Raw genomic sequence first — 72,089 nt, forward strand, 5'->3', positions numbered from 1 at the left:
GTTTGTATATTTTTATTCTTACATATATATATATATATATATATATATATATATATATATATATATATTCTCAGGACTGACAATTTGGTATTAGAAAACCAGTTTGTGTGTTCTTCCCTGGAGAAGACTATTTCTCTCACTCAGCATTACTTGATTGCCTATAGTTCTTTGTATAGAGTTAAGGCCTCATGGGCCTTCCATTGTCCTCTTGGCGTGTCTACCATCGTTGGACTTTGAGTTCACATCTGAGCAGCCAGGTTAGTGAGACTTCATAGGTGTAGCTTCTGACATTAGCAAGAGGTACAATTTCACAGCAAATCTGGAATCCTCTGGTTATTACAGTTTTTCTGCCTGCTCTTCTACAATGTTACTGAACCTAATGTACAAGTATGTTTTGCAGGTACACCCACTGGGACTGAGCTACACACACACACACACAGAGGCATGCACAGGCATACACACACACTGAACATCAACAAAACCAAGCTATGGGTTTAAAAAAAAATGAACAGAATGAAATAAAGTAGACTAAGAAAAAGGAGGAAAAGGAAAAGACAAATGAAAAAATACAAATAAAGTTTATAATATTACTGATAAAATATTTTAAATATGTGCTAGAACATGTCAACAAAATTAAAATATCATTCTTTAAAAAATTAACAAGTAATTCAAAACACAACGTGCTCCCAAATCAAAATATAGAGGAATGTGATGTTATTAATAAAAAATGATTATTAACACACACCACCTATATATAAAAAGTATGAAGAGCATAATTACAAATTTTATTCTGCAAAAACATGGAAGAATTCCTAAAAAACTCAATTTATCCAAAATAAAACAATAATGTATACAAAAACATATTTTCATAGTCCTTTAACTAAAAGTATTTCCACAAGTAAAACTTACTGGCTTAACATTTAATGAAGATTAAAATGAAATATTTGTACATACCACCAGCAATATAAAATGATATTTTCTCATCTAATTTACATGCCCAACATGAAAAAAGCAAAAACCTGACAAAGACATTTGAAGAGAGATTATTGACGAATATTTCTCAGGAGATGAAGTTCAATATTCTCATCATATAGAGTCACAAATAGAGAATTATTAAACAAACAATAGAAATAAAATTTGGTGTATATTTTCAATGATGGTGCGAGTCAATTTCACATAATAAAAACCAAGAGATCATGCAAGAACACTAAATTGCTACATGCATGATTCTAATTATGTGATATTTCAAACAGAAAGGGCTATTCTGTGTTTTTGTTTTGGACCACTCAGGGTTTTATTAACTTATTAGCTTTTCAAAGAGTGACATTTAACCTTGTTCTGCAGAAGTAAAGGGTGAGTGCTGGGATCAGCCTTAAGAAGCTGCTAGAGATGTGATGAACCTCCATGACTGCCCTGGATCCTGACTACACAAAGATAGATGATGCTGTGCTACATTGCAATGTTTTCTTTTAAAAGTAAAACACAGAAATACAAAATTGAGAATCCTGAAAACACAATCATTGTTCATTTTCCACGGAGAAAAACAAAACATCAGAGGCTCCCTGTGATTGCAATAGAGGTAGTGTTTTTGACAGAGATGGATCTTGAGGAGAAATTCAGTTTGGCAATAGGATGGGGAGCTGGATTTACACAAATTGAATTTGATATACTATTCTAGTATCCCCAAATAAATGTTCAGGCTTCAGTAAAGCGGAAAGATGTTTTCTACATTAGGTAACACAAGTAAATAAATAAAAGTTTAATAAAAATCTGTTAGAATTCATAATTTAGGGAAGGAAGGGACAGCAAGACAGCAAGGGAAGCATTTCCTGAAATTGATTTGAAAATAAGACTGCCAAAAAAAAAAGAAAGAAAAAAAAAGACTACCACAATGTACATCTCCTAAAATAAAGTCCACATTCCTAACCAGATAGTAAAGGAGGATCTAGGGAAGGATTCAAGGAAAGGGGGTTACCTGCATCAAAGATGACCTATTTTGACAGTTACGTGGCAACTGGTTCTGTCATTGAGTAGTAGGATGTTAGATAATGAACATGTGAAGTCTCTATGCTCCCAGCAGGCTCTGGTAGGACTGAAAAATGATTCAAAAGGAGAACTATAAAAGGTATACACAGAAATAGGAGAGTGTCCATAGTAATGTCATGCAAGTACAGGGCAGTAACCACTGAGCAGAATTCAGATTGAGAACAACGCCCAATTAAGTTTGTAATGCAGTGTTGAAATAGAGGCAGGCCATATATATGTATATATGTATGTATGTGTGTGTATATATATATGTGTGTGTAGTAATATATAAAAATGTATATGTATATATGCAATAGCAATTAATGAAAAAAGAGGAAATGAATTTGAAAGAGAACAGGGAGAGTGATGGGAAGAAAAGGAAGAGAGAAATGATATAATTAAGTTACAATCTAAAAAAAACAAAGGAAAATAGATGCATGACTGCATTCATTTAGTGAACCTCAGTCACTCTTTGTTTGTTGTTTTCAATTACTTACTAAGTAGAGCGTATACTGGAACATACATCATTGAAAAAGAAAGGTTTTATTTTTTAAAATTTCTTTTATCTCCTTCTCCATGAAGGCTTGATATTATCCATTTTCTCACTAGACTATCAGAGATCATATCTGTCTTTAGGGTACCGGGGGGCAGGCTTGATATGGGAAACATAACAGAAAATAACAATCTTTCTTTATAAGTTTCTTGCTCCCAGAACTAAAGTCTCTTCTCAGAAGATGTCAGCTTTCATGAAGTGGGATTAGAGTAAAGCTTTCATTTCCCAGAACCCCCTGGATGCATCGTCTGCTTCATTTTTAATGTTATTGCTATTTGTTTGTGTTTTGTTCAGTGACTATTTGTACAAGTCTTCACCAAAGTCCTAAGTTTTTCAGGCGATTTTTCATTTTATTATGGAATCTTCTCACCTACCAATTTAAAACAAAGTCACTTATCAAGATCACTTTTTAAATCCAGCCTCCTTTGTCTGTTGTCCTCAGACCTTGAGTTGAAAGATCGTGTCTAAAAGGCCTTCACGGTTGTGTTCACGTTTCCCCCAACTTCTCCTGAACACACTCCCTGTGTGAAGAAGACTGACAACTGTCTAGAATCAGGACACCAGGTGGATTTTTGAAAAGCTTTCTAAATTTAGACTTTTTTCTTATTCTATTTGCCCTGTAGTGGAGAGAAATGGAGGGATTTTTCTTTTTTTCTGGGACAATAGCCATATTTCTGTCAGAGAGAGACCTGTTTAATAAGAGCTACTCTATGAAGTGACTCTAGAGTTTGGCTAACATTGAAAGTGTTGTCTGACACACATCCACTCAATTCCAGATCTGAAGTAAAATAATATTTGGTAACTTAAACTCTAGTCCTTTTACTAAGCATGTGGGACAAAGAATACCATGACTTCGCTGTATGTACCTCAAACAAGAAAACCATGAATGGAAACTTCAAATATGAGTCATATTCACAGATTTCTTCTTTCTTTTCAAAGAATGTTATTATTTTTAATTATGTGTATGTATATGTAGGATGGGGTATGTACACGTGAGCCCAGAAGCATCAGATTCCTGTGGAGCTTGTTAAAAGAGTGTCTGTGGCTGGATGTGGTTCTAGGAATTGAGCTCAAATTCTCTGTGAGACCAGTGCATGCTCCTAACTGCTAAGATATCTTTCCAGCCCCAAATATGAGTCATATTTTATCTTTGAGCCCACTGTCACTTTGTAATGCAACAATAGCCATTGAAACAAAGAAAAGGATACTGTTAAACTGTTGATATTATGCAGTAGATGGGTGGAGTACTGTAGATATTTGTATAACAATGCTAACAATGTCACAATTAAATTAACTTCAGTAAATGAAAATATATATGGAAATGGAAATTGATAAACCTGTGTAAGGCAACTAAAAAAGAAGAAAGAAACTTATGAGATGAACCAGTAGAGATCATAAAACACACTGCATAATACATTTAATATGAGTATGCATTGTTTCTATCTATCTATCTATCTATCTATCTATCTATCTATCTATCTATCTACCTATCTATCTATCTATCTATCTATCTATCTATCTATTTATTTATTATTTATTTATTCAATATACATAGTAGAAGGAAAACAACATATTGGGCTGAAACTTGCTCTTTAGACACACATATTACATGTTCATCTCTGTCATTTTCTTCCTGTAATCTTTTCCCAGCTACTTAATATTTCTCTGCTTCAGTTACTTTATCAGTGAGATGATGATGACAGCTTCTTTCTTTCATGCAATTATTACAAACACTAAATCAAAATTTACAAATATTAAGTATCCCTGATTCCTAGAATTTAGCTTTGTCTTCTTCATCATACTGGCATCACCAATAGCTGTTTTGGATTGGAAATGGTTGGATGTCTCCATCAAAGGCACATGTGCTGGCATTGTGGTCCTTTAACATAGGGATGAAAAAGATGGGAGAGACTTTCAGAGGTGGATAGTAGTGGGAGATGACTAGGTCATTGGGAACTTAGATTACTGTAGCTCCCTGGTACCCTGGTTAATTCTCACAGGAGTGGTTTGTACTTGAGACCACCTCATACAACTTTTTCTTTTTACTTCTCTGTCCTGTTATCCTTCTTTCAAAAGAGTCCCCCCTAGAAGCTGAAGAGATGATCACTACCTGATTTATACTCTTAGCTTCTAAAACTCTGAGTAAAACAAAAACCCATTTCTGTCATATAACACACAGAGAAGGATTACTTTGCTACAAGAACAGAAAACAAAATAATACACTAAAGTCAAGAGATTATTTTTAGAGCCCATATATTTCTACTCTCTAGCTGTCAGTTACCATGTTATTTAAATATTCTTTTTCTCATATCTCTGCCTCTTCTTTTTCTCATTTGTCTTCTTTATAAACTCTTATTCCTTCACTGAAAACTGCACTTATTTATCATGAGCTTGGATTTGGTATAAATAATCTGATTAATATTCTAATCTCTGTCTTCAGGAAGCAGCCTTTATTGTGGTACATAGGTAGAGGTGAATGCACTAAGAAACCAGGGCAAAGGACAGCGTGAGTAGAGGATACTGTCAGCTGAGACATAGCATCACCATCAACTAAGGAGGATGGAAGATATTTGTCCCAGGATAAAAAGCAAGTTCGGAGGCAAGGGACACTACCATATGTTTGATTTTGACAGGGTACATTCATTGGATATTTTGAGGTTTTAAGAATATTAATATAGGAGACAAAAGCAAAAAGAGAAGGTGAAGCAACATTAAAGTTTGCCAATCAATCATTTTTTCCATTTAAAGGCATTTGTATTTTAATCTAAGGGAAACTATGGAAAGGTTGAGTGTTAAGTGCCATCTCTGTCTGAGCCTTGAGTTACTACAATCATTTATTAACTCACTTCATTGCTTCCTGTCAGGCCAGAGTGATACATTTAAGAATCTAAGCTCAGCCATGTTTCTCTGCTGTTTAATAGTTTTCATCAAATCGTTAGAGTCTGCGAGCAGCTTCAATGGCTGTGTGCATTCTCCTATGGAAACAATGCATAATAAGTACCTTGCCATTGTGTCTTTCCCACTCATGTCACGGACCCCTTGAGGGAGATTATCTACCCAGTGTATCACCAGCATCCAAAGTGATGTCTGACACGTGTTCGTTGTTCAAGTTTAATAATGAATTTAGCCTTCAGGGATGATTAAAATTTGAATTAGAGAAATGGATTAAATGCCTTTGAGGCCTTTTCAGAGCCATAATTGCACAATTCAAATTGTTTATAACCACACTTGGTTCCCTGGGTCAGCAGCAGCAGCACTGCCTAGGAACTTGCTAGAAAGTTCTAAGCTTGAGTCTTACTTCCATTAACTTACAGAATCAGAGAGTCTGGGAGAGTACGCAGAAACAGTAATTTAATAGGCCCAGCAGTTGACTCTGACTTCCACTAAGGTACCAAGCCACTCTCTATACCAACTATGTTGTGGAAGGTTCTACTTGCTTGTATTAATTGGCCACAGATGTAAAGTGATAAGCATTATTAATAGGGCAGTAACTTGTTTGTCAGTTGTCTCTAAGGTATAACACATCATGTTGTTGGTGGTGTTTATCAGAACGCCTTCTCTGGGTTCAGTAAGAATGTCTTTTTAAAAATGTTGAAAATGGGCCACGTGTAGTGGCACATCCCCTTAATACCAGCACTTGGGAGGCAATGGCAAGAAGGTCTCTGAGAGTCTGTGGCCAGCCTGGTCTACATAGTGAGTTCCAGGACAGCCAGATCTACATAGAGAGAGTACATCTCATAAAAACAACAAAACATGCTTAAAATGTATGGCTTAAGTTAATTTATTTCCTCTTTTGAATTACTCTATATAAAACTTTAGGCTGAGTTCAGCAGCTGATAAACTTTCAGGACTTGGCCTTTTCCCCCTTTATGTATTGACTTAGCCATGCAAATGAGTGGAAAAATAGTAAAGAACAGCCTGAGAGTTATTAATGGGCAAGAACATGGAGATAAAGAAATCAGAAATGACATCTGGGGACTCAAAATGCAGAAATAAACACAGTGTCTCATTGACTCAGGCATTCCTTAGACATCTGGATCAGTGAGTCAGACATAATATAAACCATAACAATGATTTGATTTTTCCATAACTACTTAGCAGTATTTCTAGGTTACAGTTGTTACATTCATTTGTTTTCTTTTCAATCATGAACATGTGACTCCTTGTCCTTTCAATTACATTAGGAACATTGTTCAGAAAGGGAAATAAGGCAGGCTCTAACTGAAAGTCTAGTGCCATATTGAATATCATGGCCAACATCCTGTTTCAAATTTCTGCTCCACAATGTTGTTAGCAATTAGATAATTTCTACAAGGGAAAGTCTTAACAAACTAGAATTCCAAAAAGTACTTCAAGTTTCTGTCCTTTTTTATGAAAAAAAAAGTCAAACAAAAATGAGCAACAGAAACAGCATGGGTATGTGATTCTCGATGTTAACATATACTTTGTAAGAATCAGTTAAACTCTCTTGCTTTTAATTAAGCCTTATTTCCCCATTTTAGGTGAGGAATACTGACTTTCAGTTATGATTATTACTAAGGCATTTGCATAGACTCAACACATTTTGAACAATAGGTATTAACTGATCCCTGGCTTCTTTTATAGTTCCTACATGAGTCATTTACAATCTAGAGATGTCAAATGACTTTTCCGGGGAAACTTGGTTGCAGTCACCAGTTCAAAACAGCTCTACAGACTTCAGGTTCAGTACTTTTACAGCATGTGCTCCTTAACTTGGATGTATACATGTGTAAAATATTTTGGTAACTCCTAAGACACTAGGTAACAAAGAAATTTGGAAAATCACTTTTGAAATGTGGGATAATTTGATAATTGCTAAAATTCTAGGATTCTGATTATATTTGCAACTTCCTGCTCTCAAGTCTGTACTTAAGATACGAATCAAGGAAAACAAGAAGGAACAAGTATTGGCTTGGAATATCACAGACACTCACATCTGTACATAGCAAAGAAAGCAGGCTCGTTAAGTGTAGTTCCTAATTTGTAGGAAAGTAGATATGGTTCATGCAAATTCTTTTCTTTGTGTCCTGAAAGGTAATATATTTCATTCAATACATATTTATTAAATTCTAAGAAGTTCTGGGGCCTTTGCATGCTCATTATATATAGCTTAAAATAAAATAAGGATGATTTTCTGCCCTAATGCAATTTTAGTTATTTTGGGAAAAGTTAAGGTTTAGACAGCGTATTAGAAAATATGCAATAGATAATGTGAACAAGTGTACGTAGGTTTGTTAAAACAAATGGATAAGAAGTACAGAAGTAATATGAGAAATACTGGAAATTCGAAGACAAGATGGTACTTTAAAAATAAGTAAAAGAGATATGAGAAAACACATCTCCTGTGTTTCTGGGGCATATACATTTTAAATGAAAGATAAATTCCAAAGCCCCAAGATCCATAACTTAGCTTTATATGCTCAAGGGAAGAGCTGAGGTCAGTATGTGCTGTAAGTCAGAGTTAGTTGTAAGAAGAAAACAAAAGGGTTCAATGCATTACTTCCTTGCCTATTTTTCTTCTAGCCTCCTCTTTTTACTTATGAATTGCTATAAATGACTATCATACTTAGCATGAGCCTCAGTGATTACATTCCCTATTCATGAAGTGAACATGGAATCCTGCAAGGTACAGAGCACAAAGGAGTGGTTGGGGCTTTGAAAATCCTCATGTTCTTCAGACTTTAGAATGGAAGAACTTGTATCATTTTTCTAGTTAGACTGTATTTTCATTCCTACTTAATTTTATTCCAGTAGATATTCTCCAAAGTTTTTTGCAGTTTCTCAGATACAAGCATCAAACAAAACTGAAAGATATATGTTGTGGGAGAACATGTTACTCCACTGTGCAAACAAAGTCACTTTTTGTCAAAGGATGGAATCAATGATTGGCTGAAGAGAAATAGCCATAGAGATGTTGGAGGAGTGATGAAGTCAGGTAGAGGGGGACAGGAAGAGAGAAGGAGGGGCTTGAGGAGATTTTGCAGGCTTTTGAATCTGGAAAACATGGAGAGTAGGGTCATCCTATTGTCCCACCACTGTTCCTTGGATTTATTGGGTTTTAATCTCAATTTCTGACTCCCAAATTTTTATTAATACTAGGACAATTAAGGTAAATGTATTAGATATAAGCAGTGAATGCAGTGAGTAAAGTCTCCCATTAGAAATGGCCTCTTGGTTACATTTGAAAACTACTTATAGCAAATTATCTGTTGTTCTGATGAGCATCTGGAATTCAGCCCTAGTAGTCTCAACATTAAAAAAATGTGGAGAATTTGAATGCTATTTGAGATGTAGCTGAAAAGCTGGAACAATACCTTCAAATTATTTTAAATATTTTCTGTATGAATATGAATTTTGTTGAAGTGTTTGGTATAATGCCATTAGTATACTAACTTGCCAAAATTAAAAAAAAATTTCTTCATGTCATATAGCTATTTTCCTAAGGATTCTCTCTCTCTCTCTCTCTCTCTTTCTTTCTCTATTTCTCCATGTGTCCCATAAAGTATTAGATCCAATGCTTTGTATGTGATAGTTAACAAAGCTGCAGCTGACTTAAAGCAGCTCCACCTCAATAAAGCATTATATGTATATATATATATATATGTATATATATCTATATCTATATCTGTATCTATATATATGATATCAATATTACATATATATGTAGTAACAATTTTGCTCATATCTCTCTATTGTCTCTGGAGACTAATTAAAATAAAGATGTAAAAACAAACATTTTATGAAAGAACAATTTCCTTTGTTATTTTTATGATAAATATCAGCTGACACCTGGAAAGCAGATATTTTCTGAACTGTATCTATGTTCTGTCTTGACATTATATTTGTTATAGGGATTAGCAGATTTCATGTTCAGCTTTGGGTGTGGCTATGAGGACATTGTTAAAGTCTCTCACCATTAAGAGAAAGCTAATTTCTCCTGGTCAAAACAGTAGAATCTGTATTCTACCCTTGCCTCTGGGTGGAGATATGACATGGTTGGCTCAGAAAACTAGAACGTTAATGTTAAGGGTTACTCCAGTAGGGCCTTTTATTGAGCTGAACAGAAGACCAGGATATAATAAATCTGAACTTACTTGAAGATAGGAAGGAGATGGGAGGAATAATTATCACTGGGGAGGGGAAGGGGATGGTGATCACATGTTCTTTTGAAAGTAACTCTCACCCGTGCTTATAAAAAAGCTTAATAAACTCATTGGCTCACTAAGTTGGCCTTTGCTGGAGTTCTCTTTTGTTCTGCCATACAACCTTTGGTCTGATACAGTGTACTAGTACTTCCTAAAAGCTCTTCTCCTAGGGAAGCCACTTAAAACTTTGCCAGCACTGCTAAGCCTGCCCACTTTTCTAAGTTCTAACTTAAACAAGTGTTTCCCTTCTCTTCTTTCTATTTTTTACTTAGATAGTGTTCAAAAAATTAATCATGCTTTTCTGATTCTCCAGATTTCCCATACACTCTTGGAAGCCCACTTCCCTTTCTGACATACAGATGGTTTCTTACCTCCATTGCTGAACACACTGGACCTTAAGTCAAAAGGGGATGACTTTCTCTATTGCTTTTGTCCATAGTCCTCACCTTGGCAAATGCCTAGATTTACAGCTTGCCTGCCTCTTGTTACTCTCTCAATTCTTGAAAATTGTCATCAGGCTTCCAAATCCCTTTAAAAAATCCTTTCAAAAGGGAGCCCACTTATCATTCTGTCTGTTGGTCTGTCTGTCTCTGTCTGTCTGTCTGTCTGTCTGTCTGTCTGTCTGTCTCTCTCTCTCTCTCTCTCGTGTGTGTGTGTGTGTGTGTGTGTGTGTGTGTGTGTGTGTGTGTGTGTGTGTGCGCACACGCTCGTGCATGTTCACTTGACAAACACACATTCTTTTAATTCTAGAGATAAGAGAGGACTTGAGGGTCAACATAATTAGACTTTAAGCTTTTCCTTAAGACCTTGAGCAAATAACTTAATCTTTGAAAGTTGTAGTCTTATAATCATTAAGATAATACCATCAAATTAAATGAGTTAACACCAAAAATGTAAGTGGATTTAGTTCTAGAAAAGCATTATTTTACTTCAGACACAACATGCTCACTCTACTGCTACCTTGGAGTATAGACTCCCTTAGGTCTGTAACTGCAGCAACTAATTGAGCAGAGTGGTGCTATTGTGGTATTAGTAATGAAGCTATTGACAATCCCTAGTGCAAGAAGGGAGGTGAGGGTCACTTTTCCTTCACCTAGAAGTATAGTCCTTGATCTCTGTTGCCCTTACCAACCTACAAGTGGTTTTTGAGACAATAAAATATAGGAAATAGGAAATTAACCAAAGGTAGGACTCCATGTATAGCTTCTATGGGGCTGTCCTCCAATATGGTGTGGGTCATTACCATGAAGCTATTTGGGGAGGGTCACAGCATCTCTTGAAAGTTACATTCACATGTGCTTATAAATAAGCTCAATGAACTTGTTGGCTCATTAAGTTGCCTTTGGTGGAATGTGCTTAGGTCTGTCATTTGTACTCTATTTATGCTGAATAGATATTTGTTTGTCTCCCCAGGAAAAGTTAATATAACAAGTGATATGTAACAATTCTAAATATTTCCATGGTATACAATGAAGATTAAATGGAAGAATATATATATATATATATATATATATATATATATGAAAAGTCTCAACAGTGCCTTCATGTGAATGAACACTTATTAAATGCTAGCTGTGATAATTGTTAATGCTTTGTTTATTGGGTATTGAACTTATTTTAGTGTATTAGACATATTCATCTTAATTATCAAATATTTTCTAATGTTTTAAGAAACATGACACTCCATTTATGATCTCATTTTAAGTCACATTTGTACTCATAAAGTACAGGCATTTGATCCTAATTAAGTTTGGAGAACAGAAAACTCACACCAAGAGAAGAACACCATCTCAGCTTCACATGTTAGGAGTTATGTTGTGCTTTCATACAGGGTCAGAGTTTATACTTAGAAAGGCCAGGACCCTTACTTTTCCCTATAAATTATTGTAATGACAATAAGAATTAATTAGTACTATTTAAGAAGACCTCATGGTTTACCATGACATTTTCATGTATGTGGTTTCAGTTGGTCTTTATAAGAAGTCTATGATTTTCAGAATTCGATTGCCTTAGGTTTCTTGACAGTTCAGTGTTCAAAGACTGAAAAAATAACAGCCATTTCAGCTAACATGAGCATGTCCATTTGTTAAAATTTAAAATGTGCCAGTTCCTGGAAAGGATATGACACAGAATTGCTCTTTATATGAACTTCGTAGGGAGAGTAGACCTTCAGGTCTAAGAGCTTCTTTGGAGAAATAGCATTAATAGTATGACTGATGGGGGGTGGGGCAGAAGGGAACAATGGGACCTTCAGTTCCAGAAACATTGGAAAGCATGATACCACTGTGGCCATAGACAGCTTGAAGGGAAAGAGAGAGCAGTCCTCTTGCAATCTGGAGAAAAAAGGGGATTTTGACTCAGTGGGGGTGGGCAAGCTTCCTAGCATGTGATCTATCCTGGCTTAGGTACTAAGTAGGACCGTAAGATTTCCATACAAGGGGGACAGCACAGTATACTTTTTTTATATCAACTCTGTAAAGGAAGAGAGTGACAGTAGAGTGAGAGCTGGAGAGAAGCAGGAGCGAGAACACAGTAGTGGACCATGTCCCTATATCTGGGAGAAAGAGAGGGAATTAGGGAATCTGGATCTAACACCATCTACTGATTCCCATTCTGAGAGTTTTCTTCTATTCCAGGGTATTCCTGCTTTCTCCACAAAGGCAAAAATTGACATTTTATGTGAAGAGGAACAATAAACCACATTGTCTATATGAAAAAAAAATTAATTAATTAATTAACAGCTGAACCTATGCACTGATAGTCTCAAGTTAACTTTAAGCTGCTGGGAAGAGGTACAGTAAGAAAGTACTAGATTAAATTGGTAGGGCCATCTGACTCATTGAAATTTGTTAAGACAATACTTTTAATACTCATTTGAAGTGTACACATGCATATGGATGTGTTAATAAAAGCATTTTGAGAGAAAATATTTGGATCTTCATAATATAATTTTCAGACTTTTGTTAATTAATTTATGCTAGTAAACAGATAAAATTGAATTTGGAATTTTCAGTAGATGTACTTTGCCTTAGCTATATACTCAGAAATATGCATATATAATGTGAGGATTTTCTTTAAGAAGATAATGCATGCATATACGTTTGTTGGCATATCGAGTGGCAAGGGCACGCATACATATATTTGACAGACAAATGTGGAAACAAAGTGATGTTCAAAGAAGTTAAATTAAAAAAGAGAGGGGCTGACACACATTGAACAGTTAGAGGTCCAGGGCATGGTCATTCTCAGAAATACGTTAAGAGAACAGGATCATTTTGGTAGCTTAAGGGAGGCAGGAAAACCTAGCAGAGTGAATTAAAGAAGTAAAAAGAACAAAATACAAGGGAGGAAGAGTGATTATCTTGAAGAAGTTAATTCTGACTGGCCCTTCTCTTTTCACATTGATTATCGCTGTAATTAAGCTGTGTGTGTAATATGTTCTTTACCTGCTCTCATACAGACTTTCCTTCTAAGACTCTGCTAAAATCACAGTCCTTGCAAAGCACGGAGGGAGACCAAATTGGCTATAGATATGTTAACTATGAAAATTGACTGCTTGTAAAATGCATTTTGCTATATTGCAGTCAAAATGCAAACAGAAAAAGTGCAGATAAATACGTTCTCACTAAATCTTATGGAACACCAAAGCAAAGGACTGATTCACTCACAAGTTAGCATGCAAAAATTATTAAGTACACTTAATTTTAGTGACACGTGGCCTTTGAGCTTTCACGGATTCTTGTCAGTTCGAAAGAAGTTGGAAGGAAAGTCATACTACGCCACAAATTTTTATTTTTGTGTGAAAATCAAAGCAGACAACTAAATTGGCCTAAGGTAAAATAAAACAATTCAATAAGCAAATTCTTGATGCAGCCAAGCTTTAAAGATACTCATCAATACGAATTATACCAAATAAGCCTTAATGATTAAACTGCATAATGAGAATTAAAAGCTCCAGCGACACCCATTAGTTATTCTACTGTTCCATGGATCCCACTAATATCAATTGCTCTCAGTAAGTGGCACTCTTGTGTGTTTATAGGCAAGGACTAATAAGCCACAACCAGTTTTCTTTCTAACCACACCAAGGTAGCTTAATGAGTTAAACCCTCTTTACTCTGCTTCCCATTCCAGTAACAGATCGGAGTACGAATATATTGAATGCTGACGGTTATGTCTTTTCTCTCAATAGTAAGAACAAGGAGAAACATATTCAGACATTGATGGAAACTTTGGCAGTTCCTCTCTCACATGATGTCATCACTGGATCTGTGATAACTTTAAAGATGGTCCTTCATTTGTTTCATTTTCAAAGAAACAACAGTACAGGGAATTTAAAGGCATTGCGTGCCTCTCAGAAACAAATGTAATTTGCCTCAGTTTTATTGAGGTTCCAAAATACATAGTTTCTAAAAGCACATAGAAATATACACAGAGAAACAAATAAGCGGCTTATAGGCCCAAGAGCAATTATTTGAAGTATCTGGTAATTGCAGAACAAAATATTTTTTCATTTTATTGAAAACAGATTTTTTTCTCATATAATGTATTCCTGATTTCAGTTTCCCTCCCTTTCTTCTCCAAGTCTAAACACATATCCCCTTCCATCTGGATCCATCCCCTTGCTGTGTCTCATTAGAGAACAAATATGCTTCTAAGGGATGATAATAAAATAAAATAAGATGATGTGATAAAGCAAAAACTAACACACTGAAAGAGGACAAAAAAAACCAAACAGAATAAAAGAGCCAAGGGAAGGCACAATAAGTAGGTATGGACACAGAGGCCTGTTTACGTCTACACCCAGGAATTCCTTAAAAACAAGATCATGATGGGAAAATCTACAGAGACAACTGAACCAAGCTCAAAGGAACTCACGAACTTTAGACCTACACCTGTGGAATCTGCATGGGACCAGACTAGACCCTCTGCATATGGGAGGCAGCTGTGTAGATGGGTCTGTTTGAGGGGCCTCTGACAGTATGATCAGGATCTATCCCTGGTGCATGAACTGGCTTTCTGGATCCTATTACCTTTGGTAAGACACTTTGCTCACCCTTGAGGCAGGGGGAAGGGACTTGGTCTTGCCTCAACTGAATGTACCAGGTTTTGCTGTCCTCCCGTGTGAGAGAGAGAGAGAGAGAGAGAGAGAGAGAGAGAGAGAGAGAGAGAGAGAGAGAGAGAGAGAGAGAGAGAGAGAGAGAGAGAGAGAGACTCAAACACACACCATCACCATCAGCAACAACAAAATGACAGGAATTAACAACCATAGTTCATTAACATCTCTTAGTATCAGTGGGCTTACTTCCCCAATAAAAAGACACAGGCTAACAGAATGGATGTTAAAACAGGATCCATCTTTCTGCTACATACAAGAAACACACGTCAATATCAAAGATAGGTATTACCTCAGAGTAAAGTGTTGGAAAAAGATTTTCCAACCAAAAGGACCCTAAGAAGCAAGCTGATATAGCCATATTGATATCTAACAAAATAGAATTCAAAATAAAATTAGTCAAAAGAGATGGGGAATGATATTTCGTAGTCATCAAAGGAAAGACCACCAAGATGACATTTCAGTTCTTAACATCTGTAAAAGACATTACTAAAGCTTAAACTGTAGAGCAACCCTCACACACTGATAGTAGGAGACTTCAATACCCTATTCTCACCAATGGACAGATCATCCAGACAAAAACTAAAGAAATAACTACTGGAGCTAATTGATGTTAGGAACCAACTGGACCTAACAGCTACCTACAGAACATTTCAGCTAAACACAAAAGATTATACATTCTTCCAGCCCCTCCTATCCTTTCTCCTGCCTTGCTATTGGCTATTCAGCACTTTATTAGACCATATGGTGTTTTAGACAGGCACAATAACACAGCTTCACAGAGTTAAACAAATGTAACATAAGCAAAAATAACACATCTTTAAGTAATATTCTTAAACATTCCTGAGCCCTGAGGAGTGGGGTTTTGAGATTCCTCACTCAAAGCCTATTGTGAGTATTTGTTCCCCTCTCCAGCAAGGCACTGATCTATAAATGTAGGAGTCTTTTTTATTGCTATGTCATTTTAGTAGGGCAGTGGTATTTGACTTTATCTAATGTCACTGGGCTATCTAGTTCATAAAGGCTGTTTTAAGGCTCCTGTCCTGTACTTCACCTATGTTGCATTTCTCAGGGCCTTCTGTAGTATAATTGCTGGGCTTTCGTGGTGACATACTGTCCTGGCAATTATTGCTTGTGTTTTTAACCTAGAGTCTAGGATTCAGGTTGGACAATTGTGCTGATATATAGTCTTGTCTTTTTTAAGTGAGTGTTTTGTTCTTTAGTTTCTGTTGCCCGTCTACTTCTTAGTAGAGTGTGGTGGCTGGTAGGGAATTCTTCTGGATCCTGCCTGGTGTGGCGACCAGGAAATCCAGGTTAAATGTATTTTTCTAGTATTGGGAGCTAACACTTAGGAATGGGGATGGGGTGGGGGATGGGTTGAGAGAGTCTACTGGAGGGAGTATGGAGGGAGTTCCACAGGATCTGCTTAGTATTTTGGGAGTAGGGACAGAGAGTGAGGAGAGGCCTCTGCTACAGAGTTGTGGATGAGACTGGGGGATTAGATATGGGGAAGAAGAGGTAGAGTGCAGGTCTGAAGATTGCCTTCCTGCTTCACTGGCTGGCCTCCTTGCTTAACTGGCAGGTTTGGCCATGGGTTTCCCAAGGAATGCTGCATGGAGTTTCAGGCTGGGATAACAGAAGGAGCTGGAGGAATGTTGGGGTAGATCTTCTTGATCTGCTGGTGATAAGAACAGAGGGGGCGGGGCGGGCGGGGCTGCAGCAAGTGGTCTGCTACAGAGCTGGGTGTGAGAATGGAGAATTGAATTTGGAGGAGAGAAGGAAGAAGAAGCGAAGATCCGCAGTTCGTCTACCTGCTTCTCTGGCTGGAAAGGCATGTGGGTTCTCACAGAATGCCTGGTAGAGTGTGGTCTGGGATAAATTGGGACAAGGAAGGTTGGAGGGGAAGAGCTGTGTGATCTGCTCAGGGTTGGGGAAGGAAAGGAAGGGAGGCTGGAGAGGGTGGTCTGCTACAGAGCTGGTGGTGAAGTGTTGGGGTTTGGAGGAAATGAGGGAGTGGTGAATATCTGCAGTTAGCCTATCTGATTTTCTGGCCAATGTGGCCCAGAACAAAATATTTTTAAGCCAATAATGTTGATAATATTGATTTTTAAATCTTTGACTCAGATTGTTTTGATACCCATTCAGGGCAAAATAATACTGCATTTCTAATTAAGGACAAAACTAAAACACTTTTATAAAATGGAATAAAATATTCGATTACAATAACAGAGGTATAAGAACTTACAAAATTATCATGGTTCACTTCTTGAATTTTGGTCCTAATTGCTCTAAAGTGAAGTATAACTTTCATGTATCAAACATAATTGTAAAAAACAAACTTGGGATCAAGTTAGTTCAACATTTGAGTTTTATCTTGAAATTACCATACTTTGAGGTACTTACCTAGAGTCTCATGCATCGCTTGAAAATGTTCTGTGAATACAGATTCACTGTTCTGCACAAGTAAAATGATGACGTTTTGTTAAATGAGGCAAAGATTTTGCAAATTTCTTGGAAATTTTTCTATGAAAGGAAAATTTTAAAAATCTATACATGGTGTCTCCATTGAATGTATAAACATAAAAATTAAAAATATTCTATGTGCCGGGCGGTGGTGGCGCACGCCTTTAATCCCAGCACTCGGGAGGCAGAGCCAGGCGGATCTCTGTGAGTTCGAGGCCAGCCTGGGCTACAAAGTGAGTTCCAGGAAAGGCGCAAAGCTACACAGAGAAACCCTGTCTCGAAAAACCAAAAAAAAAAAAAAAAAAAAAAAAATATTCTATGTAACCTTACAACTATAAGGTGCTGACTTCTAGCCATCAGCCTAAATGGAGATAAGGTAAAATCTTGTCAAATCCCAGGTTCCAACAGACAGCTTTAGTGTAAAGGAAGACATAAAATCTATAGAATATTATTAGGATTTTGTTAAATTCAGTTTTATTCAATACTCTGTGAATTTAGACATTTCTTTTCAAAATCTGTACCCATGAAAATTTTTTTGAATCTTGAGGTAAATTTCTTGTTAAAATGACGAATGTGAGAGTTTGAGAGACAACTCAGTGGGAAACTGGTTGCTCTGGAAGGATGAGGGCCTGAGTTCGTATCCTTAGCACCCACACAGAGAGCTGAGTAAGGTAGCTTGGGCCTTTGATCCCAGCTTTGATGAAGAGGACATGGGAAGGTCTCTGGAAATTGGTGGTCTAGTCAAACAGTGAGCGCCAGATCCAGTGACAGAACATGTCTCAAAATTAAGGTGGACTGTGATAGAAAAAGGCATCCAATATTGACCCTGGATATGCATACACAAGGATACACATATCCCCTCACACAAGTGCATATTTATATACTTCCCACACAGACACATATAGACGTGATGACAAATATATATAAATACAAAAATTTCTCTTTCCCGGACCTCGAATTATCTGGTGCATAGTAATTTCCTGTACTTGTCAGTGGCATGGATTCTGTCCCATAGTGCTTAGTGATAACTATTTTATAGTTCTGTGGAGGTATGTGTCTTGAAATTCTAGATCTAAGACAATACATAACATAGCAGGCAGAATATAAGAAATTGTATTGTAAAATGATTGTCAGCTTAAGAAATGTCAATGGAACATATTCAGTAGTGTGTTAAAACTTTTTCGAAACTGTTCCACTTGCTTCTCTCTGCCTTCAGAATACTGGGTTTGGTCTTTAATAATTTCACCCACTAATTATTTAAACACATGTAAGTATATTTATACCAATTGAATAATACAACATCACATGTAGATTGCAATGTTAAAGGACTATTAAAAGTTCATCCATGTATGAGTATATATATACATCAATTCTTAATTAATTGTCATAGAAAATTAATATAGCCTTTATAATAGTTTCTGAAGTGATGCTTCCTTATACAATTCCAAAGAAAACTTTTAAAGACAGTAAATACACAGAAAAAAGTTTACAATGGAGAATTAATTCACTCATTGACATTGAGAAACCCCATCCATTTTCAGTGAATAAATATCATTGTGCGGACTGACAGAATTGTACATTTCTACTCACGCTGAATGATGAGCCTAGTAAGTCTGGGATTTGATAAACTATAAACAGTTTACTTAGAGGGAACAGAGCCTTTCTGCTGGTCATTTTAGGGCTCATGTCAAGAATTTCTTCATGGATGGATTTATATAACAATCTGCTTCTATCTAAAATGTTTTTTATCTGCTTTGGTCAGATTGATTGCATCTGCCTACAGGGGAGATTACTCCAGTGGCAATGGCATCTTTGGCTATCAAGGGATGGCCAATATAATAGATGGATGCATGTGACTAACCCTTTTCATAGTGCATATACAGAGTAAACAAGTAATATTTGTGATAAGGTAATGATCCTGCATCATGTTGTTTCAGATCATGTCTTTCATGTGGTTCTTTTTAATCTGTAGCAGCCAGTAAGCCAGCCAACCACCACTGTGGCAACAGGCAACTTTGCTGGGTCTGTGTTGAGGAAGGGATGTTAATAGAAACTAATGTTGCATTTACCATTCCTAATAGAGCTGAATATTTAATCTACCCCTTAATCATGTTTGACTGAAACTGACATTCAGATAAATTGTTTAATCTCTCTCTCTCTCTCTCTCTCTCTCTCTCTTTCTCTCTGTCTCCTTCCCTCACCCACCACGTGTGTGTATGTGTGCCTTGTTTGTATTTTATGCTTTAAAACATGAAAAAAACACACAAAAATATTTGACATCAAATATCTCTACTTGCTTACTTAAATACTTTATTTCATCACCTATAAGTTATAAATTCATGAACAACTTCTATACTATTACTTTAGGTGAAAAATGGAAATGATAGATTTTCTTTCTTATTGCTATGAAGACAGTAATACCTTTGGTCTTAAAAATTGTCTCATAGAAGAGATTAGAAATTTTATTTAAGTGAGTTAATATAGGACTCAGTTTCTAAGTATTTGAAAGCAAGGGGTCCAGAACAATGGGATTTACATGATAGGCAAAGAGAACGACTTTTATTATATTTATATTCACTTGTACACATAAGCAGGTGAACAACCTGTAACCCTGATAAATCATTCATGAGAGTTTTATAAGACACTTTTATTTCATATTGACACATTAGATATATTCTGTCTAGCAATCAAATTTGACTATTTATATTTCATGTTAAAATAGTTATATTTTTAATTATTCCACAAATATCTCACATTTCTTAATGATTAGAGTGCATGATGGACTACAAATCTGCATAGATCAGGTCTCATATAATCAGATTAATCCTCATTAAAAGGATGAGCAAAGTTTTTGGATGTTTGCTAGCAGAGAAATTCTAAAAGTATTTAATAGTGCTAGAAAGAATGATGATCACTCTTTAGAGCACAGTAGAATTAGAGATGAGTCTTTAAAAGGTACCTAGCAGATCTTTAAGTATTAGAATAAATGGAAACACAAAATGGAACAACAGCAAAGACTACCAAACCTATGACCCACCCATTCAGAATCTATAATTTTGACAAACAAAAATAATAGTGAGATTTATGCAGGTCATTTTATGAAAAATTAAATTAGAAATATATATTAACCTAAAAGAGAGGACTAAAGACAAGATCACAGAGTTGATGTGCCTACTTATGAGGTAGAATGCTGTATGTACTGTGAAGAGATGTAGACTAGCTGACTTTCATTAACCAATAGATGTTAGGAATGCTCAATACCAGCACGTGTACACCCAAGTACAAAACCATGGGAAATTGATGTGCCAAAGACAGAGGAAATATTTGTCAATTTGGGCTACTAATTTGTTCTTGTTTTATTTTTCTTTTTATATAATTAGGCTTTTAGAAGATCAAACATATAATGAATGTTTGCTATAAATTATCCACATGTGAATGTCCAGTCTAGACCCAGGGCTTTAGAAATGTAGAAGGACAATCTCCTGCCACCAAGGAATGTGATTTTGTCAGTGACCTTGCTTCACTTTAAGCCAAAAAATAAATCAATGGAGAAATTTAATTTAGAAATCTTTACTCTAAAATAACAAGTAGAATCTAGTTCAATATAACTTTTCCCTAAGAGAGCAGCGATTTCTTGGTAACTATAAATTAATAGTTCTCCTACATGTATTGTTTCACAGAAATGATCTGTGCAAGTAAATATCTCATATTTTTCTCAAAATAAAGTCAGAAATAATAGCTGCTGGATGTTGTGGTGCACAAATATAATCCCAGCACCTCTATGTCAGCCAGGCAGATCAAGAATAAGATGATCCTGGAGTACAATAGTAAGTCCTTGTCCCCCACCCCCATAGTCACTTTTGTGAAATTGACTTGTTAATAAGTATATATGTAAAAGACATTGACTAGATTTTTTTCTGTTGTCCAACTTGCAGGTTTATAACTTAAATTATTTGACTATATGGATCCTACTGCAAATATTCTAATTAGAAGCTACTACATTTGCACATAACCAAGTTTCTGGTTTTCACATACTGGATGAGTACAATATGAACAAAACTGCATGCATATATCTAGATATTAGATATATTCATCTATGTGTTATTTCTTTTCCCCCACCTTAGAGCTTTCTGTCTGATTTATTTTTTTCAAAAATGTCAAATACAAGAGATCAAAAAACACTCATTTTTACAAACCCCAGGCCAATGGTCCAGGAGAAAGGAAAAATGAAACAAAGCTTTCTTGGTGGAAGAATAAGGACTTTCTCATCATTCTTGGCCAGACTCTGAGGCATTATAGAAAGTGACTTATTTTTTTTGGAGAAAGAAAGGCGTCCAAATTACTCAGTGGAGAAAAAATAGTTGAAGAACTAGGACTTGGGGAGATAAACACCCAGATATGTGGCCTTTCTAGTCCTTATACATGACATGTCTCAAAACTAAGACATTGAAAGAAAATTTCAAGAGTATGTAGAATTCTTAGAGGTGCTTCTTGCTTCTCAATGTCTCACTAATGAAATATATTATTACAAACCGCATAGTAGAGGCATTCATTTAACTAATTTGTTTTTTCAATGAACTGTCAAGGAGCACTTACAGAGACACACTGAATGGTCAATATGTCTTTGCCTTGTTTATTCTACTTTCTGCCTGGATTATTGAATCTTGAATAATTAATGCATTTGTTCATTGTCCTTTATTTAATCCATGCTCTATTCAACAAGTTCTGAATCTGTACTATTTTTCTAAAGAATTTCAGCTTGCCTGGAATTTTCCTTCCCATATTTCCAAGTGAGGAGTAGTGAACCTCGGAGAACTTAATATATTGAAATATAGTGAACACTGGCCAGATGCCCAAGGAGGCAGATGCTGCAGATTAGACACATGTAAGCAGCTGAGTTTACAAAATCTCAAGTAGAAATGAAAATTCAGAATGGTATATATATATATATATATATATATATATATATATATATATATACACACAAATTACATATAAACTAAATAAAACAAACCATTGTATATATAATAGGAAGGAAAATTTCTTCAAAGCACAGATATCCAGTGGAGAATATGATCTCAGGTAGACTGCACTGGAACCCATCTCTGGTTGCTAGTTTTCTTTTCAGTCTCTGCTGATTTTAAATGCTTCAAGAAGTTTCTCCGAAACAAGTTTCAAAGTGATATGTGAAAAGAGCACAAACATTGTGTGCTCTAATGAGTAGATGTTCAGATTAGTTTCAGATGATTGCTTAACATGAATACTACGTTTTGATGCTCAGAACAGAAGGTCATCACAGAGCCGTGCTTGATAAAGTCATTTGTCTCATTTTAAGAAAATTCAAATTTTCTGTTGCTATGTAAAACGACTTAATTTTGCCTGGCAATTATACTATTCGACAAACGGAAATTATACCCTTCTCACACAACATTTTTAAGAGGCTAAAATTCACAACAACCATGTTTTGTTTCATTTTATTTAGGGCTTGCCTAGTTTAAATGAAACCAGTCATTGCCATTTTAGTTAGTAGTTATTTAGATCATGAGAGTATTTCTATAATTCATGACATGCCAATAATAACCAACAGGAAGCCAAAATTAGCATCACAATATTTCTATTTTTAAAAGTTCTTGATTTTTTTTGAGACAAACAAAGGAAACAATAGTGGGAAATGAGCTTTCAAATAACTAAGAATCAAAGTTAGCATGAGCTCCAGAGTAAAAATAATGACAGCTGTCGAGTTCCTTTCATAAAGAAGATTTATGAAGTTAATATGCCATCATGTCATTTAAATCTTGTGTGAGAGATCACGTCCAAACATTTTGAAGAAGCTAGGTAGAGAGAAATACAGAACGTTGAAGGTTTTTTTTTATTTTTTTTATTTTTTATATTTTTTTGAGTTAAAAGGGGGAGGAGTAAACTTTTTGAATCTACAAGGAAAGAACTTTAGAACATATGACCCACTACTAAAGTGGTTATTTGGGAGAACACTATGATAATTCTATAATTCATATAGAAACAAAACTCTTTCAAGATTTGCTTGAAGACCTTAAATGGAAACACATTCAGTGACACAAGCTTTTGGAAGTCTAGTGTTTGCTATTCATGGGTGTTCTTAGAGTTGAAGCAGTTGCCCTAAAAGGGGAAAAAAAGCAATCAGTATTTATATAATCCAATGATAATGACAATTTTAATAAATTTATGACCAAATCACAAATAGATCACCATTTTGTTCAATAGGTTCAAGTTTTTGTGATGACCAGTGAGTTTCATGCTTTGTGTTTGTGTGTTTACAGTGTATGAGTTTGCGTGCATCTATATGCAAATAGTTTTCCATATTATAAGTTACCTTTTATAGAGTTCAATCTCAAATGATATTCTTATGACATTTCATTTGTTAAAATTATTTTCAATAGGTAAATAAGATTCTTTTTTCTTTTCTTTTTTTTTTTTTTTTAATCGAGACAGTGCTTCTCAGTGTAGTTTCGGTGCCTGTCCTGGAGCTCACTCTGTAAACCAGGCTGGCCTCGAACTCACAGAGATCCGCCTGGCTCTGCCTCCTGAGTGCTGGGATTAAAGGTGTGTGCACCCAGCAAATAAGATTCTTTTAAAATAACTTCATAAGTTCCTTATTTCATTGGAAATTAAGGGTGATAACATTTATGGAAGAAGCTACCATCTACTGACAGAAACCTATCTTCAGATTTACAGGATTGATGATTTCATTTAAATTTTAACCTTTATAATTCTTTTAAATAATCTAGATTCATGTTTTACTTCCTCGATCTAATAACAATCGTATGTACATTTCCCAGGTGTTTCAGTAATTCTAACAGATTCTTTTTTCTCATCCTATACAGTATGAATATTCATGTTAAAATGAGAACTATTAAAACAAAGCATGAATTATTTACAGCTGCCCAGAGACACATTAACTTCATGGACTATTACTAATTCACAAAGGCTTTGAACATCTACCTGAGGTCAGTTACACATTTATAATACATGATTCTAAAAATATTGTTCCCTAAAGTATGCAATTTTCACTTGAAAAAGTCAACACAAATCTACTGTGATGAATAGTAACATTGCATCTGGGTCAGGAATGTGGATTTCCCTTTCCTCTGCAGGTTAGAAATGAAATTGTGATTTCTGGACATCCCCCTCGTGAAAAGGAAACAAGGTCCCGGCTCTGGGGACAGTGTCTTCACACTTCCAGACATTTTACAGTGGCTGGAAGGCAGGGAGTGGACTTCATGCTGACATTTTGATAGCCTCTGTGTCACATCACGACACAGTGGGGAAATTCCTGTGGGGTAAGTTTAGAAACTTTTGCAAGACACAGTTAAGGAAGTCTGTTTTCTCTTGAATCTCAGCCAATTCACAAAGCTAGAGCTGCACTAGAGAGCTGCCGCCTTTCCCTTCAGAGTTAGTGTGATGAGAAGAAACTTGGACCCAAAAGCAGACCATCTCTTTATTTTGACAAATTAATGAATCTCTCTGTATTCTCACTTCTGTCTGCCACATATCTGCATCCTAGGGAGGATGGGCACATGCAATGAATTCATGCATATTAACCGCCTAATGTAGCTCTCAGTGAGCTAGCAGGGATTTAACTATCAATTTCCCTCTTGTGCATTTTGTAATTTTAAGGGATGTTACATACTCTCTATCAACCTCAATTATTAAATTGTGGAATAAGAAGATTAAAAACACTAGTGAGCATTTGTGGGGATTGGGGAAAGTATAAATACAAAGTACTCAGCATGGGAGCTAGACTGTCAAACCATTCACTTCACGTTAGACTTTCTTCTCCATAGTTGTTGGCTGTTTTCATTTTTTAATTTATCTGATATTAAATTCCTGCTATACCAGTAAACTTTAAAGCTTTAGGGTGAAGTAAACACTTCTTTTCTTTAATAAATTGGTAATGAGCAATTAAAGGGGAAAATACATAATAACTAAATTCAGTAAATACTGGAAATTTTGCATTCAAAGCACCATTTCTTCTAGGTAACTGAGTACAAATATGTGTGTTGGTCTCTAAGTGACAATTAATGAAATGCAGTAGATTTTCTGAAATTTCATATGACCTATAAGAAAGGCATATGGCAAATACCATTGCTGGTTTTTTGATTAATCTCAATTTTACTGAAAAAGGAAAGGTTTAAAAAGTCTACATGTTAATGTATGCCACCTTTATGTGGGTGCCCAAGGAGAACAGAATGAGGTATTATATCTCCTGGAATATGAGGCAGTTTTAAGCTCTGACACACATGGGTGCTGGGAAAACAACTTGGGTCCTCTGCAAAAACAGCAAGTATTCTTAATTGTTGAGACATATTTCTAGCCACAGAAGGGGCATTTTATATTGAACATTTTTGTGATACTTTTATCCATTTTATCTCTTAAAAAAACGTAAAACCCAATTTATTAGGCAGGAAGATTATGAGTTTGTAACCAGCCTAGGTTACACAGCTAGGTCCAGGCCAGTCTGAGCAGCACAGTTTAGTTATGTCTCAAAATAAAATTTAAGTGGTGCTGAGGATGTAGATCAGTGGAAGAGCACATATTTAACAAGTGTGAGGATTGAGTTCAACCCACAGTACCATACACAGATGTATACAAAAATATCATTTATGTACTCACTCACTATATACTGGTTTTGTTATGTTTTTGAAAGAGCTTTGTCTAATTGTATGTGGCAATGAACAACATAGATTTACTTTTTTAAAGGTTCATTATTATAGACTAATTTAATGCAGTCAAACAGATTTGTGTGAAAATATGGACAGGCGATTGGATATGACATAGCAAAAGGAGGCCACAAGCCCCCCCTCCCCCCACAGGTGTTGGGAAGGTCTTGAAGTGGAGATTGTGGTTGTGCAGAGATCTGGAGGACACGAGGGTTGTGCCCTTCCAGGGAAGAGAGATATTCAACTGGTAATCTTACCTGTGATCACAAGGGATGTGCTAAGGGGGATGGCCAATGTAGGACAAGTTACTATGGCCACATCTTCTAGAGGAGTGCCCAAGAATGATGATTTCTTGTTCCTGACAACTTTCATTAATATTTGTACACATGCATTGAAAAAAAAATGACAATAGAGCTCAAGGACAGCCCCTGCCTGCATACAATAAGAGGCTCACACAGGGGCCATCCCTATCACCAGCCCAAGAGATTCTCATTTATCTTTTGTTTGATTTCTCAGCTTCTCAGCAAACATACAAAGCTCCTCATGCCAAAGTCAAGCATACTCTTCAGGAATCGCTCATAGTTTTATAGATTCACCTTTCTACTCAAAGAGTGATGCCTTTCTGTGAGTTCAAGGCAAGCCTGGTCTACAGAGCGAGATCCAGTACAGGCACCAAAACTACACAGGGAAACTCTGTATTAGAAAAAAGAAGCGGGGGGAGGGGGAGGGGGACAGAAAAAGAGTCAAAATCGCTGGCAAGTGCAGAGGAAGTGAGCTGATTAAAGGCTGCTTCAGCTTGGTATTAATACACTGATATAAGGATTACTTAATATAGTTTTGCACAGCCTTATCATAAGGATGAAAAGGGATGTGAACATTTTATCTTTGAATAAAGTAGCTCTCACAAAACTACAGAGCCAGAGACGATTATCAGTGCTAGTAGACTCCCTTCTAGGTAAAATGTCTTATTAAGAAATTCTCCCAATATTGTTATAATTAATGCCTCATTTAATAGTTTTCAAAGTTCTTACATTTTTCAAGACTTATTATTACAAGCCCTATATGATATACAAGTTTTAATGTGTTTATTTAAATTAAGAAAAACTTAACAATAAAAACACATGAATGCTCATTACAAGTCAGTAAAACTGTAATGATTTTCATTCTCTGTGCTTTTCTGCTTGTAAACTTTCTCTGTAACGGATATTAAAAGTGTTTAAAAGCTAATTATTTAAAAATTTCCTGTGAGAAATATAAATACTTTTAAAAAGGTTTGACTCGTAAAAAAGAAATGCCTTCTATTGAACTTCTACTTTGACATTTAGCTTGTGTTTTCCAGGGAAAGCATTCGAAAACAACTTTTAACCTAAACGATGATAATAAATCTTGTCACAAAAGCCATCTCAGAGTCCCCATGATGGCACTGGGGTGATTTGTAGAGGAAGAAAAGCCGTGCTTTGCTCCTGGAACTCACCTGACCTACTCAGGAGCCACTTTTACACAGCAACCAAGAGATGTCACTCAGTGTGGACTGCGGAAAAAGGTCACAGACAAAGAAGCAGATTCCAGTGGTAGAAAGGCACTCTTCTCCTTCAAGTGAGTTCTTTCCCACCCTGTAGCCTGGAGCTTTGACTTGTCTGTTCAGTTTCACCATTAACTCTACTGGAGTTTGTGGTCTGGAAAACATGTCTGTTTATCTGAGCCTACCTGATATGCTACATCCTACACAGTCTCATTAGTGTCCCATGGCTCTTTCCAAGGCACAGAAACTTGAGAATCTGGGGAGAAGCTGCCCAGGACAGAAAGCAGAGGAAAGAAAGAACAGAAAGTTCTTAAATTGGAGTGTAGAGTCTTCTGGGTAGATGGTAAAACATGCTTCTTTCAGTTCTGCAAGAAGAAAATACAAGGAATGAAATCCTCCCCCACCCCCATCCGTGGTTACAAACAATGCTTCTAAAGGCTTTCCCAGTAAAAGAAAAAGACAGCTGTCTCTAAATGTAAATTTGAAGTCTGGGAATTCCATCCTCCAATATCACACACATTATCACAGAGGACTGGATCTCTCTTTTTTTTTTTTGCCATTTGTTTTCTGTCCATGGAAGATGAAAGGCATTTAAGTTTACATAGTGAATAGTGAGACCTGGAAACAAAATTCTTTCCAAATAAAAAGAGCTTCATTAAATGCCTTTCCTTGAAATATACATTTTTAAAATCATAATTATAATACTAAAACTAATTAAATATTCATGAATCATTTCTTCTAATTCATGTTTTAAGTAACCAATTCAGTTCATAAAATATTATCTGGGCATACATAGACTCATAATACCGCTGTGTGACACATCTCTTGATTTATCGTGGGATAGCTCTGATCAGATTTTGTTGGTGGAGAGACTGTCCTGAGCCACGCACAGTACGTGGAAGGAAAGTAAAACCTGAGGACCAGTGACAAAGGAAACTAGGATGCTGATTGGAGTCAATTACAAAGTTCATGGAAGGTGGCAATACAGAGATCAGAAAGGAAATGAACCATTTCCTCCTCACAAAACTATTTGTGCATAATTTCATCAGAAATTGATTAGTCGTAGATGTGGATTTTTGGGAAAGCAGTTCTCTCATGGGAAACTTCCGAACTGCATTCTCCACGAGAGACACATATTGCAGAGTATTGGATTTAGAATCAGTTGCTAGGCCTGGGGCGTGTTCTTAGGCAAAGGGCCCATGAACATCACAGGAGTGCACTGAGTGACACCCTTAGTGACATGGTCAGGTGCAAGCTCCAAATGTGTTGCCAGGTTTAAAATGCTGATGCTATTGTGTGCCTCAGTTAAAGGGAAAAAAAAACAAACCCGCATTTTAGCGGCTATGTGTTAGGTCTGAGGATGTATACATGACTTAGTCTGTCTGTGAGTGAATGTGTGTCTGCTCTGATTTGGGGGATCTCAATGCTGTGTCAAAGCTCTACTTCCCCATATCACACCCCCATAGTAAAGGGCTTTCTCTTCACCATTTTCTTAATTTCTCTGTGTAGATATATTTATTTTGAAGGCAAGGATTGTTATAGCAACTAAGAAAGGTAAGTCTGGGTTTATAATTAAAGGCTCTGACTGGCTTAGGTTCAATAAGACAAAGACACTGAGCTGGGAGAAATGATTGCTCTCTTATAATTAGGAAACTTATTCCCCAGAAAGGAGGGCAGGATGGGAATGAATATTTCTCATTCCTCACTTTCTCCATCCTCCTCACCTCTCTTACCTTATAAATTAGCAGATTTGCATACATAAAATATACCAAAAAAAAAAACTCAGTAAAAGTGTGGTTTAAAAATATGCAGCTAATTATATGAGAATGTTCTTTGCTTTTCCCTATAAGGCAAATGAATATTTATCAAGTTAAATTTTGAGATACTTATTATCTCACTTGCATTTTGAATATAATTACATTGGAAGGGAATTGTTCTGATGGGCATAGGCAGAGATTAAAAGATTTGTATGCACATTTTAAAAATGCAAAAATAATCATAGTTGTTTTATCATTAACAGAGCAGCTCAATCCTTCCCTTCAGGTGAAAATAAGTTAGCACTAAAACACAGGAGCTCAGGAGATATGGCTCAAATCAAAGTTGGCCAGAGGAAAGCAGGCTTATTTTTGGGGGGCAGGGTGGGAAGCAGGGGGAATCTAACTTTATAACCACTAAGCCAAATCCCAGGAAGTTTAAAGGAGTTACCTAATCTGTTCTATGAAGCTCAAACTTAAACATAACCACTATTACATATTTCTAGCAATATATGTTCTCGATAAAAGCACAATGAACCAGTATTAAATGGCAGATAAAAAGCACAACATTGCTTTTAAATGAGTAACATATTTTGTGCTAGGGAAGATAAAGCCAGGAATTTATATTTTTATATATGTTTAGGTATGTAAAATCTACAACCAAAGAAGAGATTTTCTATATCTCTCACATTTCTTAAAAATATCCCAAGACAGAATTATCCATTCATGTATTCTTTTCTCATCTATTTTTAATCTTTTAGAACTTACTATGTTTAACTCTTATTATTTTATTAGCCTCAAGATCCTATGAAAGTATTTTTCATCTATTAGGTATCCAATGCATATTTTAACCCACAACAATATAAGTACAAAATAGAACAAATATATGAAATATGCTAACAAATTATGAAGGAAAATGGCTTTAATTATACATGAGAGAAAGTGACTAATTCAGTAGCCTCACTCACCTAAAATCTTCTCCAATTTTTGTTCTTTAATATATCCACTTGTTTTTAGCAAATTTAGTTAGTGCCTTACCAGATATAACAGAGGATGTATACAATTGAGAAGTCATTGCCCCACCCTAGGGCTAACACTACACTTTAAAAATGGTAAGGATTCAAACTAAAACATTAGGTTTTAGAGTCTGATGAGAATTTAGAGCATGTGTCATAGAAACAGGGAAAACTCTGGTCTCCAAAGACTGAGTAACACTCATCTGATAATACCTCCAGAGAACTTTATGGCCAAATAGGAATAAAACTGTATTACTTCTTAGAAATTAGTGGTACATGCTAATAAAATACTAAACGTACATGTGATTTGGTTTGAACTATGGGGAAAGAAACAGTCTTTTGGAATTTGATGGCTTTTCATGAAATTTCTAATTAATTTTGATAAATCTCTTTGAGTACAGTAAGGAGTTCCACTTGGGCTTATCAGTTAAAGTATTATACTTGCACTCAGTGGACTATAGTCTCCCTTCAGATACTTATGCAGAACACCTGCCAATGTTAATAGGCATTCCACACGAGTAGCTGATTTTGCAATCATGAAAAAAAGAACGAATAATGAAAATTTCCTGACACTATCTTATTTTTCCATTTAAAATTATTTATTATCTTTCTTTGTCCCTTATATAACTATTTTTGATATGCACTAGCTGTATTTCAAGTGTCATGACTTTTTTCTAATATATGATATAATCAGGCCAGTCAAATACAATCCATTACCTTACTTCAATAACAAATATTCAGCAGCATCATATTAATTCACACATAAAAGATATGTTTATGAAAAAACTATAGATTGAGAATATTTTTTACAAAATCCTTATAAGACAAGAAATATAAAATTTTTCCTTCTGGAAGGAAGACATGGTTATTGATTTCAAAAGGAAAATTATTAACTTCATAAGAAATGCTATTTTAAAATGTTTTTTAAAGATCAGCCTTATTCCCTTGCATTAATATAGTCATTCTCATACTGATGTTCAATTTCCTGTCTTTATCTCCTGACCATTCCTCCTATTATACCCCTTTTCAATCCCTTGAATGTAAAAGTTTTAAAGTTTAGATGCTGTCCTCTCATTTAGTATATTTTCCCTTATACTGCAAAATGACTCCTTGTATCAACTGGTACCTCACTTAATTTGTGTATTCTTTCTAATCAACAGTGTTTACCTCATATTTGCATGCTTTATTTTCTATTCAGATAGAAAGCTTTTTAAGCAAAACATGAATTCTTATCTTTTGGATTTCTTCCTAGGCTTTTATATAGTCATTTATATATGATGGAGCCTGTTGAAAAATAAAACAATGCAAAGTAAATTTACATTGATGCACAGTGAAACAGTATGGGCATAGATATCACTCAAGGTATAAGAGTGGCACACTTTCCTTGTTCAATAATACCAAGATCCATTTCCTTACATGAGCAAAATTGCTACAGGATGAAATATAATATTCTCCATATCCATACAACAGTAGTAGAGTGTTTAAAATGCCCATTCATTAGAGATTGAGTTATTTTATTCCTGCCACTAAAATCCTATGTTTTCCAGTGAAAAATATCAACTCTTACTCTGCTACACATGGATTTAGTTTTGGTATCACTTTTTATCTCTTAATTGTTTGTGTTGAGTTTTATTATATGCTTTATACTCAACACAGAAAACTAAAAGTTATATCCCTCCACCCCCAGGAAATTTCACCATTTTCATATAATACAAAAATTTATATCTGAGAAACTATTCAAATTATTTGAAGAACAAAGAAAATGAGGAATTGTTTAGGGTCCACAGACAATACAGAGAATGATGCTGTATGCTGAGACAAATGAATATGATGTTTGCAAGACATAAATTTTCATATTAAACTTTAGATGGAGATGAGAGACATAAGATATAGCTTAAGTAGATGTTACTTATCTTCTTAAGAGAAGGTTCAAACAAAGGGGAAATATATTTAAGAGTCAGCATTTTGGTGGGACATTAATACACACACTACCATAGAAATGTAACTAAAGAGCATTAAAAGAAATGAAAGCTCCAGAAAAGTTATCCTCAACAAATTGGACAAAATTTTTGAAAAGGAAAATCTAGACTGAGTGATCCAATAGAAAACAGTGATCTGGAAGTGAACAGAAAGTTTATTCACATTGGTCAGTAGATATTTCTCTGGCTTTATCAAAACCTTATTCTACATGATACTTTCAAAATATCTTTATTTCATGTATCTTGAATCATGGCATATGTTATGTTCATCTTGTATCTCTTTTCTGACTTCTGGACCTGTGTGTCTGGATGCTCACATGAAAGTTGTACTGAATTTTTATAAGACATCAAATTCCCTTGTTGTGGGATATTTGTTTACACTGTGTGAAGATATGCCTGTCCTTCCTCACCTGCCTAAGGCACTTTCTGATTGGTTTAATAAAGAGCTGAATGGCCAATGGCTAAGCAGAAGAAGATAGGCAGGACTTCTGGGAAGAGAGGGGAACTCAGCGGAAGAATCTGAGAAGCAGGAATTTGCCAGTGAGTAAGTTGGACATACAGAATGGAGGAGAGATAATGAGCAACATGGCAGGATGTAGATTAATATAAATGGGTTAATTTAAGTTTTAAGAGCTAGTTGGTAACAAGCCTAAGCTAAGACCAAGCTTTCATTCTTAATAAGAAGTTTCTTTGTCATTATTTGGGAGCTTGTGGTACAAAGAAAGTCCAACTGTATTTGGTGTCCAAATGTGGAGGTCTGTATATCCAAGCATAGGACCTATGAGCAGCTGGCATGCTACTCTGCCTGAGACTAGATAGAAATGCTGGCAGTAGCAACTTCCAAGAGCTGGGGCAGATAGGAGCAGCTTCTGGCTGATGTCCACCGGTGAGAGGTTCAGATCTCACAGAAGGGAAAAAGGAACATTGTCTCAGAGCCATGGTGCTCAGAAAGCCAGGTCCAGACTGGAAACACCACTAAACATGTGCAGTATGCTGGAAAATGTGCATAGATGCTAAAGAAAGAAAGAAAATGGGTATACACATAGAAAATAAATAGTTTAAACATAATGTAATAAAGTCTTTAAAGAGAGAATAAAGTAATATAAAAAGAATCAGTAACATAGAGATGAAAAATATACAGTGTCTGGATCCCATACAGTGCTTTATTAACTTTAAATTTTTAATGCTGATTAGCAAAAAGCAACAGCTATTGAGAAACATTGGAGTGTAGAAAAAGCTACTGAATTAAACCAGCCTATATATTTTAAGAATGATTTAACTTCCTGGTCATGGTGGTGGGGTCATTCATTACACTTTCTGGATCTTACTTTGCAAAGTTACAAATGAGAGCTATTTGTAGGTCACAGATAGCCATCAGAAGCATAAAACTATTAAGATTTATGCAAAGCACTGAAAGAAAACAGATTGACATACTATATAAGCATTTTTGTTTCTCTGATATTTAGTCTATCTGTCATCTCTAGTTCTAGCTCTATTTCTCCTACTTTTTCTGTATAGAGCACTTCAATATATTTGTATCCTTAAGAATCAAAATACAGTGGAAAAGTTGTTAAACTGATAATAAATGTATCATTGTTGTCCCCCTGGGGGGGAAAAAAGAATGATTTAACTTAAGAATGGAAGTCAGGAAATGTATTGCTTTGGGAGAGAGACTATGCCTTTGTTTCCACAGGAAACAAAAAGCTATGGTTACTTCCAAATTAATAATGATCAGATTTGATCTGCGGAGACTTCCTGAAAATCTTGGCTGCAGATATAAAGGGAGAAACGAGAAAAAAACTACAAGACAGGTGATGTATATGCTAATCCCTCTACATGGGAATAGTTCTGAGACTGGATGAGACAGGTTAAGTTGTGTCGGCTTCAGGGACCTTAGGACTTATTATTACATGCCATCCTTTCATATGTCATGGATGTAGATTTATATGCACTCTAAACAGATTTATAAAGTTGATAGATGTCTTTTACCTTCTCAAACACAGAAGCATCTTTAGCTGATTTGTGCACATCACACATTCCAAACTTGTGTTAATACAGATGTGTATGTTACCTTTAAAAGTTTGTGTGCTTTCAGAACAAAAGGACCAGACACCAATGAAGATAAGACAAGTAGTCCAGGTGTTCCAGCCTCTCAGAATGCCTCTGTTGCAATTTCCTCAAAAATCTGCATCTAGAACAACTTCAAAGTGGCTAACTAGGATGGTCCCCCCTCACAGACTACTCAGTCAGGACTTCAGTTAAGTCCTACACTTTTCCATCATACAGAGACTGGACAACAAACGATACAGCTACCTTCCCAGGACTTGACCATCATCACAGTTTTCTCGTGGTCCCCTAAAAATGCTGTCACCCCCAAACAACAGGAAGTAAACTTAAGAACACAATGTGAACATTTCCAAGAATTGGGATAGGTTATGGATGTTTGTCACCATTTAGGGAGGTTGTTTGCAAGTAGTTATTGATCATGGTTATGGAAAAAAATCCAAGCAAAATAGATTAGATTCAGTGATTTCTTTCTGAAAAGAAAAGAAGGGAGGATATAGGAACGGTAGGATAAACAGGCAGATTATTGAATCTACCTTTAAACTAAAAAGTAAACTACTAGTCTCAAATAATTTACATTGACATGGATTTTTGTATATTGTTACAAATGTAAGGTTATTTTTGTTATAACATACTGTATTATGTTTCTACTCTTGTTTAAGGTATTATACCTATATAGCTTATTTAAAAATGTAATGTTCAGTTCTTGTCCTTGAAAGCTATTATTATAAACTGTTCAAGATAATTAAGAAATGCAGGTTAATAGTTAATCATCTACAAAAATCAAATTTATAGTCGTTAGATAAGTTTTCAAGGTTAAACAGAGTTTTATTTTAGATAGATAAATGGTCTTGAAACATTTCAGACATCTACAGAATATGGCATTTAAAATGTTTTAATAACGTAAGGCTTTACATGACAGTGAGATATGTCTGCTCCTGGCAGCACCAATCTACTTCAGAAAAGATAATGGGCTTCATAGAACCTACTTATGGAGTTTGCTTTCAATGTGGAAAAGCTAGTCACTGGGCAAGACACTGTTCTTGTCTCAACTGCTGACAGTATGCTGTCCAATTCAAACAATTAGGACACAAAGGAAGTCACCTGCCATTCTGTGTCAGGACAAGGTAGGCCAGTCCTTCAAAATTTCTGCTTCACAAAAAAGTCTATCAGATATTCTAGGCCTGTAGCCTGAAGATGGATGCTCCAACACTGCGGAGGAACCTTGGGTGACTGTCCAGGCAGCAGCTGTCTCTGTTCTTTCTACAGTTTTAGAAGTTGCCTGTTCTATACTTCTTGTTTACTCAGGTAGTACTTCATCTTTCTCAGGTCTCTAATGGGGTTGAACAGTTATAGTTTTAACATGTTCTTTGTTATCAAATTCAAAGAAGAACTTCACAAAAGAGATGTAAAGTTTATGAAGGTTGAGAGACATAAATTCTCAAGTTGTTTATTTTAGAAAACATTTTAAGGTCTAAAAGGATATTTTTAGGCTGGTAATACAACTTATGATATAAAGTGGTTTAGGTATAAAACTTGGACTCATTAAGACATGATAGATAATAGAGTACTTTTTCTGAAGTTGTCAAATACAAATGGACTTGACATTGTAAATGTAATTCTTACCTTATAATTATATATATTTTTACTGTGTTAGAGTTCAAACCTTTCATTTTTATTTAGACATAAAAGGGGAAATGTTGTTTGGGATATTTGATCACACTGTATGAAGATGTGTGTGTCCTTCCTCAGCTGCCTAGAGCACTTTCTGATTGGTTTAATAAAGAGCTGAATGTCCAATAGCTTGGCAGGAGTGGATAGCTAGGACTTCTCGGGAGAGAGAGGAACTTGGGGGAAGAATCTGAGAGGTGGGGATTTGCCAGCAAGATGCAGAGGAAGTTGGACCTACAGTATGGAGGAGAGATAAAGAGCCATGTGGCAGAATGTAGATTAATATCAATGGGTTAATTTAAGTTTTAAGAGCTAGTTGGGAACAAACCTAAGCTAAAGGCAAGGTGTCATATTTAATAAGAAGTCTCTGTGTCATTATTTGGGAGCAAGTGGTCCAAAGAAAGTCTGGCTTTACCCCCTGAGCTAGTAAATTGCATCAGAGATAGTCAATTGTCTCTTATTTCTAAATACTAAATATAACACTGTATATAATTACTAAATATAATGCTAAAAAGTATGAGACATTTGTGGACACATGTGCTTTCATAGGTAAGTGTGATCTTGTAATCAAGTATTAATTGGCCCAGAAAATAAAAGTAGAACTATACGCAGCTTTTAGCTTTGTGTGAGTGCTCATAAATAACAAAGGCCATCTTTGTTCTATTATTTCTGCTGTTGTTCCTCTTGTTCATTGAAACACAAATACTAAAGTAACATGTAATGCTGAAAAAGCAACACTAAGTTATACATCTGGGAACTAAGGCCATTCAAATGAGAAAGAAGGTGAAATGCTCTTGGATATGTAATTACAGAGAATCAAGCCAGATGGAATTCCAGCACTAATATAAGGAAGTGGACATGAGTGCCCATCCCTAAGCAAGAATCTATCTGTAATTGACACCTTACAAAGGAAGAATTAGTTTTCTATAATGGATTTACACTGGATATATTTAACATACTTAGGGAGACTCCATGCCTAGAGTTTGATAACCAACACAAAACAAACCAAATGGTACTTTCGTAGACTTTTTGTCTCATATTATTTTCTTTGGGTATTTTTTTTTGTCTTAATGATGTTTTACTTGTATTTTATGGTTTTCAATTTTGTTTTTATTGCATGCATGCATGTGTAATAGGTACGTGTTCCACCTATGACCTTGAAGTACCAGTCCCTAGGGCGTGGCCTCAGGGCTAGCTTAAGACATGAGGGGTACATATGCCTTGCTTTTTTCTCTCCCTCATGGGCTTGGATGGTGTAGACTGACTCAGGAAGCAGGAGCAGCAAGGGACAGGACATCAGCATTCCAGGACTGCATGTTTGTGTGTGTGCGCTTTTTTTCCCTTTTCTTTTCTTTCTTTCTTTCTTTCTTTCTTTCTTTCTTTCTTTCTTTCTTTCTTTCTTTCTTTCTTTCTTTCTTTCTTTCTTTCTTTCTTTCTTTCTTTCTTTCTTTCTTTTGCCTGCTTGCTTTCTAAAGACAGAGAAAGAAAGAAAAGGCATGAAAGTGGGTGGGCGGGGAGGAGGAAATATCTGAGAAGAGTTGGGGAAGGGGAACCATGATCAGAATATATTGCATGAAAAGATTCTTTCAACTAATAAAAAAGAAAAAAAATATAATTTCACTCTAATAAAATTGTCTGTCTTCCTAAAGTCACTGTCCCTTGGAGTCTTTTGTAACAATCAAAACAAAACATGACTTACTATAGCACATTTTCTATAAATACATTTTTACCCTTAAGTTCCCAGGCTTTGAAACGTACTACCGATAATTCAGATGTGCAAAACAGAGCCTTTCCTTTGCCTCTGATGCCATAGTCCTTTTTTATTAGATTATTCCACAGTCCTTCTTTTAGTCTTATTACACTTTAGTCCATATATTTATTTGATAGCTGTATTAGTTGATTTTGTTGCCTGATAAAACACCTTGACTTACTGAAGAGATTAGTTCAAGCAAGCAGTTCAAGAGGAAATGTCCATAATACCTGGAAGGACATGGCAACAGTCTGCACGAACAGGAGGCTAAGCCATCGCCAAGCAGAGAGCTGTCCTAAACAGAAATGGGGCAAGACTGTAAACTCTCAAAGTCCACCACCACTGATGTCATTCTGACAGTAAGGTTCCACTTGCTGAGCAGTCTATGACATCATCAGAGAGTCATCAAATGGGGGTTAAATGTTCAAATGCATGAACCTTGGGGGGAATGTTTCTCATTGAAACCATCGCAGTAGCTAAAGGTAGAAGGGTGTCACTCGATTATTAAAATCACTTCAGAGTAATACACAAATCTCACATATTACTTTTCAACACCTCTCTTCTCAGTCCCTTTCCTTCCTTTGAATCTTGTTATTCACAGGTTTCCAACTTGCTCTCTGACTCCTGTCATTCAGTCTTAATGGAAGCTCATCTGGATCTCATGCTTTCCTATGACTCTTACCTTTGTGCCAATCTCTCCCTTTCTATTACTTAACAAAAGTCAACATATTTTTAGCTATCTACTAAACAATGTCCTTTCCTAGGAGGCTTTGGATGAAGATCTGCCCTTTGCATATTTTCCAGTGTACCAGCAGAGCCTGAATGAAATCGATGTTTCACGTGATCTCACTTGTCTCTACACTTCACACCATGGGGACCTTTATGGTGTAGACACATTCCTCCTCACCTCCCTCATTAGAATCTATGATTCATTTGAGTAAGGGCATGCCATTCATTTATAATTTCCAGTAACCAATAAGGAGTTACTTTCATTCATCAGCTTGTTAGATTTCTTTTTTAAAATGGTTGTGAATACGTTAATTAAAAAAAAATAATCTCTAGCTTAAATTGTAGAAAAGTACCAACTAATCTGAAAGACAAATATGCAACATGGAACAAAAGCTAAGAAATATCTCCTCTGTTTCTCTGAGGGATAAAACATGTATAAATTGGTTAGAAGAGAAATCAGAAAAAGGCAAATAATTAGTAATATGGCAGTATTAGAAGACAAGTGTTCCCCAAACTGTGTGTTTATGTATATCTTAGGAAATATGAGAGACCTGACTTCATTTGGAAGAAAAAAAAAAACCCAAACACCAAAAACAAAAACAAAAACCACACAAGCTGGCTGTTAGTAAGCAGGTTCTGGTTTATGTTTATAGAGGCATATATATCTGTGGAGTTCTCTTCATAAAGCAATGTTACATATACTATAGCATTTTTATCTTTATGATAACTTTACAATGGGAAGCTTATTATTCCAATATAGTTATAAAAATGAGTCTCAAGAAAATCAGAGAAGTTCATTCATTGCAAATACATACATGATAGGCTATAATATGCGTTTTTCCCCAAACCTAAAAATCAATATATTCAATAAATGAAAATGATGTGAAGTAATATTCAGAAATACTTGGTTAGCTAATCTAAAAACATCGTAGCACTTTTTAGTTTCATTTTTTTTCTGTTTCAGAACATATTTAAAATAGCTTTGTGACGTTCTATATACTATAGTTACAGGTTAGGCTTGTACTTAAAACATCCAAAGCATTCTTTATGTATGTGCTTTTCCTAGTCATTGTTTGGCTGTCTGCTCTAAACCTTATTTTTTTCCAGGTTTGAGAAAGATATTACCACTGAATTCAGCTTCATCATTTTCTTAGTAACAAAATACAGAAAGTTTCATTTGTCATCAGACATTTTCTCGTTGTGGTCTTGGATTCCCACGCTCTTTACCTGGATCCAGTCTTTGTCTTTGGGACTTGAGGGCGTCACGGTGTGGAGAACACTTAAAGACCCTTCTGCTTAGACATTAATCTTTTCTTTAGTGGAGAGACTTGATTAGTTCTAACTTAATAAGAATGTTGGATTTACTTTACTTTATAGTTCTTCCAATTAGCTTTCTGAGTGTTTTTCTGAAGCCTTTAATCTCACTCAAACTTGTGAGAAAGTTGAGAGAGAAATAAAATGAACAAGCTTATTTTAAAATAGATATTACCATTATCTGTATGTGCTTGACTGAAGCAATCTCAGATTTGGCTATGTGAAACTTAGTTTAATTATATGAGCATATGATGTTTTATATTTGATTTTATTTTGCTGACCTTTTCTATTGTTAATAGAGCCTGGGGCCTCACACATGGTAGGAACTGATCTGAGTGCTCAGCAATTATTTTACTTTCTATTCTGTGACTAGGTGTCATTAAGCTGGCAAGTGTAGCAAGTGTTGAGCTTGTGATCCTCTTGTCCCAGGGTCCAGGGGAACTGGAATTACAGGCCTCTGCCACGAAGCCCATCTTACTATTCTACATTCCGAATCAAGCATGATTTTATTGCATATGTGATAGGATCTGAAATAAATGAAGAAAAACTTTAAAATGAGGCCATTAAAAAGAAAGTTGTAATTGTCTTAATAACAAATACAGTATGTTTTTCAATATTTCTAAATCTCACAATGAATATATATATTCATTACATATATTCATTATATATACATACACATACATACACACATATATATACATATATATATATATATGTATATATATATGTATACTTAAGTCTGTCTCACAGAATCTCTTTTTGCTCTACAAGGAGATATATACTTATGCACATAGTTATATCTTTTTTTTTCTGAGAAAGGGTTTCTCTGTGTAGCTTTGGAGCCTGTCCTGGAACTCGCTTTGTAGACCAGGCTGGCCTCAAACTCACAGAGATCTACCTGCCTCTGCCTTCCGAGTACTGGGATTAAAGGCGTGCGCCACCACTGCCGGGCTTTTATATCTTATCTGTCTGAGACAGGGTCTCAGTATAGGTTTGCTTAGGTGTTGCCACACACTTTAGGCTACATGTAAACTCTGGATTATCCTGCCTCACCTACCAAGTGGTGTAATTACAGATCTATTCCACCATGTTTGGTTCTCACACCTTTTTGAAAAGGCCGAAGAATAGTGGTTGTAGAATTTTGTCCTCTCTTTGTAATAAGTTTCTATCTCTTTGTGATGTATCACATGAATAATTTTGTTTCTTCTACTAACTTCGTTAATGTTTGAAACTAACTGCTAGCTTATATTGAACTTCATTGGTTATCATAGAGTATCAAAGCAGATTTCACATTATCTGACAAAATGCTATTGCTATAGAGAAGATTTACATATTCTCCTCCAATATATCAAAATGTAGTTAATGCATTATATTTTATAATTTTAAGAAACTGCTTTATTGTGTAAATTATGTTAACTATTCCTCAACACTCTGAATAGTTTGTGAATAAAGTTTTAATTTAATTAATGAACGCACTTAATTAATAAACTGCTGGAGTAGCCCATAAAAGACATCATACAAAATTTCTGTAGCTTTAAATAATAATTCAGCAGTAAGAATAATTAAACCTGACAGCGGTGGCGTACGCCTTTAATCCCAGCACTTGGGAGGGAGAGCCAGGTGGATCTCTGTGAGTTCAAGGCCAGCATGGTCTACAGAGTGAGATCCAGGACAGGCACCAAATCTACACAGAGAAACCCTGTCTCAAAAACCAAAAAAACAAAATAAAAAAAAAGAATAATTAAACCAAGTTGAGGTAGGACTAGCCTCCTCCCCATGTGTTATTAAGGCTGGCCAAGGCAACTTAGTATGAGGAATAGGTTCCTGGAAGTCAGCCAAAGCATTGGGGGAGGGGGTGGAAGGAGAGGAGGGAGGAGACACTGCGGTAATAAAAATAATAAATTATACTTGCTATAACTTCTCCTATTATGAACATATAGAAGCAGTCAATAATCTGTAAACTTTTAAAGCAGCATTTAAAGTACAATTTTCATAGAAAGTTAATAGAAATACATAATTATCAAACAAACAATAGGGTTAATATTAGAAAGTAGTCACACCAAGGGGACCTATATTGATGAGTGTTGGAGCTCTAGCTAGAAGCATGGCATTAATCTTCAAATTGTCAACTGGCCACCAGGTCCTAGCCACCAAGGAACTACCACATCATTGAGAAGTAACTTGTAAAGCTTTGCCTCCAGGCCAGGTGAACAATGAGGACATTTGCAGTCTGTCAAGTGTGTGGGAGAATTGAGTCACTGATGAGAAACTGAAGCTTTATTCCTGGTCTTGCTTACCTAGAGGCACAAATTGACTCCCACACAAGGTACAGGGTCCTCGAATAAGAAATTAACACAAAAGACAACAGTTTACTTCCCTGCCATTCCAATCGAAGCAAATAAATTCTTTATATTTCATTCCAAGAGTTAACAGAACGCATCTCCTTGAAAAAGAGCTTATAGTATCACCTAGGAAATCAGAGGACAGAAACAGAGTGGAATAGTAAGACAGGGAAAGAGAAAGGCAAATGCAAACAGAAAAAAATGCCTCTGAGCAACTGGAAATGACACACCGATTTATAAAGTACCAAGACATGGATATGTTTTGGATTATTTGTGAACTAAACGAAAATGCTTGAATCCGTGAAACAACGCTGGAGCATGAAATAATACTAAAAAGCTTTGGAAAAGAACTAAACAGGAACAGAAATTGCATTTAAGAAACAATGCAGCCTGTGTACTTTAAAACATGATAATTTAATTATAGTAACAAGATGAATTAAAATAGTCAATAATCATGCCATCCAGTATGACATGCAGAAAAATATATAGGTGTGGAAGTGTTACAGAAAGGTTAGATGAACAATGAACAGATTGTTAAGAATTTCCATATAGAGAGTTGTGTGAGGAAAAATAATACGAAGTAATTGTGGGGATCTGCCCCACCGGGAACTTAGGTCACCTTTGAAGAGGTGGCCTGGAACCAAGGAAAGGTAAGTGAGCACCTCTTGCCAGTTCCCCAGCCTCCCTCTTACCCAGAGACAATCAGACGCAGCGGGGAGTCAAGTCAAGCAAGAACTCATTTATTGACAGGTAGTAAGCCTCTTTTATACCAGAAAACCTCAGAAACCTAGGAGGGGGTGAAGGAACCAACCAATCATTTTAAAGATCACCCTATTTACAAGTTGTTTATGTCCTGACATCATCTCCTGTTTTTTAGTATCTTATCTTAGCATAAATAACTTGAGTTAACTTCCTTTCTCACCATTTGTCTTTAATCTCCATACAAACAACCCAAGCTAACTTCCTCTTAGCCATCCCTGGTATCTATTCTCTGTACAAACAGCATAAACTAACTTCCTTTGGTACCATTTGTATCCACTCTCTGCACAAACAGCTAAAGCTTAAGCTCTAGTTGTCTAAATTTCTTTCGGCACCTCTTTGCAGCCCATGTATGCCCCACAAGTAATTACTACTAATTGAAGGTATTTCAGGACACACATATAAACACCTAAGTAGCACATCCTGACCACAGATTTTAAACAAGAACCAATATGTATCTAATCAAATCAAGAAGAACTCCAAAGACAAAGAAAGCAGTTGTTTTACAAACTTTGCTGAGGGTTGAACCCAGAACTTCCTACATGCTGGGTAAATGCTGTATCATTTAGCCACACTCCTCAGGGAATTTTGAATTATACTTGGAGCATCCTACCTGCATGCTGGCTGGTGTGACAAGGCTTCCCGCTGCTGAATTTTGACCCCACACCTCAGTTTCATGATGCCCATTCCTGACAACTGCTGGCTGGCGGGTTTTGTGGTTTTGTTACTAGTGTACACAGATTTGTTGTTTTTTTGTAATAATCAACCTCCCACTCACTAAGTCTGTGAATGTTGTGTGTTACATCCAAAAAGACATTAAATCAGCAGATGCAACCAAGGTTATAAGTGAATCAACCTTAAAGTCAGGAGGTGACCCTGGACTATTCAGATCAGATGCAATAACAGGGTCCTATTTTGTGGAAGAAGACAAAGAAGCAAATATTATTGAGAAAGGATCAACAGGGCACTGCTGTCTTTAAACATGAAAGGGCATGCTAACTGGAAGAATTCAGGAAACCTTTAATTTAGGGTGAAGAAACTAGAAGCTGAGGGAAAAATTGATTCTCTTCTGGAATTTCTAGAAAGGAATTATGGTGAAACCTTCATACAGACCACCAAAACCCATTTTAGACACTTAATACCTAGAGCTCTAAAGTGATTCATTTCTGTTGTGTACTAACTACATCTGTGATAACCTGTTATATCATTAAAACAAATAAATAGATTCATGGACAAAATTCTGTTATTTCTGTTAATTACTCTAGATGACTAAACTTCTAAACCTTTCCATTGATTAGTTGGTAATATTGAACAGAGGTGCATCCAATTATCATCATTCTTTATCAACAAAAGTGACCCTAAACCATTCTGTATAGTCCTAAATTTGGGGTTTGAATCTAATCTTTTCCATTTATCTGCAGTGTGAACTTTGGCTATATAATAATTAAATTCTTGCTTTCATAGGCTTGCTGGAAAGGTAAATTAGATAGCGTGTGGAAAGCAAGAACTCAGTAGAGTGTCGGATATATACTGAAATACATATGTAAAACTCCAGGGAATGTGGTTTTGCTAATTCATCACCATTAAATTTTGCAATTGTCCCATCAGGAGATCTAGTTCCTGATTGACTACTCTTCTGCCTTTGATTCAACCATTACTTTGATTTGTGATGCTCGTATTCATCTTTCCCCTTAACGAACTTTCCACTCATAAGCACTAGCTTTTATTTTATTAGCTTTCCTAGCCATTGTGACAGAGTGCCAGATGGAAACCACCTCAGGGAGGACAGGTTTATTTTGGCTCATGGTCTCACAGGTGCAGTCCGTGGTGATAGGGAAAGCATGGTTGAGTTATTACAGCAGGGACTGTAGCATGTGGTCATGGCTTATTCACATGGTCTAGAACAGGAAGCAGAGAAGGCAAGCAAGAATCATGGGCTGGTATAACTTTAAAGTCCTGACCCTGCTGACCTACATCTATCATCCATGCCCCATGCACAGGCTTCATAATATTAGACAGTTTGGCACTAAGCATCTTGACATGGGTCTGGGGGCATATGTAATGTAGTTTTGCTTCTTCCTCCAGATCATTGGTTGCATTGGTCTACAAGGGTAAAGGGAGCAGACGCAGTGAACAGGGTTTGAACGGCTGTGGTTACGTTGAAGAAAGCACTCTGGGAGACAGACTTCAGTGAATCAGCTCAATTTTATTCCAGAGTATTAGGAATATATAAGATTGGGGAGCCTGGGGACAAATCCTAATTCCCTAATTTGTATTAAGCAGCACGGTCCTATTGTAAGGCTCCTAGCACAAGTCTTAGTTATCATATATACAGCAAGTGAGCCTTCTAGCAGGAATCTGTGACAAGAGTTAAGCTAAAGATAAATCAGGCATCTGGCTTAGTAACAGCTTTCAGATCAGGTCATTTCTCTGGCCCCAGCGACATTCTCCAGATAGGGCAGGTAGAAAGCAGGAAGTTTTACTGAGGAGAGACGGAGTCTCCATGTAACTGAGCTTTTGGAAACAGCTGCCAGGCCATGATAGAGTGCAACCTCTAACCAGCCAGCAAGGCTTTCCAACAATATAATATTTAAAATGTCAAACTTTATGTATTTATGTGGCATTTTGTTCATCCCAACACTGGAATGGCATAGATTGCTTTATTCACGTGTGTCTAGAATTCCATGTCTGACACTTTGGCTCTTTTCTTCTGCTAAGTATTAGAAATTCAGCTTGAACTTATTAGGATGTAGAAATCTGTGCACTAGGATGATAAGACCACTTGGCCACGTATATATGATGTGTCTTTGTATCAAGCCGTATTGTTTTACTCTTTATGCCTACTCATCTAACCACATTTTTTTTTTTACAATCTTTTCTGAATTCTTTGGTAGAATTTTTCCGCAAGCTATCTGAATTGGGAACTAAGACCAATCATATACACTGTTTTCCTTCTGATTTACTCTCAAGAGAACAGAAGAGATAATTGTTGTAGTAGTAAACATTCTGATCTGTACTTTTCAAATGTACTGTTATAAGAACTCAGCTCACATTAGCTTAACATCTTTTATTGAAAATAAATTTTTATACACTATGTTTTGGTCACATTTTTCCTTAATCATTTTGTGTTTTATCAAGGGTAAACTTGCTGAAGACTAAGTCCAGGGATGGAACATGGGTAGAAATGGTAGAACAAGAGGTTCTGAATGCTGCATGATTCTGACCAATGATCTTAAATTCTAAAAGACATTTTCCAAGGTGTGGAAAGCGACTGCTCCTCCTATATACTCAAGCAGTTTTTAAATCTTTAAAATGAATTATCTCATTTTTTTTTCAGTAGAGAATTCATATTGTAGTTCAGAAACATACTCTGAAGCTTGTTAATTAAAAGAGCCAAAGTATCAGACATGGGATTACAGATACACATGAATAAAGCAATCTATGCTCTTCCAGTCCTGTGCTAAACAAGCTACCACATAACTACAGAACATTTGATATTTTAAGTATTGTATATGCACCCAGACCCATGTTAGACCGCTCAGTGCCCAGCTGTGGGAGTATTGTGATATGAAGTGACTAATTGAACACTATGACAACAAACATACCCAAAGTGAAAAAAAAAATGGCTGGCCTTTTGGCAGCTTTACTTCAAGTGCATTTAGTATTCAACATCACATGTATTTCTTGTGGCATTGTACAAATATTGTATGCATGCTATTTTAAAATTGTCATTACATTTGTTTACTTAATTCTATGTGTATATGCACCCAGACATATAGCTCAGCACATGTGGAGATCGGGGGACAATTTTAAGCAGTTGGTTTTCTCTTCCCACCATGTAGGGGCTGGAGCTCACAAACAGCTCTTCAGGCTTGGTGACAATTGCCTTTATCAACTAAGCCATCTCACTGTTGGTGTTTTAAAAACTGCTATAATTCTAAATCATTTCTTCTTACATCATATTTGCCATTTTCATGCAATTGCAGGACAGATGAACATTTTAAAAGCAGAAGCCTCAGTATATACATGGAAAAAACTTAGTTTGCAGGACATAACATCTAAAGGTCCCTTCTTAAAGTACAAGTTGACACTGTTTTGTTGAACTGTCACAATTGTCCTGTAATAGATTAAGACTGAAGATAGAGTTTAGATGCTAATGTACAAAATATTCCTACCATGGAGGCCCAAGATCAAATCTCTTTTTGAAAATATTACATTAACTGTGTTTTAAAGCCAAGATTAGTAATGTTTAACAATAGTAAGCCATTTTAAAAAGGAAAATGTTATAGTTTTGAAGTTCCTGCTTGATAATGTCCGTGACTCTTACTAAATAGACAAGTATAATTGTATAATTGGCTACAGTTTGAGTCTGATTTTGTTTTGAAAAATGAAAATAACAGCAGAACATCAGAAATATGTATTAGCACAATCACTAATACAAAAAATGCTCATCCAAACAGTGTAGTACCTGAGGTCTAGAGCAAACTCGCAATTATTGATCCTTTTTATTGACACTAGAAGAAGGCTACATAGCATGTTCTTAAAAGAATGTGTACAAGTACAAATCGGTGACCACAAACACAAAAATGTATGATCCACAGGAAACATTTAAATTCATTAAATTTTATTTAAAGAACAATTTATGATCTCACATATGATTTACAAAATTTGTACTGCACATGCTGTTTGAAAGTCTCATGGAAACCACAAAAAAAAACCAATAAGTGCTATTCATGCCATTTGCTTGCCATTATCTGGGAAGCACTAACTTGACAGGCAGACATTTGATGACATTATGTCATGGACTCTTACATAGGAGTAACAAAACCAGGAAGATCCCCTTCTTGATTTTCCTAAATTTCCTTAACTATGATCTTGGAGTCAAACGTGGAAAGCTATTTAGGAAAATAATAGGAAAAAAGCATATTTGATTTCATTTTAAATGTTTCAATTTTTAAGTGAAAACGTAAGACATGTTTTCTCCTGAGCTTTGCATAGGTACTTGAAATTATGTCAGTGAATATATGTTCATGGAGTATAACATACCTAGAAAAGTCAAAAATCTCACTAGAGAAAAATAACGGTATTGAAAGCATAGTAAGATTAAGGCTCAAAAATCTGGCAGAAAGTCAGATCTCACAGAACTGTGGGAGCCAAATTTTATTTGATGATATTCTGTAGGTAAATTTTGGTATCAAACCAAAGTAGTTACTAGCATGGTGGAAAAGACTCCTGTAAGAGCACTGACCCTGAGGTGGGTGACAGGAGCCCTCCCCCAGCATTACTTTTCCCATTTACTTCTCTTTCAAATTTGACTCATATGAATAATCACTATGTTTAGGAAATATTCTGCTTCATGTCTTAAGACAAGTCAAAGGTTATTGTTTTATGAAAAACACTTATATGGTTTATAAGTATATAAAAATTAGGAAAACATCTCAACATTTTACAATTAAGCAAGCAGAAAAGAAGGGCTAGGTACAGGCACGTTCCTTTCAACTTGTTTTGGTGTGAGTACACATTTTCGTCATCAACTCAAGATAACTTAGATCACAATCAGCCACCCCACACATACTTAAGAGAAATCTACATAGAGGAAACTTGCATTTTTTCTCAGTTATCATACTCAGAGATTTAATTTTGATATCCTTGAAGGATAATTACACTGGTTATACATTGCTAATACATATTTATGTGAACGGTAGCCTATTACAGTAGACAATAGCTCAATTCAAGGATAGAAATGGATTAGTAAGTAAAGTCTGCTAGCCAGATTACAGGAAGTTGCCTCTCTCTTCAGGGGGATATCTAAAAGATTCTAAGCATCAAAGGTCCACGAGTATCTATTTCCTACATAAAATGCTTTAAACAGCAGCTCTCTTTCTATCTGTAACTTTCATTTTCCATGTTCTTTCATATTTTTGGATTGCATAAGGGGAAATCCTTGATTAGAAGCCAATGGTCTTTAACACCTGCTAATCTCCTTTAAAACAAGGGGAGTGTTTACCAGGCCAGGCCATCTGCAGGCAACAGAGGGCTAGAGTGGTACCGGGGGGCAGGATGTAGTGGATATTCAAATTCGCATATCCTGAGTCTTTGAATCAAGAGGGTCTCCTTCATTGAACACTTGAGTGGGGTCTCCTAGCAGCTAAGGAAACCATGTAGATGTGTAATTAAAGGAGTCCATTATGCCCGGAACACAGTGAGACTGTAGCTGCCTCTAATTCCCATAGACATGAGCCAGCTCCTTGTGCCCATAGCAGGGTGTGTATCATTCTCCAGGAAGTGCACGACCACTGTCTTCTGTGGGAAGACCCTGAAGGGAAGGCAGCTTATATATTGTTGAAAAGGATGTGTAATGCAAGCCAGCACCTGGCCTCTCATGACATTTTCTGTTTATCAAACCTGGCTTAAAATTCAATAAGAATTTTTGGAGGATGCATTCCAAGTGTATTTTTAGAAAATGCAAATTCTTAGAGTATGTTAAATAACAAGAAAGCCACAAACTGAATTGAGCCTTAAGGAAAACCAAATCAAACCAAACCAAACCAAGAACTGCTATGGTTTTGTCTTTATCAAGGACAAAATGTGTCTATGGTCAAGAAAATTTAATCATTACACTACTAATCATTTCAATATTTAGCTGAAATTTTCAGCTTTTCTTCCCCAGATCTCTAACTTTATTGTATCTTGAAATTGAATAAAAGTAGTTACTGTTCACGTGTTTTATGCTAAGCACTATGCTACAGCGTGATGACATAAAACAGGAGCAGATAGAAACTGTCCATGCGTCTGTAAATCTTAGCGGTTAAGAGCAAATGATAAACAAGAGGTAGTACAAAAGAGTTACTATGGAAACAACCACAAAGGAAATAAAGTAGCACGAATAACCTAGATTAGCATCGAAGGCACTGTTTTTTATTACTAAAGCAGTAAAAGTTTTAATATGAGGATATTTATAAAATCTATTTATGACATGTTGAACATATGTATTAATGAGACGTTATATATCTCCTTAAAAGTATTTCACAAAACTTTAAGAAAATATTTTGCAACAGCCTATTTTTGAGATTAAGTGATGTGTTTATTAAAATGCACTCAATGAATGTATTATTCAAAATGTATCTCAGAATCAATTTCACTCCTTATGGAAATAAGTGTTATTGTTTTATTTTACTTAATTTTTGAAAAAATCATTTTTTGGTGTGAAAAATTTAATATAATTTAAAGACTTTGATTATTGTACATTATAAATTAAATAACAAAGTCAAAACTTAAAGAATGACAGGGTCACATAGTACATAGTTTTATAAGAGTTTATGTCTAAATCAGGTGAATTCTGACAATATTAGTATTTTAAAACTGCTTTTCAAATATACCAGAGGAGCATAAGATTTTGATAATAATTTGAACATCAGATCATAATTCAAAATTGTCTCCTTAAAAATGTTCAGCCAATTCTTTTGTTACAGACTTCATGATCTAATTAAGAAAGTCTGTAGTCATAAAACTGAGGGTTTTTTCATTGACTCAGCCTTATAGTTATAAATGAAATATAGAAACACACACACATATACACATACATATATACATTTATATACACATATAAAGAATCAGTAATGTTATGAAGGGCACACTGAAAGCAAGAATAACAATGTGTTAATGGTGACCTGAGACAATTGCCTCCAAATAATCACAAATATACTAAACACACACTTGGGAAAAATACAAGGATCTATAACTAAGTTAAAGTATCAAAGACAAAATTCTTTCCACTTTCCTTACATTTACAGTTTCCTTCTTGATCTTTACTAAGTATTGGTTTCATAGTTATAAAAGTATTTATAATGGTATTGTCTAGGAAATCATGTGAATAGCTATTTCCTTGTCCACATGATTCTAGTCTGTGGAATAGTGGCCAACATAATTTCAAATACCTCTGTCCTCTCCTTGAGATTAAATCAGAATGAATGGCTGTTGGTGTTTTTTCCCATTTGACATCAGGCTTTTACGTGTATGCATTGTGCACAATTTACACATTTTGTCCTAATACTATATTCCATAACTGTTGGTTGAATTAATAAATACAATTTTTAAAGAAAAAACAAAATGAAAAAGGATGTTCAAATTCTAACCTGAAGAGTTTTAGTGAGATTGCATCTCAGGACGTTGTCTAGTAGACACTGTATTTTCATAAATTATGCATACATATGACTGTGGGGTTAGTGTGGGCAGGAGTGCCAGAGCCCATGAAGGCCAGAGGTGTAGGATGCCTTTCAGCTGGAGCAACAGGCAGTTACTGGCCTCCCAATAGGGCACAGGGCCTCAAATTTGTGTCCTTACCAAAAGCAGCTTGTGTTCTTTAATACTGAGCCGTGACTTCACTCCCAAGACTGAATATTCTATTGGGTGACCTAGAGAAGAAATTCTCAAGCTGGGCATGGATAAAGATTGGTTATCTGTAACTTCCTTCTCTATGGTTTATGACGCCTTGGTGGAAGATAGTCTTTTGTATTTGGAAAATATGAGCATGAGAAAGCAACAGTAGGGATACATGTGTTTTGTATGAATAAGTTATTAATTAAAACAGTGGTTCTTTTCCTTATAAATTTATGTTTCAAATCAGGAAAAACCATTTAAATTGAAAAATAATCTTTCTTGGAGCAAAGAAGTATTGTCTCTTCTGGATATGTAATGCCAATCATTCTACATATCCCCAAATTAGTGCTGTTAAAACACATATGATTTCAACTTCACCTCCAGATGAAATGTTTCCAAGGTTTTGAGACCTGTGGAATCATAAATAATCAACTCTATGGAAACTAAAAATCGCTGAGCCTAAAACAAAAGGTTGGAAAAAAACAATAGTAAATCATACTGATGATAATGTGTTTTGCCCAGGTGAATTAATGAAAATTAAACCATACTTAGATGTTCTTTTGAGATATATATACATATCTCAAAAGAACATCTCAAAAAGAACATATGTTATATTATATATATCTTATATGGTCTTTTTCATATTTTCTTTTGATATATATGGATAGATATATAGATATTTTTGTTTGAGTTTTTGACATGCTATAAAAAATTATTACAAGTATATTTCTATTATGGGGATCAACAAAACCTGACTTTTAGGCACACTGTTTCCATACACATTTTTATATTAGTTTTCAACCCATGTACATATATTATTTCATTCTAAAATAAAATTTGATCTCATAGTGAATCATAATTTGAACTGTCATTGTAAATTTGTTCTTGCAAATTCTTCCAAAAGTGGTGTTATAAATTAAGATGATAAAATGGCTATATAGGAAAAATTCTAAAGATAATGACAAAGAACACAAAAAAGAACAAAACGTGACAGAAGAATCATTACTTCATGATTTTAATACACGGCAAAGTAAACTAGAAATGATGAATATCCCATCTACTATTTTTATTTTTATTTTGTATTTTATTTCTTGTGTGTGTGTATGTTGTATGCATTATGCACATATGTACTGTCTTCTATCACACTGCTGTGGGATGGTCTGTATGTCAAATGTGTTGCAGATTGGTCAATGAATAAATCACTGATTGGTCAGTGGCCAGGCAGGAAGTATAGGCAGGACTAACAGAGAGGAGAATTGAGAAAACAGGAAGGAAGGGTGAGGGAGACACTGCTAGCCGCCACCATGACAAGCCACATGTGAAGATCCCGGTAAGCCACGAGACATGTGACAAGGTATAGATTTATGGAAATGGATTAATTTAAGCTATAAGAACAGTTAGCAAAAAGCCTGCCACGGCCATACAGTTTGTAACCAATATAAGTCTCTGTGCTTACTTGGTTGGGTCTGAGCAGCTGTGGGACTGGCGGGTGACAAAGATTTGTCCTGACTATGGGCAAGGCAGGAAAACTCTAGCTACATCACACCTCATCTCATTCCCTAGAGGCAGAGTCTCTCACCGAACCTGAAGCTCCTCATTTCGTGGCTAGCTTGATACACAACAAATCCCAGATGTCCTCCTGTCTCTGTTCTTCTTTCCCTAGATGTGTGGTTACAGGCACAAATGGTCACACAGAGCTTTTTAGTGTGGGTGCTTAGGATTTTGAACTTAGGTCTTCAAGAGAATTTACAGACTGATTCATCTCCTTAGTTACTATCTTCTGTTTATTAATTACTGCCATTTCTGATCCTATATTTAAAGAGAAAAAGTTTTTTTCACTCTTTTTTGCTTCAATCATTAATTGAAAATTGAGAGTCCATCTATGACTATGCAGTCGTAAATTTATTTCATTGATAGATGGGTTAAAAAAAAGGGTCATTTTTTTTTTTTGCATCATTGTATCCCACTTAGAAATTTCTGTCTCAAAGTTAGTGATCTGATTCGTCAATTATGCATTTTTTTTAGCATATATGGAGTCCTTGATTCAACCCCCAGAGTTTCATACAGGAGACTTTCCCACAACTCATCTTAACTGCTGTGATGATTAAATCCATTCCCCATACAAAACAGGTAGAGCATTTTTACAGACCATACTGTAGAAAAGTCATGAAAAGTTACTAAGATCTTGGGTCAAATATTGTGTGTCAAAGTCGTTGATCTGTCATTTCATTTCAAAATGGCAGGTTCTACCTCTTGCTATACAACTCACTTTCAAAGTTTCCTCAAATATGTCAATGGTATTTTTTCTTATAGTTTCTAAATCAGTTGGTTACTTAATACTTAGTTTTTTTAATAAGTTCAATGCATTTAATCATTGGGCTAAGAATAATGAAAAAATATTTGTTGAACATCTGTTACATAATTGGGGCATGAGCACATAAATAAAACAAAAAAATAGAAACGTCAATTTGATTTCATAAATATTTACTGGTTTAATATTCATCTCATGTTAATTTGGCCTCCAAATCAGAAATAAAAATGTATTAGCTAATGATTTTCTACAATTTTCTGGTCTACTTGGCAATTAAACTTTTTATAGTGAATTAATATGTAATCTTTCTAAATAATTAAGCAATCATTTATTTTTACATATGATCCACATGAAACTATCCATCAGAATTTAACATTATTCAGTGTATAATAGGAAAAAACAATAAACTAGCTGCTTTTTCCCAGTTTAATACCAATGCAGCTCAATATTCCTTGTGCCGGATATGAGATACTACTCCAAACACTAAGCAATCTACAGTGACCACAGACTGTGCACCTCATAATTTAACACAAGGCTAACATTGTACTTAGAGTCATCCAATAGTTAATAGTTAGTTCCATAACATTGTCTCTCAGATGCTGAAAGCAAATGTGAGCCTATACTTTATAAAATGGAAATACCCACAATCCTCCACTATGATCTGATTGATTGTATATAGTCAGTCACTCACAGATGTTGTGGAAACACTTATGTTTGCTAGACCACTGCATGAAAAAATATATAATGAAGGATTAAGATGAACAGATAGATGCAAAGATAAAGAGTGAAAATCTGGAGGGAACTTGAACACACAAGTGTCTGTCCCCATGGGTGTGGGATACTCTATTCTTCTACATCATAGATGTATCTAGCAACATCAAAATTCTCCAAACTCAAACTCATGTAATTTGTTTTATGTAGCTTCACCTTATACACATATATACATATGCTGTCTCCAAACAGAACGTACATGTAAAAAGTTAATTCTTGATTGCTTAGCAATGTTATGTGGTCATAAGTTTGTAAGAAAAGTACTTTATTTTCTACAGGAACAAATAGTTCATTAATTCAGTGTTCGAGATGACATTATATGGCACAGCTGCCATAAATAATGAGTGGAGTGCATAGATGCCCATTCTTTGAACTGCCTTCATTGTGTCCTGTATCCAAACCACCTGTGCTTTGCTGGCGTTATCTGCTTTTCTATTTCTTTAATGACTGGGGAGTGTTTCCCTGAATTCCCTTCTCCCTCACCGTACATTTTTGAAGTGTGAGGCCTCTGATATTGGCAACCAGGGATCACACACTAAGGTATGTTTATGGTCTCTCAAAGATGACAGTGGTTTATCCTGAACCCCTGTGAATGTATCAGATTTCTGACAATCGCCACATGTTCACCAGTTTGTAAAATGTCTGTAGACTTGATATTTTCCCATGCACGGTTAAAAATGATTTCCCTTGAGTCGGGATTAAAGCGCTGTTCTTCAGTTTATTCCTCTTCAACCAAACCTCTGAAGTGAAAATAAGACTTTCATGTGATCTTGCTATATTACTCCTGATTATTTGCCCAAAGAAATTTAAATCAGCCTACCAAAGACATATTTCCATAGGCATGTTCACTGAGACACTGTCAACACAAATGTCTATTAATGGATCAAGGAGTAAAGCAGATGTAGTGTGTATGTCTATGTGTAAATACATAGGTATATATTTAAACACACACACACACACACACACACACACACACACACACACATATATATATATATATATATATATATGTTAGAACTTAATATCAGCCATAAGTTTTTTTTTCTTATCAGAAAAATGAACTGAACTGGAAATCATCATGTTATATGAAATAAACTACACTCAGAAAGACGAATGTCACATATTTTCTAACATGTAGAATCTAGATTTATATTTCTCTGACATGATAATAGATGTGAAACAGTTTGAATATAGTAAGGGGAGGAGTAGCAGGAAAATGAAGTGAAGACAGGGTAATAGGTAATGTGAATAAAGTGCATGGTGAACTTCAGGTATGTTATTTTGCTAATGCTGTTCTTAGGAGTTACCATAGACAATGTGGTTCAACAACAGAAATGTCATTTCTCACAGTTCTGATTATCAGAAGACCAAGATCAAAACTGTCGTGTAGCTTAATCTTCTTCAGGGCCCCCCTGGCAGTGGGATTGGGATCCATCCCTGGTACATGAGTTACCTTTTTGCAGCCCACTACCTATGGTGGGACGTGTTCCACAGCCTTGATGCAGGGTGAAGGGCTTGGATCTGCCTCACCTGAATGCACCAGGCTCTGCTCACTCCCCATGGGAGGCCTTACCTTGTTGGAGGAAGGAATGAGGTTTGGGTTGGGAGGGAGAGGCTGAGGGGACAGGAGGAGGTAGGAGAGAGGAATCTGGAATCTGTGGTTGGTATATAAAATGAATAAAAAGTTCCTAAATAAAAACAAAACTGCAATTCTAGAGAATCTGATGGAGGGATCAGCCCTCACTCCTTGGTCTTCCTCCCAGTTTCTTTACATCATCTTTCTTCATACATTCATGTCTTGATTTTCTTCTCTTACAGGGTTGAAATAAGATAATTATGAATAATGTAAAAATGACCGACAATTTTCTTTATTTGTTCTTTTTTTCATTATTTTATTAAGAAATTTTCTATTCACTTTATATACCAACCACAGATCCCCCCTTCCCTCTTCCCACCCCCCAGCCTTCCTCCCCAACCCATCTTCCATCCCCATATTCCAAGTCAAGGTTTCCCATGGGGAGTCAACAGAGCCTGGCATACTTGGCTGAGGCAGGTCCAAGCCCCTTCCCTCTGCACCAAGGCTTGCAAGGTGTCACACCCTAGGCACTGGCCTCCAGAAAGCCTGTCCATGCACCAGGGACAGATCCTGATCCCCTTGCCTTGGGGCCCCCCAAACAGTTCAAGCTAAACTACTGTCTCTCATATCCAGAGAGCCTAGTCTAGTCCTATGCAGACTCCATAGTCCACAGTTCATGGGTTTCCACTAGTGTGACTGGCCATCTTTGCACACTTTCCCATCATGATCTCAATATCCCCTGCCCACCTAAACCCTCTTCTCTCTCATTGATTGGATTCCCAGAGATCAGCCTGGTGTGCCGCTGTGGATCTCTGCATCTGCTTTGATCAGTGACTGGATGAAGGCTCTATGATGACAATTAGGGTATTCAGTAGACAAACAACAGCCTACAGAATGGGAAAAGATCTTCACCAACCCCACATCTTACAGAGGGCTAATCTCCAAAATATATAAAGAACTCAATAAGCTAGACTTCAAAATACTGAACAATCCAATTAAAAAATGGGCTACAGAGCTTAACAGAGAATTCTCAACAGAAGAATCTCAAATGGCTGAAAGACATTTAAGGAATTGCTCAACATCCTAAGTCATAAGGGATGCAAATCAAAATGATTCTGAGATACCATCTTATACCTGTCAGAATGGCTAAGATCAGCTTATGTTGGAGAGGAATGAAGCAAGGGGAATACTCCTCCACTGTTGGTGGGAATGCAAACTTGTACAGCCACTTTGGAAATCAGTATGGGGAATAAGTCTTCCTCAAGACCCAGCTATACCACTCTTGGCATATACTCAAAGAGTGTTCAATCTTACCACAAGGACACAAGCTCAACTATGTTAATGGCAGCATTATTTATAATAGACAGAACCTGGAAACAACCTAGATGCCCCTCAATTGAAGAATGGATAAAGAAAATGTGGCATATATACACAATGGAGTACTACTAAGCAGTAAAAAAACAATGATATCATGAAATTTGAGGAAAATGGATAGAACTAGAAAATATCATCCTGAGTGAGGTAACCCAGAAGGACAAACAGAGTATGTACTCACTCATAAGTGGATACTAGAAGTAAGGCAAAGGATAACCAGACTGTAACCCACAGCTCCAGAGAAGCTAGCTAACAAGGGGGGGGGGGGACCCTAAGAGAGACACATAGATTGTCCAGTGAAGGAGAACTAGATGAGATTTACATGAGCAATCTGGGAGTGTGTGTGTGTGGGGGGGTAATGGATGGCAAAGAATGGGGGATGAGAACATATGGAAACGGGAGGGTCAAGCTGAAACAGGAACAGAGTGGGAAAGCAAGGAAAGAGATACCATGATAAATGAAAACATCATGGGACTAGGAGGAGGCAAGGTGCTGGGGAAGCTCTCAGGAATCCACGAGGATGACCCCATCTTTACTTGTTCTTTATTTATTATATTTTGTATATATGAGTGTTTTGCCTCCATGTATGCATGTATGCCATGTTCATACCTGGTGCCTTCAAAGGTCAGAAGAAGGTGTTAAAAACCTTGAAACTAGAGTAACAGATTGTTGTGAGTCATTGGGACCAAAACTCGTGTGCCTTACAACCAACACATCCTCTCAAACACTGAACAAACGCTCCAGCCCAAATAGCAAAAAGCACATTTCAAAATGGAGTTGGGAATCTGTTAAAATAGCAGCATATAGATATTTAAGCTACTGTTTTAGAGAGTTGACTCCATACTCCCTTTGACCCTAAGCACCTGAATGACTGGTATTATGGATGACACTGTTCCCAACCATTTAAGCCATATATCACTAGTTTTATCCAATTCTTCTTTATGGGCCATGTTGATAGGTGTACTAACCCAGTTGGTTGTCAGGGGCATCTGATGGTGAGATGTACAGGTTATGGCTCCTCATTTCTTGAACAATGAATAGGTCAAGAAATAGAGTAGTGGAGTTGAACATATAGGTCTATTAAAGGAGAGGGCAAAGTCTTAGAATACATTTTACAGGGTGGGAGTAAGCAAGCAAGTGCTTCTCATCCCTGGGTCAAAGGCTTTTGCTTATCCAAAAGGAAAAAGAAGAGTATAGAAAGGAATAACCCATTTTGACTGTCCAAAATAGTTGATACTTTTTGCTACGTAGAGGGTACTTGTATATCCTAGAAGTGGTCCAGGTAGTCACATGTCATCCATTTTCTGGTTGCTGGGTCTGAGAATTAACACTCATTATGGCTCATAATTTGGTGTGTCTGACAATATCTTCCTGTCTCATCTCCTCTTGACAGATGTGGGCCCTAAATTCCTTAGTGGAAAAGTCAGGGGCAAGAGACCTTATCTTCAGCAATTGCTAACAATTGGCAAGGGACATAGTTCCTATATATTGAGGATCATTTAACCCTCTCTATAGTTGGCTCTGTAAAAACACCAGACTTTTAAGTTTGTTCTGGATTAGTCTGATGCCCAGTTGAAATAACATCTGGAGTCTAGTAGCTTTCAGGTAAGATGAATCAAATTTTGAAGAGTCTTAACAGATGAGGTCCATACAACAGGCCCAGTATAAACATTTTCAAGGACTTGCTAAGGAAGCAAGCAACGTAACAAATGTCCAACTTTAAAATATCATTTCCTGGATTCAGATAGCTCATGGTGAGTTCTGGAAGCATGGTCTGCCAAGTTTTGGGTAGCATTTTTGATTCCTCTTGATAATTGGTTAATGTAAAAGCAGCATTATTCTTCAAGGAAGAGGCTTAATTCAACTTTTTCATGGATTAAAATGTTGACTCTTTCGTCAGAAACTGTCTTTGCTTTGTTTTGTTTTTGTGTATAGTGAATGGTGGTTTGTTGGAGGTACAACCAGAAAAATGCAGGGAATTCGTGACTGTGGAGAGGTCAGTTACAAAGCCGACATCTATGTAACAACCAATCCATGGCTAAGGACCATTCTAGAAGGAGATGAAACATTGTAAGAGACAGAGATCAGGAAGACTGATTCAAATTGTGTCTCCTGGACATGCTGAGACAGCTGCACTCGGGAACTCAGAGCAGCTGTGATTACCTGGAAAGACTTGCACAAAATCAAGCCAGTCAACAGTCTAGCATGGAGTGGGAGGGGATTCAGATGTCCCCAACCATAATTGAGGAGCTATGAACAGCTGACAGCCTCTGACTTTCTCTCAGGGAGAAGTGGTTTTCTGTAATAATGTGGCTTCTCGGTAGGCCAACCATGCTCAAGTGGATGACCCTGCACCCAGAAGTATATGGACAGCACAAGTTATAGTAATTGCATATTTTCATTAAAAACATAGTGAAAGCAAAGTTGGGGGGGCAGTTAGGTAGGTGGATTGGAAGTAGAACTGGGAGAGACTAAAGGGAGCAGTGAGAGATGAGTAGATCAAAATACATTTGATGAAATTTTCAAGAATTGCTAGAAAATATTTCAAAAAACAAATAAAAATTTTAATCCCATCTTTAACTTTGTAAGGTTCTGGGACTAACAAATATAATTCATTTTGAAGGATGATAATGTCCTGTTTAGAGTCTTATAGAAGGCTCCTGGGTGTCGTTGACAAGACATCTAAGTCCTTTTTTTTTTTTTTTTTTTTTTTTTTTGAGCAATAGACTGGACAATAAAGAAAGCAGTAGGAGTGAAAATATAAATTCTGTATTTTATGTGAGAATAAACACATAGAATATATGCCACCACAGAATAGAAGGAGAACTCAGCATACAGCTCAACACTCCTCATCCCCCAGTCCAGGTCTTTTGTTGTTGTTGTTGCAAAGAGGGTGAAAGAAGGCTTGAAAGGAGTGTACCCTCTGGCTGTTTCAGGCCATTGATTTTCTTTGTTCACTGGAGGGCATTTTTAAAGCAATAGAAAACAGAGACTGAAGAGATTCTTCACTCTATAATCCATAACTCAGATCTATAGAAGGATTCCTTCATTCCTTGTCTCTTTCACAAGTCCCTTAGTGAATTTCCAAGAATCATGGTCTAATTGGTAAACTGATTTCACATGCCTTCAAAGGCTTTGAAACAATAACAGAGAGGTCCATTGGATCCATTAATCCATTGTGATACTGAATTTTATGTGTCAGTTTTACTTGGCTAAACAATGCTTAAATATCTAAACAGACATTATTTTAGGGTGTGTGTGTGTGTGTGTGTGTGTGTGTGTGTGTGTGTGTACTCGTGAAGGTATTTCTGAAAAAGACCAGCATTTGAATTATTACTGAGGCAATCAGATGGCCCTTCCCAATATACATGCATATCAAATAACAGAACTGAGAGTGAAAAAGTGAATAAACAGGGGAAGAATAGGAAGGCTCATTTGACTCTACATGTTTATTAACCAGGACACTGATATCTGTCCTAACTCATCAGGTTCCAGATCATGTTCAGATTAGAATCTACACTATTGGCCTGCCAGTTCCTACTCCTTCAAATTGGATCATTAGCTTTCATGGGTCTCTGGATTACAGAGAGCTCAGCATGGGGTCTTCACAGTTTCAGTTTATAGAACATGTGAAAAACTTCCCTAAAGCTAAACTCGATATGTATGCATTCTATTTATCTAGAGATAACTGATTATTATGTATGGATGTTGTCCCCTAGAACATAAAAAGAGAATATGTGTACTTAATTTATTCTACTTTCAACATTTGTCTAAGACTGAAATAAAGAATTAGTGACCGAGGACTACTTCAAAGATTTCCCAGATTATATATTCTTGTACTTAAAATTCTGTTCATTTAATATATCATGGTGTTGCAGATCTCCTTTGCCAATTGTCAGCAGTGCCAAGATTCATTCTATCATAGTGAAGTATTTTACTAGATGTGATGCTTTTGTTTACCTATGTATGGGCTTTGTATATTCTTGAATGTTTAGATTAATTGGAACTAGTAAAGTGGATATGCTTAGATCACATGGCACTAATTTAGTGAGCAATATCTGTTCTTTTCTTATCCCCATGTACTTCATTGAGATGCCTATGGTCTCTCAAGAGTGACCACTCATCTCCAGAAAAGCAAGAAGTGAAATACAAACCCATTTCCTTTCTATAAAACCAACTAAGATAAATGCTTTATTAATGAAAATCTGATCTTATCTTTAGAAGTACTTATATACATACTAAATGAATGGAAATTAACCAATGGGAAAATTATATGCTTTATTCCACCTTTGATAACTTTAAAACTGAATCACGTACTGATCACAATACTCCTATTAATTAAGGGATATATTTCTTTCAACTTTACAGAGGACAAAATTGAAGTATGAAGGATTATGGAAGTTGTCTGATGCGCTTGGAAGAATTGGCAGAGCCCAAACTGCTCAGCTCTTAGTACACAAGCTTGTTCCTTCTGTGACTAGTGTGTATTCATTAGCATCACTTCTGCCTATTCTGGGTAGAATTTGGTTTGTGACCATTGTAACCAAAGTTCTCTTAATATATAATATATATGATGGAATACATACAATACCTTAAAAATGGTAAAGGAGCAAAAGAATTTTGTTTTAAAAATAAAAGAAATAGAAATTACCGTACACAACACTCATTCTATTTGCCAAGTTGCTGCTACTATTAAACCATTAATAATGACAAAGCTACAAATGAGAGACATGAAGTAATCCAATAAGCTGAATTTAGATATGACCACATGTAGAACTGAACACTTTAGAAAAAGCTGTCAAAATACTGTTGGAAAAGAATTAATCAACTGTTTCTTAAAATTATACTATTGATTGATTGATTGATTGATTGTGTGCACACATGCAGCATGTGTTTGGAGGTTGGAAAACTCATGAGAGTCGTTTCTCACTTCCGCCACGTGGTACTTGAGGGACGATGCTGTGGGATGGTCTGTATGTCAAATGTGTTGCTGATTGGTCAATGAATAAATCACTGATTGGTCAGTGGCCAGGCAGGAAGTATAGGCGGGACTAACAGAGAGTAGAACTGAGAGAACAGGAAGCTGGGTGAGGGAGACACTGCCAGCCGCCACCATGACAAGCCGTATGTGAAGATGCCGGTAAGCCACGAGCCATGTGGCAAGGTATAGATTAATAGAAATGGATTAATTTAAGCTGAAAGAACAGTTAGCAAGAAGCCTGCCACGGCCATACAGTTTGTAACCAATATAAGTCTCTATGTTTACTTGGTTGGGTTTGAATGGCTGTGGGACTGGCGGGTGTCAGAGATTTGTCCTGACTGTGGGCCAGGCAGGAAAACTCTAGCTACAGGACGACTCAGGCTGGTAGCTTTGGTGGCAAGAAGGAGTCATCTCATTGGCCAAAGTCAACTACTTTGAGGTGAAAATAGTTTCAACAATGATTTTGCTTAGATTTTGTTTCTTTGGCATGTTTTCCTTAAGTAAAGTCAGAAATCCAGATACTTGGGGAAATGGACTATAAATTGTTGCCCTAAATGTGACAACACACCCACAAGTTATTAATGTTCTTATTAGGGAAGCATCTCCTATTTCTTTTGAAAATTTCACAGGGCCATTTTAATGTTACTGAAACTTTTCACCTTTTTGCCTTAAGCCTTGCTATTTCTATGTGATGTAATCCCGATGGAAATTGATGAATAATTTCAATAGAGGATATAAAAATGCCTTTCTTAATGGATACACCCCAGTGGAAGTAATTTCTTTTTTAACGGACAATATTTTTCTCTGTCTCCTTGTCCTTTTTCTTCAAGCTCAAGCATGTAAATCTCACTTTGCCTTTGGCATTCTTCTTGGTCAATCCAGCAGATTTACAGAAAGATTAGTAGCCAAAAGCTTCAAAACACGTTCAGAAACACACTCAGAAACACACTAATGGCACTACAAAGTTAGGTACTTCTGGAAGATAATAAATTGATAATAAATTCTTTGGTTATATTCTCACTGTGCTTTCAAATATTAAATTATTAAATTTTCTGGGCCTGTAAATATGGTTTCATTAATGTATATCAAAATGCAAGACACTTATTATATGATCTACTTTCAAACATGACTTACCAGATTATTATAAATAATCCTTATGAAACCAAGCATTGTTGAACACAATTAATAAATATATTCATGAGTTAATGTATATTTTCATAGACAATGATATCAATATTCTTATCAAAATGAATGGCCATTTTCTACCTCTGCTTTTAGGTCCATCTTTCCTTGACAGGTGGGTGGAATGTGTTCTAATTTATAAGGCTTGATAATGTCTGTGGGAAAATTATCCCAGGGCACCCTGCAGATAAAACCTTGTGTTTGTTTAAGTCTCATTTTAAGTGGAGTAGTATTACACAGAACTCAGGTCCATCCTTGTATATACTCTAAATCATTTCTGTTATTTTAAGTACTATCCTACTAAAGCAATAAAATGAAAATGTTATAAAATTGTTATGTTGCTTGAGTTTTCCTGCCTGGCCCACAGTCAGGATAAATCTCTGCCACCCGCCAGTCCTACAACCGCTCAGACCTGACCAAGTAAACACAGAGACTTATATTGGTTTCAAACTGTATGGCCGTGGCAGGCTTCTTGCTAACTGTTCTTACAGCTTAAATTAATCCATTTCTATTAATCTATACCTTGCCACGTGGCTTGTGGCTTACCGGTACTTCACATGCGGCTTGTCATCATGGTGGCTGGCAGTGTCTCTCCGCCTCAGCCTTCCACTTCCCAGCTCTATTCTCCTCCTTGTCCCGCCTATACTTCCTGCCTGGCCACGGGCCAATCAGTGATTTATTTATTGACCAATCAGCAACACATTTGACATACAGACCATCCCACAGCACTTCCCCTTTTCTTTTCTTAAAAAGGAAGGTTTAAACCTTTACACATCTCCAAAGTCAGCTTGGTATATTTGGGAATTTGGGCGTAGCTTCTCTTACTACTTCCTGCTGGAGGGGGGTGCTGTATCTTATGGGGACACAAAGAACATTTTAGGATTACGGAGTAGTCCATGAGGGTGTATCATCTGAGCCAGTTGCCTTGAAATGGTTCTGGATGTTGGATCATCTGGGCCATGGTGTCATCAGAGACCTTTCAGGGGGTCTTGGTTGGTCAAACCTGATGTATCTTAATCTGGAACAAATCCATAGCCTCTGGCTTTCTGTGGGAACAAAAGCAGAGCCTCCTTTCCAAAGCAACATATCCTTACATCCAAATTTTGAAGTCAAGGTACCTTTAAAATATACATTTTGGCATAAGTCAACAGCTTTTGTAATCAAATTTTTTTTTTAGTTACGAATATCAAAGAGAACATAATCCAGATTCTCTGTGTGGTAGCCATCTTTACGTGGCTTATTTTTTTATATTATCTTGAGCCTATTGCGTTGAACTGCAGCCTTCTAAGACTGAAACGGCGCTGGCGCTGCTGGCTCCGCCCACTTCAGCTTTCCAACATGGCGGTGATGCTTTTTCCGCCAGCTCTGGGAGCCATCAACTCTCAGAAATAGTGGGTCTATGCTTTTATCAAAGCAGCGTGTAGCCCAGAAACCTCTTTTTTTGTTTTGTTTTGTTTTGTTTTGTACTAGCAAAGGCTAAATCCACCACACAGTTTAATGTGCCACTTGCAGAGGACTCATTCCCACCATACTGCAGGTCGAGCATGCAAGCACGCTAGGAACCCGCCAGTAGCTCAAACCGGCAGGCTGCCGCTAACTTGAAATAGACAACTAGGAACTGTTTTTAGCTCCATTTTAGAATCTTTTCTCTCAGGTTTTAGGTGGAAACTCTTGCCACCACGTTGGACGCCATTTGTTGCTTGAGTTTTCCTGCCTGGCCCACAGTCAGGATAAATCTCTGCCACCCGCCAGTCCTACAACCGCTCAGACCTGACCAAGTAAACTCAGAGACTTATATTGGTTTCAAACTGTATGGCCGTGGCAGGCTTCTTGCTAACTGTTCTTACAGCTTAAATTAATCCATTTCTATTAATCTATACCTTGCCACGTGGCTTGTGGCTTACCGGTACTTCACATGCGGCTTGTCATCATGGTGGCTGGCAGTGTCTCTCCGCCTCAGCCTTCCACTTCCCAGCTCTATTCTCCTCCTTGTCCCGCCTATACTTCCTGCCTGGCCACGGGCCAATCAGTGATTTATTTATTGACCAATCAGCAACACATTTGACATACAGACCATCCCACAGCATTGTTACTATACTGTACTTTTGGGGAGTTGTAAAAAATAAGCAATCTTGTATACAATCATTTTTTTCAGATATGTTCATTTTAGGATTTTCTAAGCTATGGATATGGAACCTATGGAAATGGATTGGGGACTAACTGTACAACAATATACTTCAATTAGTAACACCCTATCTGCTAGTAATGTCTGCATACATAAAAATTTTAAGGAGCTCATAAATTACTATAAACATAAAGTTGCTTGAACAATTTGAAGTTTTAGGCAGTCTTAAAAAATGATCTAAACAAATGTTGAACTAATTTAATAATCTTTTAGGATTTTTCTTCGACTAATGTTCATGACTTCCAGCATATTCAATAATATTTCAGGGACTTTAATAAAAACTAGATTTTAAATTGTATTATAGTAGCTATTGAGTTGTTGTTCAAACCAAGCAAATGTATGCACGGAAATCTTGAAGCCATCTCAATTCATCAAGCCTTGTTATTCGCAATGAGCAGAGACAGAAACTTTAATAACATAAATAATAATTATGTTCAATGAAATTTTCTGGTAGAAAAGATATCTGTGCTTGATGTGAGATATTTATCTGATAAAGTGGTAATAATTTTATATTCTATCAGTTGGCCAGAGAGGGTGAATTATTAGACTCCCTCACTCAGGCAATGGAGTTATAAAGCCCAATCCAATATGTGGGCTCATGCTCATGAAATTATACTTTTCTCTATGTTCCCTTATTGCAAATAGGAAAACATCAACATGACAAGATTGCAGTATTTCCTGCCTTAAGGTTGTATGCAATGCATCAACTTTCCACTTACTACTCTGATGGTTGTTCTTCACTGTAAACCACATTAGGTACCACCTAGGGTGTGCACTTCTGGGTATATCTGTGGCAGGTTGTACAGAGACAACCTGCATAAGATGGAAAGCTCATCCCGAAAGTGAATGTCAACATCTCATGAGCTGGTGTCCAAGGTGCACAAAAAGTAAAAACAGGATTAATTGAACAATGCATCAACACACCAACAGTCACTTCTTTTTGCTTCCTAACTGCCCATCTAACATGAACAGCTCACACCATCGTGCCTCACATGCTATCACAGACTGTATTCTCAGTGTCAATCACCACTCAAACTTTAAAGCCTGCCTTCCTTAAGTAATATCTGGTGGGTGTTTTTGTCACATACATTTAAATAGTAATCAACACAGGTCAGTACAGTAAGACAAATAGAGTAAGTCAAGTTATATAACAAAGTTTTGTGCCCCTTGTTACACTATTAATAATGGAAATTACATTTAAGTGACAAAGAGTTTGTTCATGATAGAAAAAAAATCTCTGAATGGGACTCTATGAAAAGAAACACACTTGGAACAAATTTTATACAGGGCATGTCCAAATTGTGAAGTTTACACTAAAATATGTAGAATCCTCATTACCTAAATATGAGTGGGACCTTCATTAAAAGAGTTCAAGCAGAAGCAAAAAGATCCTCTAAGAACATCCAAGAAATAAAATTTGTGCATTGAGCTGGAGACATGGCTCAGCTATTCAGAGTTGTTGTTCTGCTAGAGGGCAAGAGTTTTATAACGAACATGCACCCAATGCATACATTGGGCAGCCCATAAAACCCTGTAGCTTCAGATCTAGGATATCCTGCATTCTCTTTGGGACTCTGTGGACCCTGGCACACAGGTGGCATATCCTTCCATAGAAAGTCTCACAAACACAGAAATAAAAGTTTTAAAAAAAATGTATGTGATAGTTTGAATGTAATTAGACCTCATAAGCTCATGGGGGAATGGCACTATTAGGGGGTGCGGCTTTATTGGAGCAGGTATGGCCTTGTTGGAGGATGTGCGTCACTGTAGGGGTGGGATTTGAGGTCTCATATATGCTCCAGCCACATCCGGTGTTTGAGACTACTTCCTCTTGCCTGTGGGTCAAGATTGAAGAACTCTCAGCTCCTTCTCCAGCACTATGTCTGCCTGCATGCTGCCTTGCTTCCTGCCTTGATGGTAATGGACTAAACCTCTGAGCTGTAAGTGAGTCACCCCAATTAAATGTTTTCCTTTATAAGAGTTGCTGTGGTCATGGAGTCTCTTCACAGCAAGAAAAAACCCTAACTAAGACAGTGTAGGAACCAGGAAAATTGATTAGTTGCACCTCAATAGTTTCAATTCATAGTGTAGTAAGATTCCCCTCAACGTGTGTACATTTGATAGTAAAACTGAAAATAGATGATTGATTCTGTTATGATAGAAAAGATGGTATACTGGGCATATTTAAATAATATTCAAACATATTTGCTTTTCATTGTTGTCATAAAATAACTAGAAAACCTAAATTGAAAGGAGGAAAACGTACTGTTTCATTCTGTTGCTGTGAATTTGTGTGGTGAGGCAGACCATCATGGAGAAAAGTGAAATGTGAAGTAAAACTGTTCCTCCCAAGGTGGCAGAGACAGAGAGGGGTAAGGGGGAGAGAATATTTTCAATGAAATGTGCTTGTTAAAGGTGTGTCCTCAGTAACCCACTTCCTCATCTTAGGCGCTACTTTCTAGAGTTACACCATCGTCCACTGTTGTCACTAGCTGGGAACAAAGCCTTTGCCATGGACGACTTTGGGTGAAAATCCAGATCCAACATGTAATGTGAAGTGTAAGGAGTAATTGTGAGCCAGGGGTAATGAGAATGGAAAATTATTCAAGCAACAATTACACATTCAAGGATCCTACTGTTTGAAGAACTGCCTTAGGCCACGTTTAGCTACAGAGGAAAAGAGGCAAGCCAATAGAGAGCAATGCCCTATTTATTTTGCATTGCTGGGTAATGAGGTGTTAGGACAAAGAGAATTTCTCCAGTGATGGTTTGACCTTTTGTAAAAATATTTTTGTGGAAGCCAGATATTTTTCCAGTATGCATGCCTTATAGCCTTTTGGTCTTCAACTAATATTTATATCTATATTACTCAGATTCCCATAGGCAAATTTGAAAAGTATTTTTTTGATTTACATCTTTCTAAGTGGTATTATAATTTTTCTCTCTCCTAAAACAGAGTATACCAATGAAATAATTAGTGAATTACAAGTGATTTGTTAACTGATATCTTTTTTGTATCGCTTGAGATTAAGCACATGGCTTTGTACATGGTAAACATGGAGTCTACCCTGTCGCACGAATCTTAGAAGAGCCAGTTATTGGGGTGAATGCTAGAAGATCAGAGAAGCAGAACAAGCCACAGCCACCTCACCTTGCCAATTCCTCAGCTGATCCTGTTTCCTCAGACTGGAAGCCTTTGAGTTCTGATTCAAATGAATCTCAGCTGAACTGCTGCTCAAAAGTCTAAAAGTTTAACCAGCTAGTTCCTGGTTTTCACACCTTATATACCTTTCTGCTTTCTGCCATCACTTCCTGGTATTAAAGGCGTGAGTCACCATGTCTGGCTGTTTCCAGTGTGGCTTTAAACTCACAGAGATCCAGATGAATCTCTGCCTCCCAAGTGATAGGATTAAAGGCATGTGTGCCACCATTTTCTGGCCTCTATGTCTGTCTCGTGGCTGTTCTATCCTCTGACTCCAGATAAGTTTATTAGGAGGCACAATATATTGGGGGACACAATATATCACCACACTACCCCAGGTCCCCAACTTGAAATCCTGAATTTCATAGATGTTTACAATTCTGTTTTACTCCAGGTAGCATTTATACATAGAGAGAAAAGCCCTCATCCGTTTTCTAATTGGGATATTTTAAAAGATAACATCACTAAATCAGCTACCTAAGTCTAGAATTAGTCTGACAATTTCCTATTTTCTTCTGTAAACATAGATGTGGAAAGTTTAAGAGAACCTCTGAATTCCTCAGTCTGACCTCATCTTAGGATGAGAAGTTCAAACATGAGAGTGGTAAATGTTTTGCTTGCTGGACATTGAGTTGAAAAGTCACCACACCTACACCAAACTTACTCTATATACAAGAGTGCTTTGAATAGGGGAGCCCCTGCCTCCTCTCCTGTGTACTAGAAACATAGGCATGTACTACCAGACCTGACTATTATACTAATTTTAAAATATCCTGTGTTACAGTCCTTCAGTCCAAATGACTATGATATGAAGAATGAAAAAGGGTCTCTCCTGTATTTGTTTAGATCAATTGTTCTACTGTAAGAAGAACATACATAAGTCAAAGACTAAACAAAAATCCTGCAGCATTGTTAAAACAAGAATTTTTGCAGTGATTTTTTGCTGTGTGGTAAATATTTACAAAAACAACTAAAAAGTATACCCTCCTTAAAACTAGAGACATGTAAATTATCTTGCAATAAAAACTACAGATTGTCCGTACATATGAACTCACAGAGACTGTGGTAGCATGTCCAGGGCCTGCACTGTCTTCAAGACAGATTGGGTCCCAGGGCTAACAGGAGGAAGTAGACACTGATTCTCATGACTAACTAAGAAGTTATCTACAATTGACATCTGCTTGAAAAGGAGGAATTAGTTCTCTCCAATGGTGTCTCACTGGGTATATACACCACACTTAAGGATAGGTAGGCTCCATTCCCTGAAGTAGATGGCTAACACAAAATAAACTCAATGGTATTTTGGTTGAAAAAAACCCTACAGATTGTCTTAGTCAATAAGCAAGTGTTCTTACCCACAGCATGACACAAATCATCTGTGTGGAGGCATGGGTAATAAGAAAACATCTTCTGAAATTCAAGACACTTCAGACAAGATTTTCCAAAGACAATGTTTTTAATTGGTGCTTTACTAAATTAATTAGGCTGGTATGACTCACTCTCCTGTCACAACTCAATGTGAACAACACAAAGGAATACAGTTAGGACTACAAAAGCTAAGAGTTCTGAGTTACTCCTGATTTTCATATTAACAAGGGAGTTCAACCCAGAGAGAAAAGGTTAATTTGTTTTCTAATAGGCTTTTGAAAGACATGATCTGGTCTAGTATGATAATTTATGGTTAATCATATGTTTAGAGGCAAAAGGGATTAATCTTTTAATATTAGAACCATTTTGTGTAATATAACACAAATTATCCTCATGATAACTTTAAAAGTGAGGTCAGACTTATCTTTTGAGCAAAGGTGGCAAACTGAAGTCAGCAAGGGGAAACTGAGCAGCTACCTAGGAAGCAATCCAGAATCTTGCAAATCTCGGCAAACTTCTTTTTCGGTTTAATTAATCCTTCATTTTTCCACATCTTAACTTCAATGTTTCTCCACAGACAGGTGTTGATGGCACCATACACTGACAACCAAGCTGGAGTTTTGTCAACACAAGGCAAGGGAAAGGCCAGTAACGCTAGCAGTTATAGCCCCTACCATTATAATTTCTGGAGAAGTCCTTTAGTACACTCAATCACAATGATGTTGCCATATTGGAATCTTGCAGAAGAATCTACTTCAAAGCTGGTCACCCATATAGAAATACAGTACACAAAAATCTCAGTCCCTGCATCCACGTTGCAGGATTTTGTGAGTTAATTTGTGCCTTCTCCCCGAATACTTGCTGCTCATACCCAAGGTGGGACTTCATTTGGAAATGGAGTACTGAAAAATGTGGTCTGGGTAAAGAGTGGTTAGTAGGGAGACCAATATACAACATAGTTGCTATTATAAAAATTAGAAATTTAGACAAGGGAACAACACCAAATATAACAGTATGAAAACACATGTTTCTTGAGAGATCTATCTCCAGGCTAAGAAAACATAGTAAGAAAATCTGAGAAACCAAAGGAGATTTTCCCCGCAGAGCATCAGACAGAGTGCATGACTTTCCCTAGATGTTCATGTCACAATGCTCCAAAATTGTGAGGCACTACATGTCTTAGCTCTAATATTCTCTGAGTTTGGTACTTGCTAGAAGATTCTAAGGGACATTAGGTAGAATCATTTTCTCTCAAGACCTGGCTAGTGTCAGCCCTTCAGGAGAAGAGTCAAAAAATAATGAAAATAAACAATGTTATACTGTGTGAGCTAGCTACCATCTAGAGTTTAAAAATCAATCTCATGAGGCTGGAACTGTAGCACAATTTTATAGATGTGAGACCACCTCATCTTGTCAATCTTGTCACATTGATTAGGCTTGATGAAACCTGATACCTAGTGGCATTTCTGCCATATCAATAGATTAGATACATGAAAGCTGAAATACAATACTTTCCCCTCTTTTCTGCCAGCCAGGGTTCGTTCATGCAGAGACAGTATAAGAGTAAGATCAAAAAGGCTAAGATTTAAAGAAATTCTAGATATGGAGTTGTGACAACATAAATGATAAGAAATTACTTATCTATAAGGACTTTTCAAATGCAAAATGTGTTTAAACATGTACTATCCTGCTGTGTGCTAAAGACTATGGGATTGTCAAATGTCAGACTGTAACTTTTCTGACAGTCACTGCTGTGGCTCTGTTTCTTTGGGCTCTGCTAAAACTATTTTGTTGGCTTATAGACTCAGCTCCCTTCATAGTGTCCGAGGTAGGCTGATTTC

The sequence above is a fragment of the Peromyscus californicus genome, unplaced genomic scaffold (genome assembly GCF_007827085.1).
Source record: "Peromyscus californicus insignis strain IS unplaced genomic scaffold, ASM782708v3 Scaffold_16__1_contigs__length_79575227, whole genome shotgun sequence".
In the NCBI taxonomy this organism is placed as follows: Eukaryota; Metazoa; Chordata; class Mammalia; order Rodentia; family Cricetidae; genus Peromyscus; species Peromyscus californicus.